Genomic DNA, 60,948 nt, shown 5'->3' with positions numbered 1-60,948 from the left:
ATCCTGTCTCAGAGCTCTACGGACAATTCCTTCAACCTCATGGCTCAGTTTTTGCTCTGACGTGCACTGTTAACTGTGGAACCATATATAGACAGGTGTAGACTGCCATCACTAACTGGCTACCACCCGGTTACTCAACCCTGCACCTTAGAGGCTGCTGCCCTATATACATAGACATGGAATCACTGGTCACTTTAATAATGGAACACTATTCAATTTAATAATGTTTACATACTGCTTTACTCATTTCATATGTATATACTATATTATATTTTATTGTATTATAGTCAATGCCACTCCTCCATTGCTCGTCCTAATATTTATGTATTTCTTAATTTAATTATTTTACTATTAGATTTGTGTGTATTGGTGTGAATTGTTAGATATTACTGCACTGTTGGAGCTAGGGACACAAACATTTTGCTACACCCGCAATAACATCTACTAAATACGTGTATGGGACCAATAAAATGTGATTTGATTTGATTTGTGTGCCTTTCCAAATCATGCCCAATCAATTGAATCAACTCAATTTCGAGTTTCATAGCTATGGGTCTGAATACTTATGTAAATAAGGTATTTCAGTTTTTTTATTTTAATACATTTGTAAATATTCTAAAAACCTGTTTTCGCTTTGTCATTATGGGGTATTGTGTTGGTTGATGAGGAAAATAAAGAATTTAATCAATTTTAGAATAAGGCTGTTACGTAACAAAATGTGGAAAAAGTCAAGGGGTCTGAATACTTTCCAAATGCACCGTAAACTGGTCTTGGGCATCACTGTATTATCACCTTTTTCTGCTTCTTCCTCCCCTCAGGTCACTGGGCTCTCTTTCAACTGGAAAGGTTTCCTGCAGCCTGCTCAGGGCTTCATCAATGCTTGTGAACTCCATCATCTGTGTTCCCTTCCATACCCAAAGCACTGCCGGGAATCAGAGTTGAGACTTGATTCCCTTTTCCTCCAGTGACTACAAATCTTAATTGCACAAAGCCTATTATTTGGCAGGGAATACTATTTGTAGATCAGTGATTCTACACCTCACTTTGCTCAAGCTGATCCTCTCCAACAGACTCAATCCCTGAACATCAGAGGTTATAAAAATGGGGCAATTAGGACAGTTAAAGGGGAGACTATGAATCCAATCAGAAAATATAAAAAATCCAAATCCCAATATCCTTAACAAAAAAGAGCAAGCAAATGCCCTGCTGGGACACTCTTTGCAGACAATAATATATCCTGCAATTCAGCATTAGAATGTAAAAAGAAAAACAGGATAGACAGACATCTGACAAAAAAAACACATTATGCTGTCTCAGAAGAGTACTTCTATCTTAGAAGGTTGTGGATGATATAGCGAAGCAGTCTCATCCTTGCATAACAAGACGTCAATCAACAAAAACATATTTGCTGTCTGTTCTTAACATATGGGTATTAGGGTTGAATGGTGGGAACCGGGTTACCTAGATTTACCGTGATTTACCACCCAAAACCACTCACTTTTCCCGGAATAAATAACCTTCAGAAACCAGTAAATTATAATAAATTATTTCCATGAACAGCATGGCGTGAAATGGAATTGTTAAATGATATGCAATGTCTAAATCTGGCTTCTCTGTGGCCTCTGCATGATGAATCAACACTCAGGGTGGTGACAGACAGTCCATCTCAGTATGGAACGCAGTTCACAATGCATGTAGACCTATCATCTCATTATGGTAACTTTTTTTCTTGTGACAAGGAGGCCTACATTTCCTGCAGCATAGCCTATGCTACAGTAATATAAAGACTGAATGCTTGTCTAATTTACCCATCTCCATCTGGCTTTTGGGGTCACCTTGGTTTTAAATTGTAAAGATGTTTTATTTGTGCAGCTGCAGAGTTTTAAAACAGCCTATCACTCGAATATCGTTGCTTTAAATCAGTGCACGCGCTTGCTTTCTCTTGCAGTCTTTCTCTCTCTCAGATTTGAAAAGAAATAGCCATATCTCAGACTGGCCAATAAAAAGAAAAGATTAAGATGGGAAAAGAGCACAGACACTGGACACAGGAACTCTGACTAGAAGGCCAGCATCCCGGAGTTGCCTCTTCACTGTTGACGTTGAGACTGGTGTTTTGCGGGTACTATTTAATGAAGCTGCCAGTTGAGGACTTGTAAGGTGTTTGTTTCTCAAACTAGACACTCTGATGTACCTATTCTCTTGCTCAGTTGTGGTTAGAGACAGTTTGCGCTGTTCTGTGAAGGGAGTAGTGCACAGCGTTGTATGAGATCTTCACTTTCTTGGCAATTTCTCCCATGGAATAGCCTTCATTTCTCAGAACAAGAATAGACCGACGAGTTTCAGAAGAAAGTTATTTTTTCTGGCCAGTTTGAGCCTGTAATCGAACCCACAACTGCTGATGCTCCAGATACTCAACTAGTCTAAAGAAGGCCAGTTGTATTGCTTCTTTAATCAGAACAACAGTTTTCAGCTGTGCTAACATAATTGCAAAAGGGTTTTCTAATGATCAATTAGCCTTTTAAAATGATAAACTTGGATTAACTAACACAACGTGCCATTGGAACACAGGAGTGATGGTTGCTGATAATGGGCCTCTGTACGCCTACGTAGATATTCCATAAAAAATCAGCCGCTTCCAGCTACAATAGTCATTTACAACATTAACATTGTCTACACTGTATTTCTGACCAATTTTATGTTATTTTAATGGACAAAAAAACATGCTTTTCTTTAAAAAACAAGGACATTTCTAAGTGGCCCCAAACTTTTGAACGGTAGTGTATATGCGTTAGTCTACTAATTATCCTATACAAAAAGGCCCTATTATATTTCAAAATTTAAATCAAATTCGCTAGCCTATACTTGTAACTTTGAAGGCTGCATGTGAGCATTGCATGTTCTCTTCTGCTTTATTATGGTTTGAACGATCTGCTTAATTCCAGTCCATATAATACAGTATAATACAATACATTACAGTAATACAGTTCACACTCAAAAAGATTATCCTAAAGGAGCTAGTTTCATTTATTTACCAAAGAGAGCATATACAATGCATTCGGAAAGTTTTCAGACCCCTTAAGTTTTTCCACAATTTGTTACGTTACAGCCTTATTCTAAAATTGATTACATATAAATGTCCCTCATCAATCTACACACAATAGCCCATAATGACTCTTCCGAGACCTGGCCGCACGGCCAAACTGAGCAATTGTGGAAGAAGGGCCTTGGTCAGGGAGGTGACCAAGAACCCGATAGTCACTCTGAAAGAGCATCACAGATACTCTGTGGAGATGGTTGTCCTTCTGGAAGGTTCTCCCATCTCTGCACCACTCCACCAATCAGGCCTTTATGGAAGAGTGGTCAGACAGAAACCACTCCTCAGTAAAAGGCACGTGAAAGCCCGCTTGGAGTTTGCCTAAACGCACCTAAAGGACTCTCAGACCATGAGAAACAAGATTCTCTGGTCTGATGAAACCAAAATGTATCTCTTTGGCCTGAATGCCAATTGTCACATCTGGAGGAAACCTGGCACCATCCCTACGGTGAAGCATGGTGGTGGCAGCATAATGCCTTGGGGATGTTTTTCAGAGGCAGGGACTGGGAGACTAGTCAGGTTCAAGGGAAAGTTGAACAGAGAAAAGTACAGAGAGATCCTTGATGAAAGCCTGCTCCAGAGCGCTAAGGACCTCAGACTGGGGCGAAGGTTCACCTTCCAACAGAACAATGACCCTAAGTATACAGCCAAGACAACGCAGGAGTGGCATCGGGACAAGTCTCTGAATGTCCTTGAGTGGTCAAGCCAGAGCCCGGACTTGAACCCGATCAAACATCTCTGGAGAGACCTGAAAACAGCTTTGCAGCAACACTCCCCATCCACCCTGACATAGCTTGAGAGGATCTGCAGAGAAGAATGGGAGAAATTCCCCAAATACAGGTGTGCCAAGCTTGTAGCATCATACCCAAGAAGACTCAAGGCATTAATCGCTGCCAACGGTGCTTCAACAAAGTACTTAGTAAAGGGTCTGAATACTTACACTACCGGCCAAAAGTTGGGACACACCTACTTATTCAAGGGTTTTTCTTTATTTTTACTCTTTTCTACATTGTAGAATAACAGTGAAGAACTTAAAACTATGAAATAGCACATATGCAATCATGTAGTAACCAAAAAAGTGTTAAACAAACAGATTCTTAAAATATCCACCCTTTGCCTTGATGATAGCTTTGCACACTCTTGGCAAAATCCTCTTCAAGGATTAAAAAGGATTTGCCAGTAGATTGTGGACTTGATTCTTGATGATGACTGCTTGTCTAGCTTGCTAGCTAAGATTTGGAAAGTATGATATCAGTCCAATCAAAGCTACGGTTGATATAACGATTTGTCATCATTTTATCTGTGGTCAATGACCTTGAGCCTTATTGGATGTGCACTTCTAATGTAAATCTATGGCAGCACCCAAGAGGCTCGGATTTTCGAGCTCTCCCTGTAGATTTTGCGGTGACATATTGTCATCATGAGTGACAGAACACTGAGCTACTCACGGCGCAACTAGAGAACATTACCAACCCCTACGCTCTGTATTTTCAGCTGGCTGCCCCACCACAGAAAGCACTGAGCTAGGCTGAAACACCTGCATTTTGGAGCTGCCTTACTCAAGAACGCAAAAAAGAGACCATGTTAGCATGAGGCTTTAATATATATATTTTAAAATGTTATTACATTGCCGCACCTGCCTTGAATAATGGCTCGCCACTTATCATATAGCCCAGGTATTCCCTAACTGGGGTACACGCAATGCCGTCGGGGGTACACCAAATAAAAATGTGATTCACATTTTTTTAATTATTATAATAATAGAAATTTGATTTGTATGATTGGATGATTTTTTTTTTGCAAATGAACTCAAGCTTACGGACAATGTCAAATGTGATATAGCGAAGCACCTGAGTGAGCTAGGTGCGCAATTACGCAGGTACTTTCCTGAAACGGACAACACAAACAACTGGATTCGTTATACCTTTCATGACCTGCCTCCAGTCCACTTACCGATATGTGAACAAGAGCCTCATCGAAATTGCAACAAGTGGTTCTGTGAAAATTTAATTTAATCAGAAGCCACTTCCAAATTTCTGGTTAGGGCTGCGCTCAGAGTTTCTTGCCTTGGCAAATCGCGCTGTTAAGACTCTGATGCCCTTTGCAACCACGTACCTCTGTGAGAGTGGATTCTCTTCCCTCACTAGCATGAAAACTAAATACAGGCACAGACTGTGTGTGGGAAATGATTTAAGACTGAGACTCTCTCCAATACAACCCAACATTGCAGAGTTATGTGCATCCTTTCAAGCACACCCTTCTCATTAACCTGTGGTGAGTTATTCACAATTTTAGATGAACAGATAAGGTTTTAAATGTAAGATGGCTAAATAAAGAGCAAAATTATTGATTATTATTATATTATTATTGTCACGTTCCTGACCTGTTTTCTGTTGTTTTGTATGTGTTTAGTTCACAGGTGTCAAACTCATTCCACGGGGGGCCGAGTGTCTGCGGGTTTTCGCTCCTCCCTTGTACTTGATTGATGAATTAACATCACTAATTAGTTAGGAACTCCCCACACCTGGTTGTCTAGGGCTTTATTGAAAGGAAAAACCAAAAACCTGCAGACACTAGGCCCTCCGTGGAATGAGTTTGACACCCCTGGTTTAGTTGGTCAGGACGTGAGCTGGGTGGGAATTCTATGTTGTGTGTCTAGTTTGTCTGTTTCTATGTCAGCCTAGTGTGGGTTCTCAATCAGAGACAGATGGTAGTCGTTGTCTCTGATTGAGACTCATATATAGGAGGCTTGTTTTGTGTTGGGATTTTGTGGGTGTTTGTTACCTGTCTCTGTGTTTGTGTTCTGCACCAGATAGGTCTGTATCGGTTTTGCACGTTTGTTATTTTGTAGGTTGTTTGTAGTGTTTCACTTGTGTTTGTATTAAACATGTTTAACACTAGCCGCGCTGCACTTTGGTCCTCTCCTTCACCCCTGGAAGAAAACCTTTACAATTATTTGTGCCCTGGTCCTATAAGAGCTCTTTGTCACTTCCCACGAGCCGGGTTGTGATAAAAACTCACACTCATTCTTATGTTTAATAAATGTATCATATAGTATGTGTGTGGCAGGCTTACAATGATGGCAACAACAACAAAAACATTTCAGAGTGCTCCGACCCTGGTGCTAGAGGGGGTACGCAGCTGGAGGTTGAATGTTTGAAGGGGTACGGGACTAGAAAAAGTTTGGGAACCACTGATATAGCCTATAGGTATTGGATAAAGGCAAAATCATTTGGGCATTTTTTGGGCTTGGACTCATTGCATTTCCTTATTGTAGGGCTCATAAAATGTTTTTAATACATGGCTCATCAGGCTCAGGTAGCATCAGGTTAGAACTTTCATGCTGATCAAAGCTCTAATTAAATCCAGACATATTTATATGCTTTATAATGCTTTTTATTGACACTTCCGGTTTTGACATACCGGGTACCCTCTCGAATGGAACATTTGTAAAATACTGGGAAATATTCAACCCTAGTGGGTATTGCCGCACCTGCCTTGTTAGCCATTTTTATATCAGAAAATGTAGAGGGGAAAATGTCAACTATTCTCAGAACATAAATGACTAGCCTATTTTTATTCGCTATAGAAATAACGCAACAACTTCCCCAACTCTGTTAAGACCACAGTATTTGGAGAGATATGCTTCTCCACCTCCACTACTCCACTAAGCACGCGTAAAAGCGCAGGTACTCTGAATGATAGCTATTCTGACACTGTTGAATAGTTCATTGCCTGTAAATAGGCCTACACCTTATCACCAAGCTCTCCTAAAAAAACATTAAGAACATATTGGTCTTGAGTGTTAGTGGGTTCGTACGTTAATATGAGAGGCTTTCAGGTTTTTTTAACAGACTGCGCCTCCGTTCTTTACATATGTGTTAAATAATGTGTGCATTTTGGGATCGTCAACTTTTCTGAGGGATGTTGGTGCTTGCAGAAGCCATATCCTCAGCATTTACGTTTTTACATGTATTTCTATAGTGAATAAAAATGGCTACTTTGTTCGGAAATAGATTACATTTCCTTCGATAAAATGCCTATTATTCTCATATAATCTTGATAACAGACAATTAAATATGATTTATGTTGACGGCTAATTTCCTTAAGATATGTGCATTAGGCTAAATTGTAGGTTGCTGATGAGAATAATTGCAGGCAAACATTTCCGTTGAGTCAATCCATATGGTTGGAAATTTATTTTGGACTAATTGGATAATGTATTAGTATTCACACATGACAATTAATTCACACATGGTGTGAGAAGGTGCAATATCGCCCTCTTGAGGTCTAGATAATCGAAATGCGGTGTAGAAAAAAAACTCGCCAAACGCCAAACAAAAAAGTGGGTATATGAGCATATACCTATAGCCCCATACACCACTGTGTGTGTATGCAAGCCTTTTTGTCACTTTAATTACAAATAAAGCTAGTAAGAAAACTGGTCACCTTGCAAAATATGTAAATGTGTGTGAATGTATTCTTTGAATGTGTGTTTACTGTAGTTATTCTCTCAACAGAACAACGAAATGCCTGGTTCCGCTGTGGCTGGTGGCACATTGCATATCTCCCCAAAATGACGCACACGTTCAACGAACCAATGGCGTAGAGGTCAACATTACACAAGCGGGAGTTAGTCCCTTCTGATGTAAGATGATACATTTGCAAGACAAAACCAACTTGTGCGCTGCTGCCTCGGTACCGTAACTTGAATGAAGTTGTCCTACTCTGATCTCCAATTTCTCAGTTTCAAAAGGATTCAAAGTTGCATAGCCTACTTGTGGAAGACCCTTTTCGATTCCAACTGATATGGCAGGCAAGTGCACTAACAATAGAGAGACCGCTATCTTTTATTGCCAACAGTATTTTAAACACAGAGTAGGACAATCCTAAATGTGACAGACAGAGTTAAAAGCATTACGTTTGTAAGTTTGTGTTGATTTTATTTATTCAGTGTCCTACTCATATCCCAGGCACAGACAACGCAAAAGTCAAGGAGCTCGTTTTAAAGTGCATGCTTGCACGGGAAATGGCATATTGCCCCTACAGCCGGTTCCCGGTCGGTGCCGCCATATTGACAGCAGACGGCGCTATAATTACGGGTAATATCTTAGTCAAGGAGCTTAGATATTACTGACTGGTGTCACTTTTACTCTCTCAACAGCACATTTGACATTTTATGCTAATTGCAGTGAAATTGATTTCGACATGGAATATGTTGTCCTTTGTGTGTGGTTGTTTGTGTAATAGGTTGCAATGTGGAAAATGCCTCTTTTGGCCTCACAGTATGTGCTGAGCGAACAGCAATACAGAGAGCCATAGCAGAGGGACACAGGAAATTCAGTGCTATCGCTGTTACATGGTGAGATACTGGCCCAGTAGCCCTCCATATTCATACCTTCTAAATTACTTCTATGACTGGTGAGACTGAACATATTGAATTGTCTATAACCATGATCTCTAATAACCAGGCTAACCATGTCTCTGGCTGTTTTTTTTCTTCTTTCTCTCTCTCTCAATTCAATTTCCATTTAATTACATTTTCAATTTAAGGGGCTTTATTGGAATGTGAATCATATGTTTACATTGCCAAAGCAAGTTCTCTGTGTGTGTGTGTGTGTGTGTGTGTGTGTGTGTGTGTGTGTGTGTGTGTGTGTGTGTGTGTGTGTGTGTGTGTGTGTGTGTGTGTGTGCGTTCTGTAGTGACATCAAAGATAGTTTTGTGGGACCTTGTGGAGCTTGTCGGCAGGTGCTCATTGAGGTAAGGTCACCACTGATATTTCACAGAACAAAATATAATAATATATCCACAGGCAGCAGGCAAGGATTATGTTTGTACACAATGTGCCTCTAAATCTTTATAAAAATTGTACTACTTTCTTATAGAGTTACATGATATATATATAGATATGTAATTGTCAACTGTGTTATAAGTCACTCTCTCTCTCACTCTTTCTCTCTCTCCCCAGTTTGGAACAGATTGGGTTGTGTACTTGACTAAGCCAGATGGATCATACAAAGAAACCAGGCTCAAAGAACTGCTCCCTCTAGCTTTCTCCCCAGCTCACCTAGGACATTAACTGACACAGCCATGGACATAGCAATAGTTAGCCTACACAGTTACAGTAATTCACACAGTATAGATATGATATTTCACATTCAAAATACTTATTCTCGCCACGTTCCATTTAGATGTAGTGGTACAGCCAGGCAGAATTTATATTTAGAAATATTATATACACGTTTTTGTTAGAAGAGAAAATACAACTATGTTCAACTACCATTAAAATGACTGTTTGCATTAAATAAAACCATATGATTTTAACGTTTGTACGTTTGTGTATTCATTTATTATTGTATTTGCATATGATTTAGCAAAAACGTCTTCCATTGGAAACATGGAAATAATATAATGTTTGCTAAAATTATATGGCTAGCTAGGGGCTCCCGAGTGGCGCAGCGGTCTAAGGCACTACATCTCAGTGCTAGAGGTGTCACTACAGACCCTGGTTTGATTCCAGGCTGTATCACAACTGACCATGATTGGGAATCCCATAGGGCGGTGCACAGTTGCCTCAGTGTCATCCGGGTTAGGGTTTGGCAGGGGTAGGTCATCATTGTAAATAAGAATTTGTTCTTAACTGACTTGCCTAGTTAAAGGTAAAAAAAAAAAAAAAAATGCTTGCCACGTGGTAAAAGTGGGAGTTTCCAGTCACTTACTTCCGGAAACATGGCTAGGTCGAAAATATACGGTATTTTCAACCTAGAAACTTGGAGGCTGTTGTCACGTGGTAAAAGTGGGCATTTCCAGTCCGTTACTTCCGGAAACATGGAGGCTGTTGTGAGTGAATTGGTAGCACCCGAAGACCTTTTGGTAAATTTACGTTTTATAATTCTCTTGGTTTATAACAAAGCTGTATCATGTTTAGACACAACGGTGTCGGAGACACCCAGCTTTCCAGATACACTCGTTAATATGTGATCAAACGTTTACAACAGTTAAGGTGTAGAAGTGAAACATATGCTAGCTAACGTTATCTAGCCATATTGCTAGTAGCTAGCTAGCTACAGTAACGTTAGCTGTCATTCCTTACACATAATCACTAACACTAGCTGCGTTCTGTTGGGTCGTTTTGCCTAACTACACAGTATACAGATATGTATGAAGCCTTTTGATTGATATTTCAATCCAACGAAAAGTTTAAAAGCCAAGTGTTGAGCGCATTGTTGTGTTTTTCATATTGCATCTTGAATGCTGTTCGACCAACGTTAGTTAGCTTGCACGACACGCGTTTTTTATTTTTTTCATTTCACCTTTATTTAACCAGGTAGGCTAGTTGAGAACAAGTTCTCATTTACAACTGCGACCTGGCCAAGATAAAGCAAAGCAGTTCGACACATACAACAACAGTTACACATGGAATAAACAAACATACAGTCAATAAAATAGTAGAAAAAGTCTATATACAGTGTGTGCAAATGAGGTAGGATAAGGGATGTAAGGCAATAAATAAGCCATGGTGGCGAAGTAATTAGAATATAGCAATGAAACACTGGAATGGTAGATGTGCAGAAGATGAGTGTGCAAGTAGGGATACTGTGGTGCAAAGGAGCAAGATAAATAAATAAATACAGTATGGGGATGAGGTAGTTGGATGGGATATTTACATATGGGCTATGTACAGGTGCAGTGATCTGTGAGCTGCTCTGACAGCTGGTGCTTGAAGCTAGTGAGGGAGATATGAGTCTCCAGCTTCAGTGATTTTTGCAGTTCGTTCCAGTCATTGGCAGCAGAGAACTAGAAGGAAAGGCGGCCAAAGGAAGAATTGGCTTTGGGGGTGACCAGTGAGATATACCTGCTGGAGCGCGTGCTACGGGTGGGTGTTGTTATCGTGACCAGTGAGCTGAGATAAGGCAGAGATTTACCTAGCAAAGACTTATAGATGACCTGGAGCCAGTGGGTCTGGCGATGAATATGTAGCAAGGGCCAGCCGACTAGAGCATACAGGTCACAGTGATATCACGCTTGACCATGATACAGCATTAATGTAGCTACTGTACTGTCAACATCAAACTTCCATTACTAAAGGTCTCGGATTAATATTTTTATTTTATTATTATGACAGGAATACAGTCTTGAAATATGCTACAACAATTGAGATTGTTTATTATCACTGCCTTCAGTAAATTCACCAGTAAAGACTATCAACACCCTGAACCCACTAAAGGTACCCATATTTGTTCTGTTTTTTGACCATCAGAAATTTGAGAAGAAGTACAACTCTGAATTGGTGAAGGGGGGCGTATCGAAGGAGACCAAGTTTGAATATGCATGGTGTCTGACCCGGAGCAAGTATTCAGGCGACATCAAGAAAGGAATCATATTGCTGGAAGGTGGGTAGCCTACAGTAGTTCTGTACTCGGAAGACAATAAGATATCCTTACAAATGCCTCTCATAAAATAATGATGTACAGTGCCTTCGGAAAGTATTCAGACCCCTTGACCGTTTCCACATTTTGTTACATTACAGCCTTATTCTAAAATGGATTCAATAAATAAAAATCCGCAGCAATCTACACAAGAGGTCGACCGATTATGATTTTTCAACGCCGATACCGATTATTGGAGAACAAAAAAAGCCGATACCGATTAATCGGCCGATTTATAATTTTTTTTAAAAAGTATTTATATATATATATCATACACACACACACATTTTTGTAATAATGACAATTGCAACAATACTGAATGAACAATGAACACTTTTATTTTAACTTAATATAATACATAAATAAAATCAATTTAGTCTCAAATAACATGAGAATATATGTTAAAACGAACCACCAGCTTTCATGGGTCTTCAATATTCCCAGTTAAGAAGTTTTAGGTTGTAGTGCAGAAAGCAGAGCTTGTCTGCATGGTCCCCTGTCAGTCTGCTCCTCCGCGAAACACAGACCTTATTTGAAGTAGATCAAGACATTCTCTATGGAAGACATGAACGGTAAAATAACGAAGGAACCCCTTTCAAGTTCAGCCGCAAGTTATTACAGGAATTATAACGCGTCGACTATTTCTCTCTAAACCATATACCTTTGACTAATCCGGAAACTATCACCTCGAAAACAAAACGTTTATTCCTTTCCGTATTTTATCTAACAGGTGGCATCCATGAGTCTAAATATTCATGTTACATTGCACAACCTTCAATGTTATGTCATAATTACGTAAAGTTCTGGCAAAGTAGTTCGCAAAGAGCCAGGCGGCCCAAACTGTTGCATATACCCTGACTCTGCGTGCAATGAACGCAAGAGAAATGACACAATTTCACCTGGTTAATATTGCCTGCTAACCTGTATTTCTTTTAGCTAAATATGCAGGTTTAAAAATATATACTTGTGTATTGATTTTAAGAAAGTCATTGATGTTTATGGTTAAGTACACATTGGAGCAATGACAGTCATTGATTGATTGTTTTTTATAAGATAAGTTTAATGCTAGCTAGCAACTTACCTTAGCTTAATGCATTCGCGTAACAGGCAGGCTCCTCGTGGAGTGCAATGTAATCAGGTGTTAGAGCATTGGACTAGTTAACTGTAAGGTTGCAAGATTGGATCCCCCGAGCTGACAAGGTTAAAAATCTGTCGTTCCGCCCCGTTCCTAGGCCGTCATTGAAAATAAGAATGTGTTCTTAACTGACTTGCCTAGTTAAATAAAGATTAAATAAAGGTGTAAAAAAAATAATAATAATAATAATTTAAAAAATCGGCAAATCGAGGCCCAAAAATACTGATTTCTGATTGTTATGAAAACTTGAAATCGGCCCTAATTAATCGGCCATTCCGATTAATCGGTCGACCTCTAATCTACACACAATACCCCATAATGACGAAACAAAAACAGTTTTTTAGACATGTATGCACATGTATAAAAAACAGAAAAGCCTTATTTACAGAAGTATTCGAACCCTTTGCGATGAGACTCGAAATTGAGTTGAGGTGCATCCTGTTTCCATTATTCTTGAGATGTTTATATAATTTCCCACAGTTGACAGTGCATGATTGAGCAAAAACAAAGCCATGAGGTTGAAGGAATTGTCCGTAGAGCTCCTGGACAGGATTGTGTCGAGGCACAGATTTATGTATTTATTTTATTGAGCCTTTTATTTAACTAGGCAAGTCAGTTAAGAACAAATTCTTATTTACAATGATGGCCTACCCAGATCTGGAGAAAGGTACAAAAACATTTCTGCAGCATTGAAGGTCCCTGAGAACACAGTGGCTTCCATCATTCCTAAATGGAAGAAGTTTGGAACCACCAACACTCTTCCTAGAGCTGGTCAAACTGAGCAATCGGGGGAGAAGGGCCTTGGTCAAGGAGGTGACCAAGAACCCAATCTCTGCACCACTCCACCAATCAGGCCTTTACGGTAGAGTGGCCAGACGGAAGCCCTCCTCAGTAAAATGCATATGACAGCCCGCATGGAGTTTGCAGAAAGGCACGTAAAGACTCTCAGACCATGAGAAACAAGATTCTCTGGTCTGATGAAACCAAGATTGAAATCTTTGGCCTGAATGCCAAGCGTAAATTCTGAAGGAAACCTGGCACCATCCCTACTGTGAAGCATGGTGGTGTCAGCATCATGCTGTGGGGATGTCTTTCAGTGGCAGGGACTGGAAGACTAGTCAGGATCGAGGCAAAGATGAACAGAGCAACGTACATGATGAAAACCTACTCCAGAGCGCTCAGGACCTCAGACTGGGGCGAAGGTTCACCTTCCAACAGGACAACGACCCTAAGCACACAGCCAAACAACGCAGGAGTGGCATCGGGACAAGTCTCTGAATGTCCTTGAGTGGCCCAGCCAGAGCCCGGACTTGAACCCGATTTGAACATCTCTGGAGCGACCTGACAATAGCTGTGCGGCGACGCTCCCCATCCAAGGCTGTAATCGATGCCAAAGGTGCTTGAATAAAGTACAGAGTAAAGGGTCTGAATACTTGTGAAAATGTAATATTTCAGTTTTATTTTTATATTTTTTATACATGAGCAAAAAAATCTAAACCTGTTTTTGCTTTGTCATTATTGGTATTGTGTGTAGATTGATGAGGGGGGGGAAACTATTTTAAAAAACAATACCTAACGTATCAAAATGTGGAAAAAGTCGAGGTCTGAATACTTTCCGAAGGCCCTGTATATAAGTGATTGGATCTTTTTGGAATGAAATGCTGACATAGTGCAACGTAAAGTGCATTGGCCTACTTAAACTTTTAGGGATAGAGGGCAGCATTTTCACTTTGGATGAATAGCGTGCCCAGAGTGAACTGCCTCCTACTCTTATTACTATTGGATAGAAAACACTCTGAAGTTTCTAAAACTGTTTGAATGATGTCTGTGAGTATAACAGAACTCATATGGCAGGCAAAAACCTGAGAAAAAATCCAAACAGGAAGTGGGAATTCTGAGGCTGGTCGATTTTCAACTCATCGCCTATTGAAATCCCAGTGGGATAAGGATCTGTTTGCACTTCCTACGGCTTCCACTAGATGTCAACAGTCTGTAGAATGTTGAACGAAGCTTCTACTGTGATGTTGAGCCGGATGGGAGCTGTTTGAGTCAGTGGTCTGGCAGAGAGCCAGGTCCTGGTCATGCGCATTCCACATGATATCGACTTGCGTTCCATTACTTCTATAGACACACAGGAATTCTCCAGTTGGAACGTTATTGGATATTTATGATAACAACATCCTAAAGATTGATTCTATACTTAGTTTGATAAGTTTACTCGACCTGTAATATAACTTTTTGAAGTTTTCGTCCGAAGTTTGCCTGGACCTGCACGAGCGTTTGGATATGTGTACTAAACGTGCTAACAAAAGTAGCTATTTGGACATAAATAATGGACATTATCGGACAAAACAACAATTTATTGTGGAACTAGGATTCCTGGGAGTGCATTCTGATGAAGATCATCAAAGGTAAGGGAATATTTATAATGTAATTTCGTATTTCTGTTGACTCCAACATGGCGGAGAAATGTTGTTTCTATCTGAGCGCCGTCTCAGATTATTGCATGGTTTGCTTTTTCCGTAAAGTTTTTTTGAAATCTGACACAGAGGTTGCATTAAGAACAAGTTTATCTTTAATCATATGTAAAACATGTATCTTTCATCAGAGTTTATGATGAGTATTTCTGTTATTTGATGTGGCTCTCTGCAATTTCTCCGGATATTTTGGAGGCATTTCTGAACATGGCGCCAATGTAAACTGAGGTTTTTGGATATAAATATGCACATTATCAAACAAAACATACATGTATTGTGTAACATGATGTCCTATGAGTGTCATCTGATGAAGATCATCAAAGGCTAGTGATTAATTTTATCTCTATTTCTGCTTTTTGTGACTCCTATCTTTGGCGGGAAAAATGGCTGTGTTTTTTGGACTTGGCGGTGATCTAACAATCATATGTTGTGTTTTTGCTGTAAAGCATTTTTTAAATCGGACACGATGGGTAGATTAACAAGATGTTTATCTTTCATTTGCTGTATTGGACTTGTTCATGTGTGAAAGTTACATATTTCTAAAATATATATTTTTTGAATTTCCCACGCTGCCTTTTCAGCGGAATGTCGTCGAGGGGTTCCGCTAGCGGAACGTGTGTCCTAGAAAGGTTTTAACCCGCCTATAATAATGTTACTGGGACTGTTGCTCAATTTGTTTTATAGAGCTGGTTAACAAGGGATCAAAGGACGATGCCAGAGACTTCCTGTTCTACCTAGCTGTGGCCAACTACAGACTTAAGGTGACATTCACTGTACTATTATTACTATTACTACTACTACTAATATTACCCCCCAGGTTTTAAGAGATAATTTATTGTAATGAAATAGATTACTCTGTCTCCCATCTCTGAGTTGATTGTGGAAGATATCATTGCACCTTTTACTCAATTGTATCTCTCTCTCTCTATCGCTCCATATATCTCTTTATCATCATAGGATTATGAGAAAGCTCTGAAGTACATCCGCACTCTCCTGAAGAATGAACCTGGGAACAAGCAAGCCTTGGAGCTGGAAAAGCTCATAGACAAGGCTCTAAAAAAAGGTGAATGGCGAAGAACAGGGAGCATATATGAAGGCTGGAACGCAATAGTTCTAATTTGAATAATTTCCTTGTCTCCTTCATGATCACTGATGTAGCAGGACATGACGGGTAGAAGATGGATAGGTGTAAGTAATAAGGGCAATGTTCATGTTTTGACATTCACTTTTTTTCCACACAGATGGCTTGGTCGGCATGGCGATCGTCGGGGGAATCGGCCTGGGCGTGGCCGGATTAGCAGGCCTCATCGGATTGGCTGTGTCTAAGGGTCATGGTCCGAGGTCCTAATATGAAGTGTGGAGGGCCTTAGCTTTACTAACACACCTCAAAGAAAGACTGACGACAAGCATTCTCTTAACTTGTCCCCCATAACAAATTCAACTAAGGTTGGAAATGGATGGTGTTTCCAAAGATGAGAAGATCACCCGATGAGCTTCCAAAAACATCTCACTCACATTGTCCATGGAATAATGTTTGGGGATTGGTTTCTGAAAGTAGCCTTAATTTCACTTAAATTGTCTTTGTATTTTAACAGGTGTTTTGATTCCAGTGAATTCGACATGTGTATATTCATACAGAAGTATATTGTGCCACATTTTTTTCTTCCATATTATACAGTGTAAATAAGGGTGATAAAATATGTAGCTGAACGGAATGGCATTTCTTGACTTACTGCCCTCAGTATGTTAGTTAGCAAGATGAATACCCAACTAATTTGTCTTTAATTTGCAGTGTAGAAGTCAAAATAACAGTATTTATCCACAATATAGCACCATTTACTCAAGTGATCGTAATAACAGGATACTAACATGATTATGATTGTTTTGTATCTGGTGTAATGTAATACATCAAAATAACAAGACTTATCAACTTTTGATTGTAAATTAATTCATTTAAAGTTGGTATGGTTCTTAATGTACACATTTGGAATGCACTATTGGAGATAAGATACATCATTGTCATCATAATCCTTGCAGATGTTCAGTGTAAACCAACCACACGTTTGGGTCACTGCATGCTTTGTTGTGTTTTGAATTGTTATAAATGATCAACAGGATGGAAGGAAATGAATAAAGGGCAGAGCTAGTATACACGCACAATGTTGGCAGACCCATCTCCCAGTCTGTTCAATCTATCAACGTCATTCTCTAAAGGGATCGTCTATTGATCGACCAAAGTACAGTTTGCACTCCTCAATCCTCCCTGACCTGCTCGTTGTTTTCACACGTCTAACTCGCATTCTCTTTACTGTTGATGTGCATGTGCATGGGTTGTGTTCATTATGGCAAACCGTAGCAAAAGGTTTTGCAACAGAAAACAAAAACAAGCATTTCTTATTAGTTCAGGTAGCCTACTCCAGGTAGCCCTAGTTCATGTAGCTTCTCCCTGTTTCAGTCCATTTTCTTCTGTTTGGAGCGGGTCGAGAGTTTCAAGTTCCTTGGTTGTAAACATCACTAAGGACCTATCACGGTCCAAACACACCAAGACAGTCATGTAGAGCACTCCCCAAAGCCTATTCCCCCACAGGAGGCTGAAAAGATTTGGCATGGGACCTCAGATCCTCAAAAAGTTATACAGCTGCACCATCGAGTGCATCCTGACTGGTTGCAGCACCGCTTGGTATGGCAACTGCTCGGCATCCAATCGCAAGGCGCTACAGAGGGTAGTGCGTACGGCCCAGTACATCACTGGGGTCAAGCTTCCTGCCATCCAGGACCTCTATACCAGGCGGTGTTAGAGGAAATGCCCTAACAATTGTCAAAGGCTCCAGCCACCCAAGTCCTAAACTGTTCTCTCTGCTATCGCACGGCAAGCGGTACCAGAGCGGTTAATCAAAGGGCTACCAGAACTATTTACATTGACCCCCTTATTGTATTCTTATTTCATATTTTTTTCTGCACTGACTCTTGCACAGGCTCGTTGTAAGCTCACTGTACTCTAACCACACACTCACACATACGTACTAAACTGACACTCCAACACACACACGGACAAACACACAAAACACTCACACACACATGCATATTGACGCCACAAACACACACACATAAACTCAGCAAAAAAATAAACTTTCCTTTTTCAGGACCCTGTCTTTTAAAGATAATTTGTAAAATTCAAATAACTTCACAGATCTTCATTGTAAAGGGTTTAAACACTGTTTCCCATACTTGTTAAATGAACCATAAACAATTAATGAACATGCACCTGTGGAACGGTCGTTAAGACACTAACAGCTTATAGACGGTAGGCAATTAAGGTCACAGTTATGAAAACTGAGAGAGGCCTTTCTACTGACTCTGAAAAACACCAAAAGAAAGATGCCCAGGGTCCCTGCTCATCTGCGTGAACATGCCTTAGGCATGCTGCAAGGAGGCATGAGGACTGCAGATGTGGCCAGGGCAATAAATTGCAATGTCCGTACTGTGAGACGTAGCTGATCGTCCTCACAGTGGCAGACCACGTGTAACAACACCTGCACAGGATCGGTACATCCAAACATCACACCTGCGGGACAGGTACAGGATGGCAACAACAACTGCCTGAGTTACACCAGGAACGTACAATCCCTCCATCAGTGCTCAGACTGACCGCAATAGGCTGAGAGAGGCTGGACTGAGGGCTTGTAGGCCTGTTGTAAGGCAGGTCCTCACCAGACATCACCGGCAACAACGTGGGCACAAACCCACCGTCGCTGGACCAGACAGGACTGGCAAAAAGTGCTCTTCACTGACGAGTCGCAGTTTTGTCTCACCAGGGTCATGGTCTGATTCGCGTTTATGGTCGAAGGAATGAGTGTTACACCGAGGCCTGTACTCTGGAGGGGGATCGATTTGGAGGTGGAGGGTCTGTCATGGTCTGGGGCGGTGTGTCACAGCATCATCGGACTGAGCTTGTTGTCATTGCAGGCAATCTCAATGCTGTGCGTTACAGGGAAGACATCCTCCTCCCTCATGTGGTACCCTTCCTGCAGGCTCATCCTGACATGACCCTCCAGCATGACAATGCCACCAGCCATACTGCTCGTTCTGTATGTGATTTCCTGCAAGACAGGAATGTCAGTGTTCTGCCATGGCCAGCAAAGAGCCTGGATCTCAATCCCATTGAGCACGTCTGGGACCTGGTGGAAGAGTGGGGTAACATCTCATAGCAAGAACTGGCAAATCTGGTGCAGTCCATGAGGAGGAGATGCACTGCACTACTTAATGCAGCTGGTGGCCACACCAGACACTGACTGTTACTTTTGATTTTGACCCCCCTTTGTTCAGGGACACATTATTCCATTTCTGTTAGTCACATGTCTGTGGAACTTGTTCAGTTTATGTCTCTGTTGTTGAATCTTGTTATTTTCATACAAATATTTACACATGTTAAATTTGCTAAAAATAAACGCAGTTGACAGTGAGGACGTTTCTTTTTTTGCTGAGTTTACATTCACATTCCTTCACTCTATTCAAGTACGCTGCTGCTACTCTGTTTATTATCTATGCATAGTCACATGACCCCTTCCTGCATGTACATTACCTCGACAAACCTATACACTGCACATTGACTAGGTACCTGAACACCTTGTATATAGCCTTGTATATAGCCTTGCACAATTGTCCCAGCGTCGTCCGAGTTTGGCAGGTGTAGGACGTCATTGTAAATAAGAATTTGTTCTTATCTGACTTGCCTAGTTAAATAAAGGTTAAATATATATATATTTTTTTTTTATTATTGGTTAAGGGGTTGTAAGTTATCATTTCATGGTAAGGTCTACACCTGTATTATTCGACGCATGTGACAAATAACATTTGATTTGGCTGTTCACTAGCCTAGTTCAGTTTGGTGTCAAACGCTCCAGAATGGATTCACTCACTGTGGATATAATTTTACAACATGAAGGTTTAAAGATTATGGATGATAGGTTATTACTTACGTAGGCCTTATCAGCCGCCAGCGTTGTTAGCTAGCTACTCATTAACTCTTCGACACGACCGAAACTCACCATGACAAAGCATCGGGCAAAATTATTCTCATTTGGGTTGGTGTGCTAAGGCCAGGGACACAAGGAAAAGCACATCACATAAAAAGGGATAGTTCAGCCAAATTACAAATTAATGTGTATATTTGGCTGTGTTTACACAGGCAGCCCAATTCTGATATTTAGACCAATTATTTGTCTTATCGGTCAAAATTCCAATTAGTGGAAAAATATCAGCCTTAGTTTCATTACTTTGAAAGGCAAGGAGAGACTGCAACCCACAATTAGTTTTTTTGAAATTAGCCACTGCCATCAATTGCTAATATAAGCATTACAGAGAAGGGCATTTAACTTTCTATATCAGGTTGACGGGAAACCCAACTTAGTTTCTGCATTGTCCATTATACCAGAGTAATTTATCAGATTACTGGCTTCCACACATCCTGTACACACACACTTTTCTAAGCAGTGCCGTTATGGGAATGGTAATAGACCGTTTTTTATTTTAACCTATTACACCAAGGACATCACAAGGATTCATCAAATAGTCCAAATGTTATGAAATAACACAGCCATATAACTAATCATTTAAAACCACTCAGTTAATTGGCATATACAGTACTTAGTGCCTAATTGATACTTAGCTGGAGTGAAATCAACATAGACATGTGGGTGCCAACATTGAGAAGCACTGGTCTCGACCACGGTCTCTCAAACAATGGGTCGGAACCCAAAGTGGGCCCTAGGCATGTGAGAGGTGAGTTCTGAGTTATGAGAATACATCTATAATCACACACTATTTCTTCTTAATTTGAGTCATTGAGGATGATTTGCGTCACGGGAGAACGGTCAATTTCTCAATTGGGTCTGAAGCAGAAAAAGTCATAAAAAGAACCTGGTCTAGACTAACTTGAACCTTAGATCTACGCCCAACCAACCCCTAGCTCACAGCTTTAGCCAGTGTACTTGCAGAGTAATCACATTTTAATGATGACAAATACCTGTAAAGAGTTAGGGAAAGTTACACACCCTTCCATAAAAAATCACATTAAAATCTTTTTGACAGTTATAGTCATAACAACATGAAGAACTAATGGTTCGGACAACAGCTCAGAAGCCATGCTGGAGCAGAGGAAGCCATACAATTAGGCTTCGGTAAACATGGGCAGAAAACATCTTTCATCTCTCCTTTTCTTTTCAGAGCAAGTGAACTCCGGTGTAGGCGGACAACAGAGCTAGCAGGCTATAGGCTAGACTACATTTACTAGGCAGCATCTCAATAGCCTAAAGAAGCTTTCTCTCTCATTTACTGACGTGAAATAACTGGACAGGGCAAAAAACTATGTACAACAGCAGGCATCTGTATCACTTTCACCTGTCCGTTGTTTTCAGATCAGTTCAGATGAAGAAGAGGAGATGAGAAGATGAAGAAAGGAAGCCACAGACTATTGAGATGCAGCCTTACTTCAACCCCCTGTCACTGAATCAGGTTAAGGATTAACATTGTTCTGAATGGGAATATTAGTGGGGGTCCGGGTTCCAGGAAGTGTGTGACTATGTTACACTTACTCTACAACAACCATGCAACAGATGGTAGCCTATGTGATTTGGGTGTGTTACTTGGAACTGGCAGTTTTAGTGGGATGGTAAATGTGACGGTTGAAAAGCATGCATTTAGTTTTACTAGCGTTTAAGAGCAGTTGGAGGCCATGGAAGGAGTGTTGTATGGCATTGAAGCTCGTTTGGAGGTTTGTTAACAAAGTGTCCGAAGAAGGGCCAGATGTATACAGAATGGTATCGTCTGCGTAGAGGTGGATCAGGGAATCACCCGCAGCAAGAGCGACATCGTTGATATATACAGAGAAAAGAGTCGGCCTGAGAATTGAACCATGTGGTACCCCACTGTCACGCCCTGACCATAGTTTGCGTTGTTTGTTTCTATGTTTTGTTTGGTCAGGGTGTGATATGAGTGGGCATTCTATGTTGTATGTCTAGTTTGTCTGTTTCTATGTGTTTGGCCTGATATGGTTCTCAATCAGAGGCAGGTGTTAGTCGTTGTCTCTGATTGGGAACCATATTTAGGTAGCCTGTTTTGTATTGTGGGTGGTGGGTGATTGTTCCTGTTACTGTGTTCCTGTGTCTGTGTTCACGTTACGGGACTGTTTCGTCTTCGTTCATTTTGTCAGTTTATTGTTTTTATTCGTTGTTAAAGTATTCTATTAAATGGATAATCATCACGCTGCATTTTGGTCCTCCTCTCTTTCGCCCGACGAAGAACGTTACACCCACAGGTTGTTCAATTATTTATTTCCTAAAAATACATGTAGGCTAAGTCAACTTTCATGTATTCCGACATACTGTGAACACAAGGACATAGAGCAACCATTGGACTTTCGTAAGTCTCCATTGCCTGATAGACACCTGTTCAGTTTCAGGCTGTAAAATGAGAGAGAGAGAGAGTGTGTGTGTGTGTGTGTGTGAGTATGTGTGGGTGTGTGTCTGTGTCTGTGTCTGTGTCTGTGTGTGAACCTGTGTGTGAGGGGGTGGGAGAGAACACAGGTAGACAATGATAAATCATTGAGCATATCTGTTGCTCTCAACAAACTTTCTCATTGGCAACCTAACACAACCGTGTCCAAGAAGGGGAACAGACACTCAAAAACATTTGCACCGGTGAACTATATGTTCGTTTTTTTTTTAAGCACGAATATCCTAAACAAAAAGAAGTGAATCTAATACAATTGAAGAGGATACAACCTAACGAAGGAAATACCCTGTTTCTTTATCTCTATTTGTCTATCGCCTTCTCTATTTATTTATCACCAAATACTTGAAAAAACAGAATGGATCCAATAGTGGAGGTCGTCGCCTTGCTGCTTGGGTTTATAGGATGGGTGATGGTGGGTATAGCTATACCCAACCGTTACTGGAAGGTTTCCACTGTTGACGGGAGCGTCATCACTACCTCTACCATCTATGAGAACCTATGGATGTCCTGTGCCACGGACTCTACAGGTGTCCACAACTGCCACGAGTTCCCCTCTCTGCTCGCCCTGAATGGTATGGACATCCTAGAGAAATAGAATATTTTGGATTTACTGCCTGTGATGATATTGTTTTGTTGTCATTAAACAAATATGCCAAGGCCCATATGTTACACTTTTTCTGAGAAATGTTTTGTTTGTGACTGAGAGGTCAAAAGGTTCAAATATGATCATCCCAGAACGACATCAATAAACAATTAATTTAGGTTGAATCATTGGTTGATATGAAATCAGTCAAATCGGACCTTTTTTTGCTACACAATTAGAGTTTTGAGAGTTGTTTTATTCTCTAATAAACACAAAACAGAAGGATAGTTCCATTTCAATAGATCATATTCTTAAATATCATCATAATTATTGGCTATTATTTGGCTATAAAATGTGTAGAACTCAATATGTTTCTTTACAAATCACATTTGATACAAATGTAATAATCCTCGTATTTGTTATTACAGTATAAAAAAAACATGTTATAGGCCAATTCATTTTGTTTGTGAAATTGACAATTTGTGTTTATTCATACGCTCTGTTCCGCAGGATATATCCAGGCGTCTCGAGCACTAATGATTGCTGCGATTATTTTCGGATCTATCGGGCTCCTTGCAACCCTGATCGGGATGCAGTGTTCTAAAGCAGCTGGAGTGAACATGGTTCTAAAGGGTAGAATAGCTGGTGTTGGAGGTGTCCTATTCTTGCTTCAGGGTAAAGGGATATTCTCAAACTGTTTTCTTTAACTGTTTATAGTCATAAGTGCTAAATCTTAATTATCTTGTGCACAATTAACTTAAATAATCTCTCTCTCTTTCTCTCTCTCGCTCTCTCTCTCTCTCACACACACACACACACACACACGCACGCACGCACGCACGCACGCACACACACACACACACACACACACACACACACACACACACACACACACACACACACACACACACACACAAACACAAACACAAACAAAAACACATACACACATACTATATATCTCTCTCAGGCCTGTGTACAATGATCTCAGTATCTTGGTATGCTTTCAACATCACCCAGGACTTTTTTAATCCATTATATCCCGGGATAAAGTAAGTGAGAAGGAAATTACCACCCATTCCAATTACTGCAATTAGGCTACTGGCACTCTGCTGCTCTCTGCTGTCTGTTAGACAGAAGAGCAGTCACCAAGCCAACATGTAATATAGCCTATTGTTTATGAACTAGACAAAATGTAGGACCTACTGTGTTTTGCAGGTATGAGATTGGAGAGGGCCTCTACATTGGCTGGTGCTCTGCTGTTCTTGCTATCGTTGGGGGATCTTGTTTGACATGTGCCTGCAAACTGGGCACGTCTGAGAAACAGTGAGTTCAGTGGATACTGTGTGTGTGTCTCTGTTTGCCTGTCTGTCTGTGTGTGTGTGTGTGTGTGTGTGTGTGTGTGTGTGTGTGTGTGTGTGTGTGTGTGTGTGTGTGTGTGTGTGTGTGTGTGTGTGTGTGTGTGTGTGTGTGTGTGTGTGTGTGTGTGTGTGTGTGTGTGTGTGTGTGTGTGTGTGTGTGTGTTTTTCAATCCTTAATGCATGTGGGTTGGTGATTGGTGGTTTTATTTTATCTATGTGTGCCCTCCTCACCCACTCTTCCTCTCATCCTCTTCCTCAGACCTTACCCCTACCAGCCCAGGGGCACAGTGTACTCTGGCATTGCACCATCGCAGAGTCAGGCTGCCACTTCCTATGGCCGGAACGCCTACGTTTGAACAAGAGAGAGAGAGAGAGAGCACCAATGAACCATGGGGTTCACCTTTATCCACCATGTCCAATGCCTACAAACCAGACTCACTGTTGACCGCATAGTTGTTGAAGACGTGTAAACGATATCTATAGTGCTGAGGGAGGTTAAGTGGTATATTATGTCTTTCATATTTGGATCAATCACCTCATATTGAAGATATTATGCCTGTTAGTTTGGTTGTGGTGCACTGTGCAAACATGTCGCTTGTAAAATAACGTGCAATAGCTGAGATGTCTAATGACTGATGCCTGCATTATATCACATTTTTTATTTTCATAATGATATAGGCTCATGTTGGCATGAAAAGGGATGATTTGATGAAACATCTAGATCTAGGGGCATGTCCAAACCAACAGATTAAGACTTGATTCTCAAGTTTTGATGTTATCGAGATGTTTTGTATTGTTTGTACAGTTTTATAATGTCTGAGATGGGTGTTGCTGTCCTATGCCATTCTGAATGTTTGTTTTAGTTCATTAGTTTTGTTTACAATTCCACCCAATAAAATGATTCTTTAAATACTCAAATAACTATTTTGTGTGTATCTAATAACCTAACGTAGCATGCGTAACGGTTTCTAGTGAGGAATGAACATGATCAACCATATGTTTATTATTATCACAGGCAATAGACATAGTGTTTGGCCCACAGATAACACTGAGGGATAGGCTAATCAATAAAATTCCTTTGTGAATATTATGGTATGACCAGTGACTGTACAGCGACGGCGTTATGTGCCATATATGGACATGGGAGTGTTGTCTACGAGCTAAAATAGTTCATCCAATGAGACCGCCCCACGTTGGTAGGCAACAACGATGTGTGCTGCTAGAACTGGCCACTCACCGCACAGAAATGTAGGGCATTTGAATCCGTGAAGGAGGGGGTAAAAACCGGACCGGGTGAAGTTTCACTTTAGAAAGGACCTAAGTTGACAGCTGCCGAAGTTATCCAATGTCATGCCACGTAGAGAAAACTAGAATAATTTATTAGATCCATGTGATATTGCAATTTTGGCTGTCTAAACAACGTTGTCCTACGCGAGTAAATTATAGGAACCTTCCATTAAGTGTCCAAGGTGTCACTCGGAACTATTTCTTAACCGGACTACAAATACATATAGCCTCAAAACGATGAAGACGTTATGAAGAAAATTACCGTTTAAATGATATCGTACGTAGTTTGCAATTAAATTATATGAGAGACGTGAAATATACAACTCCAGGAGAAGTGTGAAGTATATAAGTATGGAGTCGGGGCGACGGAAAGGTCTCAGCGGGGTCCTGTCTTCCTTGTCACTGCTCTGTGTCATTCTGGACCTCCAGTTGGACGGTAAGACCAGACAGATAGATAGCAATGTGTTTTGCCCGAATAGTTCAGTCTGCATAGAGTTGTTGATTTAAAAAATACCGGTAACTAAGTATTCGGTTATTTCCTTAGCTAGGTATGCTACGACCGATTGTACAGGATAATCAGGTAGTTTTCTGTGTGCCCTTGTTAACTACTGTAGGCTAACTAGGCTATCGAAACCCTTTGGCTGTTGGTTTAGTTTTTTTTACATACTCCCTTTACAAACAAGTCCTATGATTTAAATCTACAGGGAGGAATGTATGTCTACTGTTAAAATTACACAACATTCATGAACATAGCTACTCTGTCTCATTCATTTAGGTCAGTTCCTATGTGGTTATGTGAGCAATTGCCTATGGGGGCTTCCAAGAGGCTCACACTAAGTGTTTTGTTTCAGGTGTCTTGGGGGCAACTCATGTGGAGATTGAGCAGCACTTGGAGATGGGCCGTAAACTGTTGGCTGCCGGTCAACTGGCGGAGGCCCTGTCCCACTACCACTCTGCAGTGGGTAAGGTTACCAACCAGACACACACATCATTATAGCTCCAACATCACTGCCCATGTAGCCTGTTTGTCGGTCTCCCTCTCTGTTTGTAATAAGTCAAGCTGCTTCCACATAACAAAGTCCCTTCAAGTGATGGATTATTTCAGATCTCTCTCTCCCTTGTTCTTTTATTCTTTCAGGTCAACACATTGAGTCAACTACACATTCTCAGTCAAATGTGTCCATGTACGCCTAATAAATAATAGTCACATGAAAGTAGAAATCTATTGTGTTCTCCTACTTATCTACTGTATTTTACCCTATCCCTTCCCTCAGAGGGCGACTCTAAGAACTACCTGACCTACTACAAGCGGGCAGCTGTGTTCCTGGCTATGGGAAAGTCCAAGTCTGCCCTGCCGGACCTGACCAGAGCCATCCAGCTCAAACCTGACTTCCTCGCTGTGAGTGGACACAGACAGTTGTCGACAACATCTCTGTTATCATGATAAATCACGGTTATCAACAACAATTGTGTGAAATTGTTATTAACTCTGAGATTAAAAAACTCTATCTCCATCCCGCTCTCCTCCATATCCCCTCTTCCCTCTCTCTGCCTCCATGTTTCCAGGCCAGACTGCAGAGAGGGAATATCTTCTTGAAGCAGGGTAACACCCAGGAGGCCCGGGAGGACTTTGAGGCTGTGGTAAGTCTAGATGCATAAAAATATAGCTGCTATTCTACTACTACCATACTATTAATTATATTTCTATGTCTAGTTACACCTTATCCATCTGTCAACCAAAATCTCTCTGCTGTTTTTCCCATACCCTCATCATATACTCTGTCTCAAATTGCATTTAAAAAAAAATCTCATTCATTATCCCTTTGTCATTGCAATTATGTGATGTGGGTGAGGTTAAGGGAATCTGAATGATTAGATACACTTGATATGAGTTGTGTTCTATTATGCATTTATAGACCTGATATGAGTCATCAATTATATAATTGCTATGTCACACAGTTTCTTCAGAAACCTTAACGTTTTTAAATTTCCTCAGCTGCAGCAATCCCCTGACCAGGACGAGGCGCGGAACCAACTGATGAGGGCCAAGGAGCTTGAGGAGCTGCAGGAGGAGGCCCACGCGGCCCACCACAGAGGAGACTACAGCTACACCATCGCTGTGCTGGACCGCGTCGTCGAGGTAGGGAGTAGCTCCACCACAGGGCCTAGTCATTGGGCCTGGTCATGGAGGTAGGGTTTAGCTCTGCCACAGGGCCTAGTCATTGGGCCTGGTCATGGAGGTAGGGGTTAGCTCTGCCACAGGGCCTAGACATTGATAACTCTATTTCACCTAGCCTCTTAAACTTGATCATCAATACCTTCATCAATCTGTGGTGCACTATACTTCAACAGACTTGGTATCAAATCATAAATTCACACAAAGAAAAAATTCACACCACTGAACTCTCCCTACCTACCTCCCACCCTTCTCTCTTTCCAGCTCTCCCCCTGGGACCCTGAGTCTCGGGAGCTCCGGGCTGAATGCTACATTCGTCTGGGAGACCCTCGGAAGGCCATCCAGGACCTGACCCCCACCACCCGGCTGAGGAACGACAACCGAGCTGCCTTCCTCAAGCTCAGCAATCTGCACTATGACCTGGGGGAGCACCAGGAGTCACTAGGGTATGCTCACTAGAAAATTGTATTAGAAATAGGCCGGAGTGATTTAAACAAACAACCAGATTTACCAAGCAAATACATGTAAATGAAGAGGTTGTGAGCTTCAGAGCAACATTGGTTTGTGTTTTTGTATCTGTGGTTGATTTTTGTGACACTTGAAGTTTGAGAGTGAGTAAAGAATGCTTACTCTCTTTCAAACACACAAACACTTTTTTTTATTTTATTTGACAGGCAAAAAATCTCAAACCGCTTTGCAATGTGTAAATCTGTCTCTCTTTCCCTCTCCCTCTGCAGTCACATCAGGGAGTGTCTGAAGCTGGATCAGGACGACAAGGAGTGTTTCTCCCGTTACAAACAGGTGAAGAAGATCAGCAAGCAGCTGGACTCTGCCGAGGAGCACATCCAGGGGGAAAGGTCAGTACCACTGCATCTAGCTAGTATGGCAGTCTAGTCCCTGTGGGGGTTTCTCTTAGGTTTTCCTTCCAGGGATTGACATTAAAGACTGAAATGCAGTTGCCCATCAGACAAATCCGAAGTATTTTTAAAAATTTGGGGGGGGGTGTTGCCCAGAAATTATGATCACTGGCCCGAAAATGTAAATGAGCTATTTACACGCTGAAGTGCCATATGTTGCCTGCCTTTCACCAACACAAAGGGGAGTAGTCAAAGATCAGTACTGGAATTCTTTGTATTTTTGTTGTGATCAGTAAAAAAAAATCATCATATTAGAGAAGGTTCAACTTGCCCGTCTGCCATAAATGCCCTAAATTGTCTATTTTCACTTAAACAATGGGGAGGAACCAGAAAGATACAGTATGTTTTAGGCTACTGGAATTCTATGCAGTTTGGTTGTTTTCGCTTTTTTTTATCACCTGCCTAATGGGGCAACCTCAGAGCAGGCTCAACTTGAGCGACGGCTCAGTTCATATACCCCAAGCAACAGGTCAATCCCTGCCTACCTATGTGGTAGCCCATCCCTGTGTGGTAGCCCATCCCTGTGTGGTAGCCCATCTCTGTGGTAGTCCCTCCCTGTGTGGTAGCCCATCTCTATGTGGTAGTCCCTCCCTGTGGGCAATGCTTCATTCCCTATAGGAGTTTTATATTTCAGTTCCTGTGTTCCCTCGACAGGTTTCTTTGACAGTTTTATCACTCAACCTATTTGTATCCACTTTGGTTGATTTTTAGATATGACTATTGTATGGCGGTTCTATTTAACTCTTGTCCTAAAATGAATATTATTAAATGTTTGTTTTCAGGTATCAGGATGCCATAGACAAGTATGAGTCGGTGATGAGGACAGAGCCTAATGTCCCCTACTACACCAATAAGGCCATGGAGAGAATCTGCTTCTGCCTGGTCAAGGTGGGTCCCATCACATAGACACGTTTCACCCATGGAGTGGGCCATTTCTATGACCATAGTCACGTATGTAGATTAGCATGACCTGTCCCTCTACTGAAGTCAAGTCAATTGTTAGTGTATCGGAAATTCTCTGAATTACTTTTACAACCGCTGATTTCACATAACTTTAAAAATGATATTACTAATTAAGTAATTAGAAATAGAATGGGGAAACGATGATGCTTATAAGTGTTACTCCATTTGTCTCCACCAGAACAAGATGCCTGCTATGGCAATAGACAGTTGTTCAGAGGCCCACCAGAGAGACCCACGCAACATCAACATCCTCCGAGACAGAGCTGAGGCCTTCATCCTCAACCAGGACTACGAGAAAGGTACTTTCACCATGCTATTACTGTAGCAAAGAGAATGATGACACGCAGTGATAAGACTTTGTGCCGCATTTGTTTCTCCTCCGTCAAGTACTCAAACACTGGCTGTCAAACTTGCCATGTAAACAAACCCGGTGTTTTGTAGCCAGGACCAGTCTAACGCCGCCCTGATTACTGCACATCCAAATCCCAGCAGGAACATTGTACCAGCTTTGTCAAGTATCCATTTTGATCTTTCTCTCTCTGCCTTTTTCCCCTTACCTTGCCCTCCCTCTCTCTAGCGGTGGAGGACTACCAGGAAGCGAGGGAGTTTGACATGGAGAACAATGAGATCAGGGAAGGTCTGGAGCGAGCCCAGAAACTGCTCAAGCTCTCCCAGAAGAGGGACTATTACAAGATCCTAGGTGTCAATAGGTATGACTGACCTAGAGAAGGGAGCTCTGTTCAATACTACGTCAAAGCATAATTCCTTCCTTCCTTGGCATAATCTACAGTGTATTTATGATCTTTAAGCAATTGGACAAGTTGATTCTATTGAATGATATTCTATTTTCACCATCTGTGATCACCTCAAGGTAATGGGGATGCATTTGCTCCTTGTATTCAAACAAGCTTTTACATTACCAACATGTTGTTTTTCTCCAGGAGTGCCAACAAACAGGAAATAATCAAGGCGTACAGGAAACTGGCCCAACAGTGGCATCCTGACAACTTCAGAGAGGAGTCGGAAAAGAAGGAGGCAGAGAAGAGGTTTATCGACATCGCCTCTGCTAAAGAGGTGCTCACCGACCCAGGTAATGAACTGTATACGTACCTGATAATGTTGCTCAAGCTGGTAGATAAGATCACAACTAACTAAACCCTCCCATACTGGAAAATCTATGACTGTATTTAGGAAGCTGTAAACTATTTGCAGTATGTTAACGTCCTGTCGGACCTCTTTCCTGGAATCTACATGTGTTAAACTTGTTGTGCATTATTCATGTCTCCCTACCCCGAACCGTTAGAAATGCGCAAGAAGTTTGACTCTGGTGAGGACCCCCTGGACCCAGAGAGTCAACAGGGAGGCGGTCAGGGTGGCCAGGGATGGCCCTTCCACTTCAACCCCTTCGAGTCTGGCGGCAACTACCACTTCAAGTTCCACCACTAGTGAGGACGAGACAAGAAACATGGGGGGAGGGCTGACTGACGGAACCAGGAAGGATTTACAATTGGAGGATTTTAGGGCTATGACAACCCGTGGAGTAACTGGTGGACGTACCCGGGGGTTGGATTTGGGGGATTCAGGTTGGATGTGGGGTGTTGTGGGTAATGTAGTGAGACAATGGGGATGTGAATGGCACTGTCGAAGGTGTTGGACTACTATTGTACCGCGAGGGGTTGAGTTGTACAGAGTTAAACTTTCCTACCACAGATTCTACATGGATGAAACTAAGTGACAATGTTGTTGACTCGAGTGGTCGAAGACGCGCCAATAAAGTCCTGCATTAGTGCGCTGTTCAGTCCTCCCAACTTGGCCCAGGCTGTTGATCCTGTCATTGCATCCCTCCATGTTATTTTTCTTTGGGATGTCTGCTGCTGCTTTTACTTTTGCTTGGTATTTCTTCCATTTTTCATCTATTCAACGTAGCCATTTTTCATCTATTCAACGTAGCTCTTTTGGTTTTTGCTCAACTAGCCTGGATGCTGGACTGTTTCTCCATTTATTTAAAGGCCCAGTGCAGTCAAATGTGATTTTCCTCTGCTTTATATATATATATATATATTCTCTCAGGATGGATTAATATTGTGAAAATTATATGCCTTTTTTGGTATAAGAGCTCTTTGAAATTTCAGCCTGTTGTGTTGGTGGGATGGAGTTTTGGCCTGCCTGGTGACATCACTAGGCGGTGAATTAGTTTAATAGACCAATAAGAAAGAGTTACAAACCCCTCTGCCAATAAAAGCTAGACCACTCCCAGACAGTCCTAGCAAAATTATTGCTTGAGAACACAATTTGACATGAAACCAATTACAGTAAGGTACTTCATTATTACCCAAAAATGATTTGATATTGAGATAAAAATGCTGTATTGGACCTTTTTTAATAATACTTAGATAAGCTCAAGTTGGATAAAAGCAGATTCAGACTGGCACCCAAGCTACTCAAACTGATTTATTTTCAGAATGTTTTAGAGATTGATGTCATTTTCTTCTTCACTAAACAATGTCTGTTCTGTTATTTCTATCTGCAAAGCTTTGAATGTTCTCCACTGAATATACCCTTGACCTAACTTAATTGACACGACAGGTGTTATGGAATAGTTGGTGACCTACTCCTTCCTGGTTGTGTACCCAGTCAAAAGGGTGAGTGGATGAAGCATGTCTGTCTACTTCCTGAAAGAGCCTGTGTTCTCTCTGTCCTGTTTCATTGATTTCAAAGTGTCTTTTGAAAACTTTTTATTTGCCGGTCTTTTTAATAACTAATCCTCCTGTGTTCCCCAGTCCAAAGCAACTGAAGGGACTCCCTGCAATGACAAACAAATGACTTGCGTCATTTTAGTGTATCGAGGAAATTATGGACTACAACCAAATGATGGATTGTCAATATCATCCTGTCAAGTCCACTGTTAACATAATTTGAGTTCTAAGGATGCAGTATAGCTGTAACGGAAAGCTTTTTATGTCACCGACTGCTCAACTACGTGATCATTTTAATGTGACAACCTTGTTGAATTAACTGCCTGGTACAGGTTTGTTTCTAGGGGGTTTTCTCATTGCCAAACTGAATGAACTAAAATGCTCAAACTATTAAAATATGGAACAAACCCCTGTTCTCTGTGGTTATTTTACTGTTATAAATTCATGGTTCAGGTATAATTTTAGTACTATACTGATGGCATACCATCTCTAGCTCATGTTTGAGTTGTCTTTGTTGTGCAAATCATCTTCCAGTAGCAAGCAGGTTTGTCTAGTTCCATGAAAATGTTCATGTGTGCTTGAACTATTTGACACGCCTATACACTGAGTATACCAAACACATTACCAGAAAATAATAGCAATCCTGTGTGATCATGTAAGCTCGGGGCCCTGAGTCTGAACCCCGCCCTGGTGAAGGTAGGAAACAACACCACTTTGCTGCTCCTCAACACAGGGGCCCCAAAAGGGTGAGTGCTCAGCCCCCTTCTGTACTCCCTGTTCACTCATGACTGCGTGGCCACACACGCCTCCAATTGAATCAAGTCTGCAGATGATACAACAGCAGTAGGCCTGATTACCAATAATGACAAGACAGCCTACAGGGAGGAGGTGAGGGCTTTGGCGGAGTGGTGCCAGGAAAATAACGTCAACAAAACTATGGAGCTGATCGTGGACTTCAGGAAATCGCAACGGCACCTCTTCAACCTCAGGAAGCTGAAGAAATATGGCTTGGCCCCTGACACCCTCGCAAACTTTTACAGATGCATAATTGAGAGCATCCTGTCAGGCTGTATCACCGCTTGGTACGGCAACTGCGCCACCCACAACTGCAAGGCTCTCCAGAGGGTGGTGTGGTCAGCCCAACGCATCCCCGGGAGCACACTGCCTGCCCTTCAGGACATCTACAGCACCTGAGCTCATCAAAGCTGGGACCAAAAAAACAGCTATCAAGGCCATCAGACATTTAAATAGCTGGCTACCACCCGGTTACTCAACCCTGCCCTATATACATAGACAAGGAATCTCTGGTCACTTTAATGTTTACATACTGCATTTTAGTCCAGACCACTCTGACATTGCTCATCCTAATATTTATATATTAATTCCATTCATTTAGATGTGTGTATTGTTGTGAATTATTAGATACTACTGCACTGCCGCTACATCTGCTAAATATGTATATGTGACCAATAAAATTTGACGATCTCTACTGAACAGCTAACTGATGGCCTCAAATGGTGTGACCTGGAAAGACTTGCCCTGATGAGTGAGATGGAGGACATTCGTCAATAACCTATTCTCCTAATAGAAGCCAAGGGTTTTAAGTCAAGTAATTCACTTTAGCTATTCATATGCTCTGAACTATCTAACTGCTGCACTATCAGTATATAAGGAAAGTCTGCATCGTTCCTCATTGACAGATCAGACAGGTTTAGATACTGAAATGTATTGAAAAACATTTATCACACAGACACATACTGTACAGTCTGGCTCAGTCCCATGCCCATATTGCGCAAATACCTTTTATACTCCGTATTAACTTCACACACACTAATGTCACTGGGGATGCTTGGTTACATTTCGCACAGATCTTGGCTCTGACTGGTAAACCCACGACACTGGCACCAGAGATCAGCCGCATCTGGAATTCGTTTGATTGAATTCTCCATTTCAAGTCTGTACTGTAGCCTTTTCTAGGATAGTGTCCTCCAACTTTGGGTGAGCTCAGCTTGTTCTTCAGTGGCTGCCCCCGAACCCCTGTGTGTCGGCCAGGGTGTCTGACTCCACCTCGATGGAGACCACGTGGTGGCCGGGAATCATGGCTAACCCCAGCACTCTGGGCTCACCCTGGGAGAAGGAGTCTGATGCAAAAATAAGCAAGACAAGCACACAAAATACATTTTAAATATGGATCTGTACACACAGTGTAATAATGGTCAGGTTACAAAATAGAAACTACATATCATGTGGGGAAGCTAGAGTAGTGCTTACTGCCGGTCCCAGAGAGCTACAGCGCCTTCAGTATTCATACCCTTTGACTTATCCCACAGTTTGTTGTGTTACCGCCCGAATTCAAAATGGATTCAATGTTTTTTTCTCACCCATCTACACACAACACTCCATAATGACAAAGGGAAAACATGTTTAGACATTTTTGCAAATTTATTGAAAATGAAATATCTTATTTATATAAAGTATTCACACCCCTTAGTCAATACTTTGTATAAGCAAATTGGGCAGCGATTACAGCTGTGAGTCTCTTAAGAAATGTAAACACCTGGATTGTGCAACATTTGCCCACTATTATTTTCAAAGTTCTTCAAGCTCAGTGAAATTGGTTGTTGTTCATTGCTAGACAATTATTTTCAGGTCTTGGTGTAGATTTTCAAGTAGATTTACGTCAAAACTAACTCGGCCACTCAGGAACATTCACAGTCTTCTTCTCCCAGTGTATGGTGGAAAGCAGACTGAACCAGGTTTTCCTCTATAATTTTGTCTGTGCTTAGCTCCAATCAGTTTCTTTATCCTGAAAAACTCCCAGTCCTTAACGATTACAAGCATACCCATTACATGACTCAGTAATGGATTTGCCCTCAACATAATATTTTTTATTCATGCTTTGTTGGACTAAGGTAATACTGTACAGGCTTCCTTTTGTTCAGTCTGTCAAATAGGTTAGTATTGTGGAATAACTACAATGTTGTTAATCCATCCTCAGTTTTCTTCTATCACAGCCATTAAACTCTGTAACTGTTTTAAAGTTACCATTGGCCTCATGGTGAAATCCATGAGAAATTCAATTTCGCTCCTCTCCGGCAACTGAGTTAGGAAGGATGCCTGCATCTTTGTAGTGACTGGGTGTATTGATACAGCATCTAAAGTGTAATTAATAACTTCCCCATGCTCAAAGGGATATTCAATGTCTGCTTTTCTTTTTTGCCATCTACCAATAGGTGCCCTTCTTTGCGAGGCATTGAAAAAATTGGTTGAATATCTGCATTTGAAATTCACTGCTCAACTGAGGGACCTTACAGATAATTGTATGTGTGGGGTACAGAGATGAGGTAGTCATTAAAAAAATAATGTTCAACACTGTTATTGCACACAGTCCATGCAACTCATTATGTGACTTGTTAAGCACATTTTTACTCCTGAACTTATCTAGGCTTGTCAAAACAAAGGGGTTGAATACTTATTGACTCAAGACATTTCAGCTTTTCATTTTTAATTGATTTGAAAAAAATCTAAAAACATAACTCCACTTTTACATGATGTGGTATTGGGTGTAGGCTAGTGACAGATACATTTAATTAATTTTTAATTCAGGCCGTAACACAACAAAATGTGGAAATATGGTTTGCATTTCTGATTGCAGGTTTTTACAGCAAATCAACTAATGATTGACTGATCAGCTGAATCAGGTGTGTTTAGTGCTGGGTTGGGACAAAACCCTGCACCGACTGCTCTGCAGGAACAGGGGTGAAGAGCAGTGAACTTGCTAGAGTATGTAGGCCTAATATGTACTTTAGTTACCTGAGGATTTGAGGAACTCCTGAGCGGACCCCAGGATGACGTTGCAGTCTCTATCTGTGCACAGGAACAGTCCCACCAGCGTCCGTCCGTCTGTCATTCTGATTCTCATGTTCTTGTTCAGCAGGCTCTCCAGCTTCTGACGCACTCTGGAAGAAGAGGATGACAGTTCACTCTGCCCCTAGAAATAGGGATTGGGGAGAAATTAGATGATAGGCCTATAATCATTCAAGGGTAAATCCCTTTGAATTCAATCACTTTTTGACAGCATCCCTTCTGGTCAGAAATTGACTTTTTGATCGCGAATGCCAAAACATTCAGGAGATAAAGGTGCTCAAAGTTGACACATTTCGCATACCCCACCATACCATGAGACATCCATGTCTTCATCACTGAAAAATATAAACAGTTGAGTTTGATATCATTTAAAAGCGTACGTTGTCAAACTATTTTATTTATTGAAAAAAACGTTTTAAAACACAAATTGTCATTTTTAAACCTTAACGTAAATGATAAAAAATACAGATAAACTCCCCCCCCAAAAAATCATAGTCGCATAGGTTGTAGCTTAAACCCTCTTTCACATTATCTGAGGTTTTTGTGTTGTGACCGCCATCAGTTGATACAACATGTTCTTGAATACAGGGTTGGTGTCATTTCAATCATAGAAATAGATTTAAAAGAATGGACCTATCCCAGTTCAGACCACTGCAATTTAGCTGGTACAGCATAGACATTTAAATTTAAATTGTAACTTCTAATTACTATCACAAAGATGACCGCTCGTCCACCCACCATCGAATGTCAACGTAAAACGTCATGCCTATTCTATTATCTATATTTCTATGATTTCAATAGGTTTCCTATGGAGGATTAACAGTATAATTTAAAACAACAGATATTCCCATTCAAGTCAACATTCTCTGATGTGTGGACCTCCAACCATCTCTGTGGTACCATTTCAAAGTAGAAATGTCTATTTTTTATTCCCATTTTAGTACATTTATCACCCAAAACATGAAACTCACCATGTATTCAAGAGCATGTTGTATCTCAACCGTTAGTGGACAAAACACAAAAACCTTAGATGATGTAAAATAGGATCTAGGCTACAACATATGCAAATATGAAAAGAATCTGAGTTCATGCATTTTTTGATAATTGACGTAAAAAAAATGTGGGAGCGAAATTATATAATTGTTTGACGACCCTGTTTGTAAGCTTTTAAATGAGATCAATCTCAACTGTTTATATTTTCCAGTGATGAAGATATGGATGTCTCATGGCATGGTAGGGTATGCAAAATGGGTCAACTTTGAGCACCTTTATCTCTTGAATGTTTTGGCATTCAGATCCAAAAAGGCACTTTCTACGGTGCCTCTTAGGGGCCATGGTGGTGAAAAAAAAGTCCGGGCTAATCTGCTCCCTCAGTTTTTTTTATCCGTTCCCTACAAAAAATTGTATCCGTTCCCTACGATTTTTTATTTGTTCCCTACAATTTTTTATTCTTTTCCTACAAAAAAAATAAGCTACTCCTGAAGTCCTTGTGGATTTAAGTAGCCTATCTCTAGGCCTAAAAACGTCATTCTCCTTATGTAGGCTACCATGACTGTCCAGGACTATAAGACAAACTACTTTTGAGCATTTTGTTTACCGTCAAACTAGCTCTGGTCCATGCGCATGCGTGCGTATCCGACGCATGTGAATGGATCAGAGCTAGGTAAATTAAGTGTTCAAAAGTTGTGTCCCCTTGTCAACCTTGCCAAGGCGAAGCTTGACAAGCATACAAAGAGAAGAAGCCAGACGGTTGAGATGCACCCAATATCGCCATTATGCTTCTTTTACTTGTGGGTAAATACATTTGAATTCGATCACTTTTTGACAGCACCCCTTTTGATTTGAACAAAACCTTCCATACATATATGCCCATTGTAGACGTGCTCAGAAAGTCATGGAGCCCCTTAGGGGTCATGGTGTGTTAAAAAAACAAAACAGACTAATCCATTCCATTCTGATTAATTATACTTTCCCTCTGTTTTATTTGTTTATTCGTTCCCGCTTCTCCTTATGTAGGCTACCATGACGGTCCCACTTGGCCGATGACATATTGCAGCCTAAATGTACTTCTATTTAGTTATTACATGCTTCAAATGGTGTGTTCATATGCCTGAAAAGCCAGGAGCATCACTCGCAGTCATAAATGAATGATGCATGTTTAGGATGCAAACCAGATGGGCTACACTCGGATTCATGCCACATGGATCCATTTTGAGCACCTCTCCTCCCCGCAACCCAGTGTATTACACCTTGTGCATAAAGTCAGGGACATATGTCCAGTAAAACATGGTCCAGACAAACGCAATTGTGCATGTGACTCACCGGTGGCAGAAAGAAACGGCATGCGAATTTACTGTGCATAATTCTGGTGCAATGATGCACTCTCATCCCTGCACTAGGCAGGTGAACATCTGCCATAGCCAACCAGGCACACAGAAAGATGGTTTAAAGCAGCTCTGGCTCTATGTGGTATGTTTATAACTAAAACTGATAGCTATTTGCTTGGTTGCGATGACAATACATTCACCTGGAAATCAGCTGATGTAGCTAAAGAAATCCTTTGGAAAATAGACAGAACAGCTAAGGTCATGAAGCAGAGCCAGACGGATTTATTGCCTAGGGATTTATTGCCTAGAGCACCGTATTTGCACCTTGAGTGGTTTTGCACATCTGTTACCTATTATTTGCCCTTATGATTCGTGGGACATATGAAAACACAAACTGGAAATTAGCTAATGAATGGTCAGTGATCATCACCATTTGAAGCATGTAATTAACTAAATAGAAAAACAATTAGGCTGCAATATGTTATTGGCCAAGTGGGACCGTCATGGAGAAGAGGGAATGAATGAAAAAAAAACAGAAGGAATGGATAAAAAAACAAGGTAACAAATAAAACATCTGTAGAAATAGATTTTTTTAAATGTAGGGAAGAATACAAAATCTGAGGGAACTAATTTAAAAAAAACAGAGGGACATAAATAATCAGAGGGAATGGATAATACAACTGAGGGAATGGATTAGCCTGGTGGCCATGACCCCTAAGGGGCTCAGTAACTTTCTGAGCACTTCTACAATGGGCAAGTATGTATGAAAGGTTTCATTCAAATCAAAAGGGGTGCTGTCAAAAAGCGATCGAATTCAAATGGATTTACCCACAAGTAAAAGAAGCATAATGGTGATACTGGGTGCATCTCAACCGTCTGGCTTCTTCTCCTCGTATGCTTGTCAAGCTTCCCCTTGGCAAGGTTGACAAGGTGCCCTCCGCATTGTTACAAAACTTGGGAGGTGCACGGCGATGCAGTACTGAGCATGATTTGGCTGCAATTGTGTCACACACTCTGTACGGAGCCTCCGGTCCACATTTCCGGATCAAGCTTAAATGAGCTTTAAAGACGAAACGACTCAATATCGCCATCTGCCAGCCTTTGGGTTAGATTAGAGCTAAGGAGAAGAAGCTACTTTAGACTATTGAAATGCACCCTTTAAGAAATGCAAAAGCAGGCCACTTTTAACAGATGTTTCTGGTCCAACTATTCTTGGTAATGCCAATAGTACTGTAGCCAGCAGATCCGACCGGCTTGCTTACAGCTACACTAGGGTCGGACAGACTTCCTGTGTAGATTAAGACACTGCACAGCCGGCACAAAATATGGCTCGGAAAACATACCTCAATCCAGGGATGAGAAATGTATTGTACTTTAAATTGTCCCACTATCCCAACTGTTACACCGAGAAGATTGGACGATTTGCTGATTTTCGCCCTCATGCTAGATAGCGGTAGCCACAGCACTGGCAGCCATTGTAGCATGGAACGTGCTGTTGAACAAAGGAGCTGATTGGCTGACATTGCCATTCCAAAATTGCTGCTGTGGCTTCTGCTACCTAGCATGAGGGCGAAATTGACAGATTTTCGGCAAAACTAGCAGATCTTGTTCAATCTTCTCGCTATAATAGTTGGGATAATGGGACAATTCAGAGAACAACACATACACCCTTTAATCTAAACAGGAAGTATGTCCGACCCTAGTGCAGCTGTAAGAAATCAGGTCGGATCTGCTGGCTAATGGCACTGTAGGTTGTGGACAAATAACGTTAGCTAGCTACTACTGTAGCTACGTTAGCATAGCTAGCTAGTGGCTCCAACTTGCCCAACAAATGTATGGATCAGTTACGCACGCTCTCCTTTCAGTTTGGCAAATTGAATATTATGCGTTAAAAGTGTGTAAAGTACGAGAATATTAAACATATATCACCCCTACATGAGTTGATGGACCATTTTCTTCAATCATTGTTGCCATTCCACCCTTTCTTGATTCTATTTTTCTAGCGGAATTATTTCTCTGACGTACAACCGGAAATGCATCCGGGAATACTTTGCATTATGGGTATTGTAGTATGCAAGGTAGGTATGAAAAATTTGAGTTAAAACTTTGCTGAAACTTTTCGCCTATTTACTTTTCAAATTGAGCATTACATTTGTCAAATATCTGTCTTGTGATTTATGGACTGTCCAGCCGCTCACGAGAAGCAGCAAAGCTGATATGAGTCTCGTGCTGTCTCTACTATGCTTCCGTGGTTACCATAGTAACGGAGCTTGTTTGCAATGTAGCGAAAGAGCTTGCAAATAAACAAAATAAATAACATTTTATATCTATGACATATGCTCAGTTGTTACATTTTACATGACCTTCTATAGGTCTCCATACATTGCGTAAACTTTCAGAAGTAATACAAATACCGCGACCAAAGTATTTCATTCCGAACGAGGTGTCCTTTCATAACACCATGCCTTGGCGACTTGTGGGTGTCATACCTGGGCAAGGTGTACGACCTGACACTATTGGTGAATGACTTTAAATGTGAGTTGTCAGATGCATGCATTTATAATAGGCTATTATTAGGCTACAAACATTTATTAAATTACACAATTATTTTTCAGGGGATGTACTTCTGAAACCTATTATTGACTGTGCAGGAAATTACATCAGTCACTGGTTTGAATTAAAGACAACATTTGTGAGTGAGAAAATAATCTGAAAATAATCTTTATCAAGAATTCAGCATATTTGTCTTCTTAAAGTTTAATTTTCATCATGAGTAATTCACAAATTGTATTCTTAGATTCGGACCCCCCTTAACCCACTATCTGACTGTTTGATGTACTACACCCCTAGGGGGCGCTCTGTGCACGTGTCGTCTCCCTGCCCTAGTACTGACTGGACCAATGACTTTGGGCAACCCTGGTGGAGGGATACCCAATATGAGGTGGGACTATTTTGCCAAGACCAGGTGGATCCGCATCATCAACACCCTCACATCCCAGGAGCATAGGCTGGAGGTAAAATATCCTTATTCAGATTAGCGAGAATGTCATGCATAGATCACAAGAAGATACATGTGTACATGCCACATGTATAGGCTACATGTGTTATCATACTAATCTCACTTAGCCTGACACCATCCCCTGGCAAGCGAGGCCTAGTGTCTTACATAGATATCATCAGTGCTGCATGCATGTATTATACATGCATCATACATGTGCAATAGATATGCAGACAACATACAGACATCATTCTGCACACATACATATCACCTACCTACGTATCACCTACATATCACATACATATCACCTACATGCATACGTGCGTCATTTATACATAACCATCATGCATTCTATTGTAGTTGTTCAAGCTTTATCCTCCTACCCCCTCCCTCACCTCTACCCCTCAGCATATCACAGTAACAGTCTTTTGGGAGTGTGTCCATTCATCTGGCACGGTTTCACCCACACAGCATAATATCACTGAGTGGAGCACAGGTGCTGTTTCTCCCTTCCTCTGTGTGCCACTGGCTGCATAATATATGGGTTACCACACTGCCCTTTAGGTAGCCCTGGCCTGTACATGACTCGCTTCCAAAGGGACACGACGAGGTGGAGTTAGTAGTGCACTGTGTCACTGTCAAACCCTGGGGGCATATGAGTGAGTCCTGGCTGGGTTCACTCATTCCCCCTGCAGCACACACACACACACACACACACACACACACACACACACACACACACACACACACACACACACACACACACACACACACACACACACACACACACACACACACACACACACAGCACACTCACACCCCGAGCACACCTCTCCTCTCCGGCATGGTGGGAGAGCACGGTGGGAGAGCAGGCTTTCCCGCCAACCCGCCCCAGCTGGCACTACTAGTCTTCTACTGAGCCAGAGGCTTAGTGTGGGTGCTCCACTCTCCACTCACACAGTCAGACACATGCTCTCTCTCTCTCTCTCTCTCTCTCTCTCTCTCTCTCTCTCTCTCTCTCTCTCTCTCTCTCTCTCTCTCTCTCTCTCTCTCTCTCTCTCTCTCTATCTCTCTCTCTCTCTCTCTCTCTCACACACACACACTCTCACACACTCACACACACACACAAACAAAACACACAAATTCTCTCTTTCTCTCCCACACTCTGTCCCTGCACACACATACTCACACTCTCTTTCTCTTCCTCAAACAGTCTATCCTCCTTCTTTCTCTCTTGCCCTGCCTCCTCCCTCCCCCCTCATTCCTCCCTCACTTTCTCTCTAGTGGTTCTTGGCAAATGTGCCCATTGGACCCTGCATAAACAAATTCCTTTCTTCTTTTTCTAAAATCCTGGAAGCCAAGCTAGAGTCGTTTAACTGCCTGTTGCAAAACTTGCCCATAGTCCACAGAATGATTTTCATAGATAAACCAATGGAAAATACAGTTTTTTGAATGAAAAATCCTAAAATCCTCTTGTCATTAGAGGACAATGGCTGGTAGCCGGGGCGGCAGGTAGCCTAGTGGTTAGAGCGTTGGGCCAGTTGGGGAAAGGTTGCTAGATCGAATCCTCGAGCTGACATGGTAAAAATCTGTAGTTCTGCCCCTGAACAAGGCAGTTAACCCACTAGGCCGTCATTGTATATAAGAATTTGTTCTTAACTGACTTGCCTAGTTAAATTAAGGTAAAATAAAAAATTACAATGACTATTTATATACTGTATCATAAATATAAGCTATACACTGAGTATACAAAACATTAAAACAGAACAAACACCTGCTCTTTCCATTAAATAGACTGACCAGGTAAATCCAGCTGAATGCTGGATCCTTTATTGATGTCACTTGTTAAATCCACTTCAATCAGTGTAGATGAAGGGGAGGAGACAGGCTAAAGAAGGATTTTTACGCCTTGAGACAATTGAGACATGGATTGTGTATGTGTTCCATTCAGAGGCTGAATGGGCAAGACAAAATATTTAAGTGCCTTTGAACGGGGTATGGTAGTTGGTGCCAGGCGCATTGGAGTCACCTTGTGGAACTCTTTCGACACCTTGTAGAGTCCATGCCCCGACGAATTTAGTCTGTTCTGAGGGAAAAGGGGGGTGCAACTCAATTTTCGGAAGGTGTTCCTAATGTTTGGTATACTGACTGTAGTTTCTAAATCTAAAACTGCTGCAACTGATTTCAGCTACAGTCAATAACCACTGTACATGGGGTGGAAAAGTAAAATAAGGTCTAAAACAGCAAATCCTCCCTCCTCTCTCTCTCTCTCGCTCTCTCCTCTCTCCCTCTCTTTTCCCAAGTGTGTTCCGAGGAGACCTTGAATGAGATTCCCCAGCGTTAACTTCGCAACAGCTCCCACGCCGCACTCCACCTGGAAGCACAACTGCGTCAACCGGGACATTATTAAGACACTGGAGGAGAACGGTATCCTCGACAAGGATGAGGACTTCTACAGTGGACGCATGGACTGCGACCTCTTCTCCCAGTCCATCGGGTCTCTACTCAATGACAATCCCACTGAACTTTGACCTCATATGTAAGGATGTCAGAAAATGGTGATGAGCAATATGAGCAATCTATTAAAAGGTTGACTTACAAAATACATGTCCTTAATTTATTTTATATTGTGATATTGTTATTAACATTTTATTACAGCGAATTTGAGCCCGTAAAGGACTAGAACTCATAACCTCACAATCAACATCCTTTCCTTGCCATTCTATCCCAGTGTCTTCCTTTTGTCATTCCTTCAAACCTTCTTGCATCTACAATAGGCCAACATACGTTAATAAATTAACAATAGTCTGCCAAAACTGTACATAAAACTGCATGGTAACCATGGTAATTGTTTATGTGATATTTAATAGTAGGCTACTTCCTCTCAACAGCTCCTTTGTGGCTCTGCTGAGTTTTAATTTCCTGTACTACAGAATGTGCAGGAAACCAAATCTACTGTAACAGTAGCAGTTTTAGTCAGTTGTGAAAAGCCATGTTGCACATATTTCTTTAAATCAGTGACGTGTCATTGTTATCAATGTCTAGTTTTTCATCACAATTCACAATTATACACACACACATTTTTTACTGTAAAATGTGCATGCAGTGCCTTCAGAAAGTATTCATACTGTACCCCTTGACTTATTCCACATTTTGTTGTGTTACAGCCTGAATATTTTTTTTATTGAATTCATGTGTTTTTCACCAATCTACACACAATAGCCCATAATGACGAAGTAAAAATATATTCTTTAGAAATGTGTAAAAATGTATTGTCACGCCCTGGCCTTACTTATCTTTGTTTTCTTTATTATTTTAGTTAGGTCAGGGTGTGACATGGGGGATGTTTGTGTGTTTTTGTCTCGTCTAGGGTGTTTGTATTGTCTAGGGGGTGTTTGTAGAGTTCATGGGGTTGTGTTCATTGTAGGTGTTTATGTAAGTCTATGGTTGCCTAGATTGGTTCTCAATTAGAGACAGCTGTCTATCGTTGTCTCTGATTGGGAGCCATATTTAGGCAGCCATAGTCATTAGGTAGGTTGTGGGTGATTGTCTATGTGTAAGTTGCCAGTGTCTGCACTTATTGTTTGTATAGCTTCACGTTCGTCTGTTTGTTGTTTTGATTAGTTTGTATAGTGTTCGTTTCGTTTTCGTCTTCATTAAAGAAGTATGTATTGTTATCACGCTGCGCCTTGGTCCTCCTCACTTAAATGTTACGACGAACGTGACAGAATCACCCACCACACTCGGACCAAGCAGCGTGGTAAGCGGCAGCAGCCGCAGGAGCAGCGATCGCAGGACTTATGGAATTGGGAGGAAATTCTGGACAGCGGAGGACCCTGGGCACAACCGGGAGAATATCGCCGCCCTCGTGAAGAGCTGGAGGCAGCTAAAGCCGAGAGGCGGTGGTATGAGGAGGCAGCACGGAAGCGAGGCTGGAAGCCTGAGAGTCAGCCCAAAAAATGTATTGGGGGGGGGGCTAAAAGGGAGTGTGGCGAAGTCAGGTAGGAGACCTGCGCCAACTCCCCGTGCTTACCGTGGAGAGCGAGAGTACGGGCAGACACTGTGTTATGCGGAAGAGCGCACGGTGTCTCCTGTACGTGTGCTTAGCCCGGTGCGGTACATTCCAGCTCCACGTATCGGCCGGGCTAGAGTGGGCATCGAGCCAGGTGCCATGAAGCCGGTTCAACGTGTCTGGCCTCCAGTACGTCTCGTCGGGCCGGTGTACATGGCACCAGCCTTACGCATGGTGTCCCCGGTTCGCCAGCACAGCCCAGTGCGGGCTATTCCACCTCGCCGCATTGGCCTGGCTACGGGGAGCATTAAACCAGGTAAGGTTGGGCAGGCTCGGTGCTTAAGAGCTCCTGTACGCCTTCACGGTCCGGTATACCCGGCGCCACCTCCTCACCCCAGCCCAGTACCACCAGTGCCTACACCACGCACCAGGCTTCCAGTGCGTCTCCAGAGCCCTGTTCCTCCTCCACGTACTCGCCCTGTGGTGCGTGTCTCCAGCCCAGTACCACCAGTTCCGGCACCACGCACCAAGTCTCCTGTGCGTCTCCAGAGCCCTGTGCGCCCTGTTGCTGCTCCCCGCACTAGCCTTGAGGTGCGTGTCCTTAGCCCGGTACCACCAGTTCCGGCACCACGCACCAGGCCTACTGTGCGCCTCAGCCGGCCAGAGTCTGCCGTCTGCCCAGCGCCGTCTGCGCTGTCCGTCTGCCCAGCGCCGTTTGAGCTGCCTGCCTGCCCAGCGTCATCTGAGCTGCCCGTCTACCCAGCGCTATCTGAGCTGCCCGTCTGCCCAGCGCCATCTGAGCTGCCCGTCTGCCCAGCGCCATCTGAGCTGCCCGTCTGCCCAGCGCCATCTGAGCTGCCCGCCTGCCCAGCGCCATCTGAGCTGCCCGCCTGCCCAGCGCCATCTGAGCTGCCTGCCTGCCCAGCGCCGTCTGAGCCGTCCGTCTGTCCCGAGCTGTCAGAGCCGTCCGTCTGTCCCGAGCCGTCAGAGCCGTCCGTCTGTCCCGAGCCGTCAGAGCCGTCCGTCTGTCCCGAGCCGTCAGAGCCGTCCGTCAGTCAGGAGCCGCTAGAGCCGTCCGTCAGTCAGGAGCCGCCAGAGCCGCCCGCCAGTCAGGAGCCGCCAGAGCCGCCCGCCAGTCAGGAGCCGCCAGAGCAGCCCGCCAGTCAGGAGCTGCCAGAGCCGCCCGCCAGTCAGGAGCTACCAGAGCCGCCAGTCAGAAGCTGCCAGAGCCGCCCGCCAGTCAAGAGCTGCCAGAGCCGCCCGCCAGTCAGGAGCTGCCAGAGCCGCCCGCCAGTCAGGAGCTGCCAGAGCCTGACTGACTGCCGCCCGCCAGTCAGGAGCCGCCCGTCAGTCAGGAGCCGCCCGCCAGTCATGAGCCGCCCGCCAGTCATGAGCCGCCCGCCAGTCATGAGCCGCCCTCCAGTCATGAGCCGCCCTCCAGTCCGGAGCCGCCCTCCAGTCCGGAGCCGCCATTCAGTCCGGAGCCGCCATTCAGTCCGGAGCCGCCATTCAGTCCGGAGCCGCCCCTCAGTCCGGAGCCGCCCCTCAGTCCGGAGCCGCCCCTCAGTCCGGAGCCGCCCCTCAGTCCGGAGCTGCCCCTCCGTCCAGTGGCGCCCTCTACGATGGTCTTCAGTCCGGGACTCGCTGCAAGGGTCCTCGTTCCTGGGAGGCCACCTGAGCGGGTATTGACTATGGTGGAGTGGGGTCCACGTCCCGCACCCGAGCCACCGCCGTAGGAAGGCCCACCCGGACCCTCCCCTTCTGTGTCAGGTTTTGCGGCCGGAGTCCGCACCTTTGGGGGGGGGGGGGGGTACTGTCACGCCCTGGCCTTAGTTATCTTTGTTTTCTTTATTATTTTAGTTAGGTCAGGGTGTGACATGGGGGATGTTTGTGTGTTTTTGTCTCGTCTAGGGTGTTTGTATTGTCTAGGGGGTGTTTGTAGAGTTCATGGGGTTGTGTTCATTGTAGGTGTTTATGTAAGTCTATGGTTGCCTAGATTGGTTCTCAATTAGAGACAGCTGTCTATCGTTGTCTCTGATTGGGAGCCATATTTAGGCAGCCATAGTCATTAGGTAGGTTGTGGGTGATTGTCTATGTGTAAGTTGCCAGTGTCTGCACTTATTGTTTGTATAGCTTCACGTTTGTTGTTTTGATTAGTTTGTATAGTGTTCGTTTCATTTTCGTCTTCATTAAAGAAGTATGTATTGTTATCACGCTGCACCTTGGTCCTCCTCACTTAAATGTTACGACGAACGTGACATGTATTGAAAATAAAATACAAAAATATCTAATTTACATATGTATTCACACCCCTGAGTCAATACATGTTAGAATCACCTTTTGGCAGCGATGACAGCTGCGAGTCTGTTTGTCTAAGAAGAGCTTTGCACACCTAGATTTTACAATATTTGCACATTATTCTTTAAACCTTTCTTCAAGCTCTGTCAGGTTGTTTGTTAATCATTGCTAGAAAGGCATTTTCAAGTCTTGTATTGATTTTCAAGAAGATTTAATTCAAAACTGTAACGAGGCCACTCAGGAACATTTCATTTAGTTTTGCCACATATTTTGCAGTATTACTTTAGTGCCTTGTTGCAAACAGGATGCATGTTATGTCATATTTTTTATTCTGTACAGCCTTCCTTCTTATCATTCTGTCAATTAGATTAGTATTGTGGAGTAACTACAATGTTGTTGATCATCCTCAGTTTTCTCCTATCACAGCCATTAAACTCTGTAACTGTTTTAAAGTCACCATTGGCCTCATAGTGAAATTTCTGAGCGGTTTCCTTCCTCTCCGGCAACTGAGTTAGGAAGGACGCCTGTATCTCAAAACATTTGACATTATGATTTATTGTGTAGGCCAGTCAAACTACATCTAAATGTAATCCCATTTTAAATTCAGACTGTAACAACAAAGTGTGGAAAAAGTCAAGGGGTGTGAATACTTCCTGAAGGGATTGCATGTACAGTATGTTTGATCGTAGACCCCTTAATCAAAACTGAACTGCCTAAAGGAGAGACAAGGTAGTCTGACTACTAGAGTTCACATTGCCTTACTGAAACAGTACAAGATGCGTTAAAAATGTGTCCTCTTTCATTTCTCTGTGTTCACCATCTTGAAAATAATTTCTTCGATTTATATTTTAATCCGAAATCATTTCCAGTTGAAAAAAATGACAGTCTGCATATTGCATTGTTTTTTATCCCCACCACAAGTGGTTAATTTTTAAGCAATCCAATCTGATGTAAAGTCTGGGCATGGCTGCGGCAGATTTTTCCAACCCCCCCCCCCCCCCCCCCCCCCCCCCCACACACACACACACACACGCTTTCAAGCTCCCTCCCCGACTCTCTCTCTCTCGCTCTCTCACACACACGTATAATTTTATACTACGGTGGGGGCCTTTAAGAATATTTCATAGATTTGTGTCGTGTTCTGCAGTGTAGAAAGGGAGCGTTGTTTCGTGTGATCTTGGGGCACAGTTACCAGGCAAGTCTGCCTTCGTGTCTGATTTGGGGGGAACAAACAAGTAACAATTTATACAAGCAGTCATACACCCCCTTTCTTGTAACAATGTGAATGTTTTTTGAGGAGGGAGGGGTGCGCGGAGAGAGGGAGAGACAGGCTGAGAGAGAGAGAGAGAAAGGAGGAGGGGTGGTGGGGGGCGTTCTGCAATAATATAGTCAGCCATTTTTTATGTAAGGGGATTTTTCTTATTGGGGGGGTTGTTAAAAAATAAATATAAGGGCGGCCATCTTTGTTTCCTTGCGTTGTAGTGTAAAATATTCCAAAACGCCCCCCACTTTTTTTCTGGAGTCGATTTGAATATTAAATAAATATCATAATTCCGGAGGATTTCTGATTTCGAGTACGGAGCCGATGACAGGAATATAATGTCCTCTCCTCTCCGGTCCTGTGAGGAATACAAGGGCATGTTGGTTAATTCCAAGGGAGGAGATTTTGATGAAGAAGAGGACGACGGAGATCTAGACGAGAACGCAAGCGACATAAACTCGCCGGCGGCGCCTCGAGAAACTGCAACACTAGCCGCGCCAGGTAGGCTATAGTAGGCTACAGGAGACAGACACTGGCGAAAGACTCGGGAGCGCGCATACAAAATAGAAACACATACTCCAAATTGTGAAAAAAGTAAGACAGGACACGTTGTGCTGCTCATCTCAATAGTTATCTTTTGCTACAATATAATTAGTTGCGCTCCCGTTGCTCCAGAGGATAGCGCAGCTTTGAAATAGAAAGAGTTGAGGATTCCAACTTCTAAACCAACTTGAGAATGCTCTTTTCGTTTTATCCCATATATATTGCCTACAATTAACAAAGTTGATCCTCCTCGACTTTCTTTTCATCCGTAGAATGGTGCCACATTCATCAATATATATCATATCTCAATATGAATAGGTCGACGTGAAGGGTAAAGCTCACGACATCACTGTTAGAAAACATGGACTCCCCAGCAATACGCTTTCTGATAGTGATCTTTAGAATAGTGATGTGTAAGGCGTAAGCGTTAAAACCGGATGATGGAGTGAGTGCTGGTATGACAGCGTGTAAATAAACTTGATCCTACCCCCTGACTGTCTCCACACTGACAGGGACGGTACATGATAGGACACTGACACTCTACTAAAGTTATGAATAGAACCGTTATGTGTCGCCTACAGGGCCTTTGTTTTCCCTCTCTTTTCGTTGTCATAGCAGACTAACACATATTTAACAAGCAGGCATGTAATAAACATAATAAATACAGCCACATGAAAGAAAGGACTTGCCTACAACAATGTAATGTGCAAAACAGTTTTTTTAAATCCAAATAAGTTTATTTTTGAGGGACTATGATCAGGCCTACCTGGTTCCTGAAAACCTAGTAACATGCTTGCATTATTTTACAGTTAATTTGAATTAGCCTAATTAAATAGAATGCATGTGCATGTAGCCTATTCAATAGTAGCATTCGATAGGCTATTGCATATCATGATTTTGGGATATTCAACAAGGGCCCATTTAGAATCACTGAATTGATTGTCTCGAGACGGACAAGCGCGCGAATCGATTAGTGCGCTTCCCGCCGTTGCCAACCCCCAGCGACCTCCGCCAGCGGTTGTCGCTCTTGTGGTCAGGACCCAGGTTTTGGAGTTAACGGGAAGTAGCCTAGGGTAGGGAGTTGTTTCAGTCACAGACGCCCCATTATATTGACTAGATACTCAAGTGGCCGCTCTAACAATAAAAATACATGTAAATAAAATGGAAGGCAGTCGGGAGGAGGCAAGAGCAGGTGGGACCATTTTAGCCAATGAGAGGGCAGATACGCTTGCGAACAACAGGCACAACTCCGATATAAAGTGTTTTTTTTCTCAAAGTTCCAGGTATGTCACATGTGCTACTTATATCAGTACACTAGTAGCAACCTAAGCATTACGAAACTTCTATTCGGTCAAATAAGCCGCAAGTAACAAATAAGCCTTTACATATTTGTTTTAACCAAATTCGACACTCTCATTGATCTCCATACAAAACTCCTCGCTTGGTGAGTGATAAAAACGCAAAAACGCCACCTGCTGGAGAAGACAGATTTTGGGCCTAGTTATCCCTCTCGCTTCGCCTCTTCCTCTCTGGTTCAGTTCATCAGATATAGACAGACTGGCTTGCGGCCTTAGAATCACCGAGCCCCGCGTGCGTGCTGCTGCCGCCTCTGGCTGCACTCTGCAGCAGACATGCGGAGACCTTGTTTGGGAGCGCGCTGCGTGTTGTAACCCTACTGTAGGCGCCCAACAAAGACAAACAATAAAAACCAACTAATTTATACGATGTGCATGGTGGCCGTAAGCGATAGTTCTTGGTGATGTGTTTCCCCTTTTCTCCACCCTCCCGACAATACATAGGCTTATCTTTCTCTCACTCTCAAAAAGGCTACTGTCTCTCGCTTTGCCTAGTGAAAAACTTGAATAAAGGGTTGAAAGACTCATTTGGAAGTCCCTTGAAAACTCACTAACAGATCCTCAAAACGTTCGGTGGTGTTGTCTTCGAAATAAAGCTATGACATGTTTTATTGGTTTCTATTTCCCCAATTGTTTATTGCAGGACAAATATATTGCTATGGGTATACATTTCTTATATGACGGCCTCAGTTTCCAAATACCACCATGAATACTATTATTGTGTGCTATACAACACTCATTGACATATAATGTCAATATAGCCAGTTATGGCTTTGCTTTTCATTGAACTATACCAAGCAGCTGTCAAATACACTTATCTGTCAAACACACTGACTGGAACTAATTGAAAATTTGTCAGAATTCAGTCAAGGTAGAAAGTCATGTTAAGACACTAGTCCCTCCCATATGACACATGGGGTGTCAATGCACACATCACAGCGGGATGGTGCAATGCTTCTGTTGTGCTTAATTGTGTTCAGAAGAGATTAGATTGACGATTCAAAGCCTTCAAAGAGGATTATAGTCAATATGATTTAGTCACAACTCGCTCTCTTTCTTTTCATCCACATCTCCTCTCTTCAACCTGCCATAGAGGAAGAAGGGGGGGCATTGGACAGGGACAGTCTAGGGAGGAAGAAACGAGGGCCCAAGAAGAAGAAGGAGACAAAGAAGAAGGAGAAAGAGAAAGAAGGAAAACTCTCCAAAGCTAAAAAACGGAAAAGGATTGTAAGTTTCTCGGACATGACCATATCACTCCATCTGTAGCCATACTTTCTGATCACACTTCATTCTATTTTTATTGCCCCCCCTTTTATGTTCTCTCTCTTTCTTTCTCTCTTTCCCTCTTCCCCTCTCTCCCCTTCTCTTCTCCTCTCCCCTCTCAGGACAGTGATGTAGAGAGAGACTCGGAGAGAGAGAGAGACTATGGAGAGAACTCTGACAGTGCAGCCAGCATCTTCACTTGTGAGAAAAAGAAGAAGAAGAAACACAAGGAGAAGAAGGAGAAAAAAAAACAAAAGATGAAAAAAGACAATGGGGACAGCACGCAAGAGGAGACAATAAAAGTAAGGACACAACAAAAAAGTTTTGTCATTGTTTTGCTTCTTCTTGGCCTCACTCTGATGGCTCTAGTCTAGCGCTCTGATTCGTTGTTTCTTTCCACCAGCCAATAGAACAGAAGACGTCGGCCCAGCTGGCTAAAGACTGGGGTCTGGAGGATGTGGATCATACCTTCACTGAAGATGACTACCGCACACTCACCAACTACAAAGCCTTCAGCCAGTCCATGAGGTACTGTGGAGATGTCACGCAGCTGACTCTATTTAACTTGAAATCAGACAGGGCCGGTGGCAGAATGTTTAGCCTAGAAACATTTAGCTTATCGCGCCTCGTTCTCAGTCAAAGGGGACAATTTACTGAGTTATTGATTGAGATTAGATTCCTAACGTACTCATTTAGCTTCCCCTCTCCCCTACTCCTCTTCTTCCTCGTCTTCCTCTTCGCCCCTCGCAGGCCCATGATCGCCAAGAAGAACCCTAAGATCCCCATGTCTAAGATGATGACCATCCTGGGGGTCAAGTGGAGGGAGTTCAGTTCCAACAACCCCTTCAAGGGCTCAGGTGCTGCGGCCGTGGCAGCTGCAGCCGCGGCCGCCGCCATTGCCGTCGCCGAGCAGGTCTCCGCGGCAACCGCTTCCCCATCCCCTCCGCCCCCTCCGCCCCGGAAGCAGCCCCAAACTCCCCGGCCGGCCCCCCAGCCGCCGCCCCCGCTCCGCAAGGCCAAGACCAAAGAGGGCAAAGGTTAGAAAAAGAGGAGGGTGGAAGAGTCTATTGTAATAGTATGTGTACAGTAGCAGGGTCTGAATTGGAATGGGTTTGGTCCTAACCAATTGCCCCGGTCCTCTCCCTGTTTTTCAGGCCCTGGATATAAGAAGAGTCGCAGTAAGAGTCCTCGTGTTCTGGCTGAGAGGAAGAAGGCGGTGGCAGCGGCTGCGGCAGCAGCAGTAGCGGCGGCAGCAGCAGCAAAGGCCAAGAAGATGGCTCCCATACGCATCAAACTAGGGGCCCTAGGCAACAAGAGGAAGAAGAGCAGCTCTGTGAGTTTCACTATGCTATGTAATGTATATGGATGTATAGATGTGCTGTGTGGGCTACTGTCTGTGGGAGCATGCAGGTGTGTGAGAGTCGACAGATTTGACTGTGTTTCTCTCTCTCGCTCTCTCCCTCCCTCCCTTCCTCTCAGAGTGGTGAGGATGTTGAGGAGGAAGATTCGGAGCAGGAGGACTCCAGTGTCCACAGCTCCTCGGTCCGCTCCGACAGCTCGCCCCGCGTCAAGAAGAACAAAAGAGGACGGCCCGCCAAGAAGAAGAAGAAAAGTAAACTAAATGTTCCTTAGAAAAAGTCAACTCTCTATTCTAATCTGGTGTCTCCCAATCTCTCCCTCTTTCTTTTTCTCACTCCCTCTATCTCTTTCCCTCTCTTCTCTATCTCTCTCTCTCTTTCTCTCGTCCTCTCTCTCCCAGGTCTCGCTCTCTCTCTGCCTCATCTCTAGAACCTAAAAGAGTTTTTTGTCTGTCCCTATAGGAGAACCCTTTGAATAACTCTTTTTGGTTCCAGGTAGAACCCTTTTGAGTTCTACCTGGAAACAAAAAGGGTTCTCCTATGGGGACAGCCGAAGAACACTTTTGGAACCGTTTTGTCTAAGAGTGTACCTTGCGTCTCTCTCCCTCTTATCTTTCTCTCCATCTCTCTCTCTCTCTATGGTCTCTCTTTCTCCACAACATCTCTCCCTCTCTCTCCCTCACATTGTTGTTCTCCCTAATTTTCTCCCCCACCCCTCTCTCTCTGTCAGTGCTGGGTGAGGGTGATGTGGAGGTGGATGGTTATGAGACAGACCACCAGGACTACTGTGAGGTGTGCCAGCAGGGAGGGGAGATCATTCTCTGTGACACCTGTCCCAGAGCCTACCACCTGGTCTGTCTGGAGCCTGAGCTGGAGAAGGCCCCCGAGGGCAAGTGGAGCTGCCCCCATTGTGTGAGTTACTGTAATGCTTAAAATTGGTTGTACCTTAATCGTCATGTTTACGATTGATTTATATTATTGTATGGAATAATGTATTACCATTTCGCACCATATACACACTATTCCTTTAAGTGCTCCTCAACCTATTCATTCTCCATGGTCTCATTCTCCTCTCCTGTCCTCCTCCTCTCCAACAGGAGAAAGAGGGGATCCAGTGGGAAGCGAAGGATGAGGACTTTGAGGAGTTTGAGGAGGAGAGTGAGGACATGGTGGTACCAGAAGTACCTGGGGTTGGACTGCTGGTAGGACTGGAGGAAGAGGAGGATGAGCACATGGAGTTCTGCAGGGTCTGTAAGGATGGGGGGGAACTATTATGCTGCGACACCTGTCCCTCCTCCTACCACATCCACTGTCTCAACCCGCCCCTGCCTGAGATCCCCAACGGAGAGTGGCTGTGTCCGCGCTGCACTGTAAGTCATGTTTGTTTGTTTCTACTTTGTGTGGAGCGCTTTGATTCTATTCTTCATTTTCGTCTTCTTCCCCCAGTGTCCTGCCATCAAAGGCAGGGTACAGAGGATCCTCCACTGGCGATGGGGCGAGCCCCCCGATCCTGTACCCGTGCCCCCCGCCCCCGATTCCCCTCCTGATGCTCCCCTGCCAACCCCCATGAAGGGCAGGGCCGAGAGGGAGTTCTTTGTCAAGCTGGCCGGACAGTCCTACTGGCACTGTACCTGGATCACTGAAATACAGGTGTGTGAGAGAGAGAGAGAGAGAGAGAGAGAGAGAGAGAGAGAGAGAGGCTGATGAAATAATATGAACAGCTGAAATGCTTGGCATGCAAGTGTGTCTACCACCTGTCTGTCTTGCCTTCCTTGTTTTCATTGAACAAATTCTCTCTATTCCTCTCCTCTTTTTCATCCCTCCATCCGTCTAGCTGGAGATCTTCCACTCTGTGATGTTCCGTAACTACCAGAGGAAGACAGATATGGATGAGCCTCCCAGTCTGGACTATGGGTCAGGGGGAGAGGAGGAGAGTGTTAAGAGTGAGAAGAGGAGGCTGAAAGACCCAGACTATGCGGCCCTGGATGACAAGTTCTATAAATACGGCATCAAGCCTGAATGGATGATGGTCCACCGCATCATTAACCACAGGTACGTGTGTGTGAGGGGGGGGAGTGTCGGTGTGTGTGCGTGCGTGTGCTAGTTTATTGATTGGTATGTCTGCAGTTGAGGCCGTAATGTGTGTGTTTTCCCAGTGTGGACAAGAAGGGGATATACCACTACCTGGTCAAGTGGAGAGACCTGACCTATGACCAGTGCACATGGGAGAGAGACAATCTGGAAATGCCAGAGTTTGTCATCCACAAGGCCAACTACTGGGCACACAGGTACTAGATTATTGTACTGGCCAATTGGCATCCATGTTGGCACCAAACACTAAAACATTCAAACTGTCTTTGTATTTATAGACTCAATATGGGAACCGTGGAAGTTCATCTCAAACCAAGTTTACCCAACTCTGTAGGCTATTGTATATGGCTCAAGGACACTGGATTTGATAGGTTGATAGGTTGATTGATTGATTGATTGATTCAGGGATGAGGTGATGAAGGAGGCTCCAGACATGCCAAGGAGGATGAGGAGTATGAGGATGGAGGAGAGCGAAGACCCCCACAGATCACCTGTCAACGACGTGAGTTCTGATTGGCTCACTCACTCTGTAACAGCCACATCTATCGGTCGTCATTCTGGTAGCCAATCAACTAACACTTCCAAGTCAAAACTCTACTATCCTTCTTTACTTGTATGCCAATTATGTTGGTCTCATTTTTTCCCCTTACATCAACATCCCGCCTACTCATTCCTTGTCTTTATCTTCCAGCCTACGATAAAGTACGAGGAGCAGCCAGACTTTGTGACGGCGACGGGGGGCACTCTGCACCTGTACCAGCTGGAGGGGCTCAACTGGCTGCGTTTCAGCTGGGCACAGGGCACTGACACCATCCTGGCAGACGAGATGGGGCTGGGCAAGACTATCCAGACCATCGTCTTCCTCTACTCACTCTTTAAAGAGGTAGGACGTCGCTGTCAGGTGGCTCTGTGTACTATGTACACCTGTATTTGGTATTGCCAGTGCTTCTAGTCCCTTCTAGTTACTGCTAGGGTTTCTAGTCCTGTGTGGCTCATTTTGTAGAGCATGGCGCTTGCAACGCCAGGGTTGTGGGTTCGATTCCCATGGGGGGGACCAGTACGAAGAAGGTATGAAAATATTTGCACTCACTACTGTAAGTCGCTCTGGATAAGAATGACTAAAATGTAAATTGCAATGCCAATTCCTTCTTAACATATTCTGCTCTATTCTATGCATTATCAATGGGTCTTTCTGCATCACAGTCACCATTGGAAATATGGTGCATCTCTTCCCTCCCCTCCACTCTTTCCTTCCCCCCACCAAGGGCCACACTCGTGGCCCGTTCCTGGTGAGTGCCCCCCTCTCCACCATCATTAACTGGGAGAGAGAGTTTGAGATGTGGGCCCCGGACTTCTACGTGGTGACCTACACAGGGGACAAGGACAGCAGAGCAATCATCAGAGAGAATGAGCTGACCTTTGACGACACGGCCATTAGGGGAGGGAAGAAAGCCTTCAAACTGAGGGTGAGGAAGGAGGGGACGGAGGGAGGGAGGGAGGAGAGGAACGACAAGGGTAATAGAAAAGAGATGAGAGAAAGCTCCAATCTTTGTGTCCTTTTATTACGACCTCGACTAATCTCAGCATCTCCTTCCCCCCTCCTCCTTCCACTTCTCTCCCAATACAATCTTCCTTTTCCCCCAACATACCCCTCTCGATCTCCCTCCCTCTCTTTCTCTCTTCTCCAGAGAGAAGCCCCAATAAAGTTCCATGTCCTGTTGACCTCCTATGAGCTGGTGACAATAGACCAGACCTCCCTGAAGTCTATAGACTGGGCATGTCTAGTGGTGGACGAAGCCCACCGCCTCAAGAACAATCAGAGCAAGGTTGGCTCCCTCTGTTTGTGTGTGTGTGTGTGTGTGTGTGTGTGTGTGTGTGTGTGTGTGTGTGTGTGTGTGTGTGTGTGTGTGTGTGTGTGTGTGTGTGTGTACGGTATATAACCTTACTGAATTTCCTCTTCAAAGACAATAAAAGTCAAATCAATCAATCAATGAATTATTGCCTGCGATTTCTCTCCTCTCCCTGGTCAGTTCTTCCGACGTCTGAATGACTATAAGATTGACCACAAGCTGCTGCTGACTGGTACTCCTCTACAGAACAACCTGGAGGAGCTGTTCCACCTGCTCAACTTCCTCACTCCCAACCGCTTCAAGTAGGGCCAGCCTCACACACACACATTCACACATAGAACCACATACACATAACATGTATAGACTGATACACACTTGGACGTGCTGTATGTATAGACGCACACACTCGTAGAAACTGGCTAACAGACATAACCAGTCACACATCTCTACCTCTACTTACATGTTTTCAATCAAAATGGCCCCTACTCACCTGACATCCTTTCTCTCTCACTCTACCTCCCTCCCTCCCCCCTCCCCACCCTCTCTGTAGTAACCTGGAGGGGTTCCTGGAGGAGTTTGCCGACATCTCCAAGGAGGACCAGATCCAGAAGCTGCATGACCTGCTGGGCCCACACATGTTGCGGAGGCTGAAGGCTGACGTCTTCAAGAACATGCCGGCCAAGACAGAGCTCATCGTACGAGTGGAACTCAGCCCCATGCAGAAGTAAGGGTTGTAGGGAGGGAGGGAGGTTAGGGAGGGAGGGAAGGAAGGAAGGGGTAAGAAAGGATGAGAGGACAGGAAAAGAGAGAGGTAGTGATGCATGGAGGGAGGGAGGGAAGGAATAGAGAGAGGTAGTGATGAAAGAAAGGTCATAAAAGAGTGAGGGAAGAGCGTAATGAAGGGCGGAAAGAAGAGGGGAGGGAAGGTGAATAGTGTGGTAGATGGAGAGATGAAAAAAGAGAGAGAGAGGGAGTATTTGACTAGTTAATCATAAAAACAATCACACACTAACTGTGCCCATCTCAATTGATGTATTTTAACAGGAAATACTACAAGTTGATTCTGACGAGGAACTTTGAGGCTCTGAACTCGAAAGGAGGAGGTAACCAGGTGTCTCTACTCAACATCATGATGGACCTGAAGAAGTGTGCCAACCACCCCTACCTCTTCCCTGTCGCCTCCATGGTAACTATCATCATAATTATATAGTCATTTATGTTACAGGAATACTGTATCAACATTTTCCACTGTAAGACTGTAATTCACCTCTGAATTGCAGTACAGTGACACCTTCTGGTAGATTTCAGTATTATAGCTACAAATGTGTCCAGCCTATTACAGCTTATTACAGTCCAGGGGGAAATCTAGCAATATGCATGAATGTAAATATGTCAAAACATAGATGTTTATGGAATTTAAAAAGTTTATATTCTTTCAGTTATTTATCAGATGACCTTGTCCGGGGATTTAAAATAGCAAGTTCAGTAAATAAGCTATATCTGTGTATATGTCATCACATGGACACGGTGTGTTGTCTTTACCATGGTATTAGGAAGCCCGTAAGACTGCAAGCGGAGCGTACGAGGGCACGGACCTCACAAAGGCTTCTGGGAAACTGACTCTTCTGCAAAAGATGATGAGAAAACTGAAGGACCAAGGACACCGCGTGCTCGTCTTCTCACAGGTTGGTACGCACACGCACGCACGCACGCACGCACGCACGCACACACACACACACACACACACACACACGGGGGCACTGTTAGCACTTCCGTAACCATTTCGCTGTTCTTTCTCTCTCCTCCCTCTCTGGTAGATGACTAAGATGTTGGACCTGTTGGAGGACTTCCTGGACTTTGAGGGTTATAAGTACGAGAGGATCGATGGAGGAGTCACAGGGGCTCTGAGACAGGAGGCCATAGACAGGTTCAATGGTGAGGGAGACACTCATCGTCTAAGGGCTCTAGAAACAAAAGCCACGACTATAGATGAAAGGGGCCTTTTTAGTTTCTTGTGAGATTTGGGTGTGTAATACAACTCCACCCTCCCTCTATTTCTCTCAGCTCCTGGTGCGCCTCAGTTCTGTTTCCTGCTGTCCACCAGGGCAGGGGGTTTGGGTATTAACCTGGCTACAGCTGACACCGTCTTCATCTTCGACTCAGACTGGAACCCCCACAATGACATCCAGGTAGAATGTCTGCCATTCACTGCCATTCTATAGCCCACAATGCACTCAGATCTGTCATTAATCTACATTTCCATCAATGGAAACAAGTCTTGACAGCATTCTTGTATCAAATCAAGTCATGTTTATTTGTCATATGCACAGGATACACATGTACTTGCAGGTTCCCTCTCGACAATGCGACAACAATAAGAAATAATACAAATATTTTTAAAAGCTCGTATGGTTTTTTACGCCATATTTTGTTTTTTTGTTTTCTTTTTTCGTCTTATCTCTTCTCTACCCCTCTCTGTCTCACCCCCCTCTACTTCTTTCAATCTCCCTTGTCACACCCTGCTGTCTCACTCCTCCCTCCCCCTCTACCCTCCCTCCCACACAGGCGTTCAGTCGTGCCCACCGCATCGGGCAGGCCAACAAGGTGATGATATACCGCTTCGTGACCCGTGCCAGTGTGGAGGAGCGCATCACCCAGGTGGCCAAGAGGAAGATGATGTTGACCCACCTCGTGGTACGGCCCGGCCTGGGCTCCAAGGCTGGATCCATGTCCAAACAGGAGCTGGACGACATCCTCAAGTTTGGCACCGAGGAGCTGTTCAAGGACGAGATTGAATGTGAGTTATTGTCAAGCACTTTGTGGCACCTGTTGATGTGGGATGGAAGGAGGATAGGAGAAAGGGGGAAGGATAGGGGAAGAGCAGGAGGAGGATGGAGGGATCTCAAATGCGAGGATAGGACGCCGAGAGCTTAATAGGAGGGGTTCTTTAGGTACTTAATATGAGGGGTTCTTTAGGCACTTAATATGAGGGGTTCTTTAGGGACTTAATATGAGGGGTTCTTTAGGTAGTTAATATGAGGGGTTCTTTAGGGACTTAATATGAGGGGTTCTTTAGGGACTTAATATGAGGGGTGCTT

General features: G+C 43.3%; 6 protein-coding genes and 1 pseudogene across 7 annotated transcripts in view; 6 read left to right on the top strand and 1 right to left on the bottom strand.

Moving 5' to 3' along the window:
• The first annotated feature begins 7,738 nt into the window (after positions 1-7,738).
• zgc:103586 lies at positions 7,739-9,422 on the top strand. The gene is made up of 5 exons (XM_038995480.1): positions 7,739-7,910; positions 8,068-8,196; positions 8,345-8,456; positions 8,797-8,854; positions 9,063-9,422. The coding sequence occupies exons 1-5, from the start codon at positions 7,904-7,906 to the stop codon at positions 9,171-9,173; spliced, it is 417 nt and encodes a 138-aa protein (XP_038851408.1). The 5' UTR covers positions 7,739-7,903; the 3' UTR covers positions 9,174-9,422.
• A 419-nt stretch (positions 9,423-9,841) lies between these two features.
• LOC120049685 (mitochondrial fission 1 protein-like) lies at positions 9,842-17,303 on the top strand. The gene is made up of 5 exons (XM_038996036.1): positions 9,842-9,967; positions 11,355-11,487; positions 15,820-15,896; positions 16,093-16,198; positions 16,377-17,303. The coding sequence occupies exons 1-5, from the start codon at positions 9,923-9,925 to the stop codon at positions 16,481-16,483; spliced, it is 468 nt and encodes a 155-aa protein (XP_038851964.1). The 5' UTR covers positions 9,842-9,922; the 3' UTR covers positions 16,484-17,303.
• A 5,203-nt stretch (positions 17,304-22,506) lies between these two features.
• LOC120049684 (claudin-15-like) lies at positions 22,507-25,506 on the top strand. Of its 2 annotated transcripts, XM_038996034.1 has the most exons (6): positions 22,507-22,554; positions 23,002-23,219; positions 23,741-23,905; positions 24,198-24,279; positions 24,446-24,553; positions 24,848-25,506. In XM_038996034.1, the coding sequence occupies exons 2-6, from the start codon at positions 23,003-23,005 to the stop codon at positions 24,942-24,944; spliced, it is 669 nt and encodes a 222-aa protein (XP_038851962.1). In that variant the 5' UTR covers positions 22,507-22,554; position 23,002; the 3' UTR covers positions 24,945-25,506. The 2 variants fall into 2 exon arrangements, with proteins under 2 accessions (XP_038851962.1, XP_038851961.1); XM_038996033.1 differs by lacking the exon at positions 22,507-22,554 and having other exon boundaries at positions 22,668-23,219.
• A 343-nt stretch (positions 25,507-25,849) lies between these two features.
• On the top strand, positions 25,850-33,035 carry LOC120049683 (dnaJ homolog subfamily C member 3-like). The gene is made up of 12 exons (XM_038996032.1): positions 25,850-26,311; positions 26,727-26,837; positions 27,150-27,274; positions 27,442-27,516; positions 27,872-28,015; positions 28,316-28,497; positions 28,789-28,908; positions 29,751-29,856; positions 30,110-30,230; positions 30,509-30,641; positions 30,873-31,021; positions 31,235-33,035. Exons 1-12 carry the CDS (start codon positions 26,227-26,229, stop codon positions 31,375-31,377), a joined length of 1,494 nt encoding a protein of 497 aa, XP_038851960.1. The 5' UTR covers positions 25,850-26,226; the 3' UTR covers positions 31,378-33,035.
• Positions 33,036-34,351: 1,316 nt separating this feature from the next.
• On the bottom strand, positions 34,352-40,846 carry LOC120049241 (N-alpha-acetyltransferase 38, NatC auxiliary subunit-like). The gene is made up of 3 exons (XM_038995479.1): positions 40,757-40,846; positions 36,441-36,618; positions 34,352-34,768 (listed from the first exon to the last, which is right to left on the bottom strand). Exons 1-3 carry the CDS (start codon positions 40,793-40,795, stop codon positions 34,644-34,646), a joined length of 342 nt encoding a protein of 113 aa, XP_038851407.1. The 5' UTR covers positions 40,796-40,846; the 3' UTR covers positions 34,352-34,643.
• Positions 40,847-40,892: 46 nt separating this feature from the next.
• LOC120049526 lies at positions 40,893-44,350 on the top strand (annotated as a pseudogene).
• Positions 44,351-49,504: 5,154 nt separating this feature from the next.
• LOC120049682 (chromodomain-helicase-DNA-binding protein 3-like) overlaps positions 49,505-60,948 on the top strand; it is a 26,760-nt gene continuing 15,316 nt past the window's right edge. The window contains exons 1-23 of the mRNA XM_038996031.1: positions 49,505-49,891; positions 52,382-52,515; positions 52,674-52,853; positions 52,955-53,079; positions 53,302-53,588; positions 53,706-53,884; positions 54,031-54,163; positions 54,640-54,821; positions 55,007-55,279; positions 55,356-55,559; positions 55,744-55,961; positions 56,066-56,197; positions 56,406-56,502; positions 56,692-56,883; positions 57,266-57,466; positions 57,689-57,826; positions 58,031-58,152; positions 58,401-58,574; positions 58,895-59,036; positions 59,404-59,535; positions 59,668-59,785; positions 59,915-60,039; positions 60,416-60,647. Of these exons, the coding sequence (XP_038851959.1) occupies positions 49,729-49,891; positions 52,382-52,515; positions 52,674-52,853; positions 52,955-53,079; positions 53,302-53,588; positions 53,706-53,884; positions 54,031-54,163; positions 54,640-54,821; positions 55,007-55,279; positions 55,356-55,559; positions 55,744-55,961; positions 56,066-56,197; positions 56,406-56,502; positions 56,692-56,883; positions 57,266-57,466; positions 57,689-57,826; positions 58,031-58,152; positions 58,401-58,574; positions 58,895-59,036; positions 59,404-59,535; positions 59,668-59,785; positions 59,915-60,039; positions 60,416-60,647 (3,883 nt within the window). The 5' untranslated portion in view covers positions 49,505-49,728. The remainder of the gene's footprint in view (positions 49,892-52,381; positions 52,516-52,673; positions 52,854-52,954; positions 53,080-53,301; positions 53,589-53,705; positions 53,885-54,030; positions 54,164-54,639; positions 54,822-55,006; positions 55,280-55,355; positions 55,560-55,743; positions 55,962-56,065; positions 56,198-56,405; positions 56,503-56,691; positions 56,884-57,265; positions 57,467-57,688; positions 57,827-58,030; positions 58,153-58,400; positions 58,575-58,894; positions 59,037-59,403; positions 59,536-59,667; positions 59,786-59,914; positions 60,040-60,415; positions 60,648-60,948) is intronic.

This window comes from Salvelinus namaycush, chromosome 6 (genome assembly GCF_016432855.1).
Source record: "Salvelinus namaycush isolate Seneca chromosome 6, SaNama_1.0, whole genome shotgun sequence".
Classification (NCBI taxonomy): domain Eukaryota; kingdom Metazoa; phylum Chordata; class Actinopteri; order Salmoniformes; family Salmonidae; genus Salvelinus; species Salvelinus namaycush.
This window is presented reverse-complemented; position numbering and strand designations above follow the sequence as displayed.

Coding starts and splice junctions, on each gene's coding strand:
- LOC120049684 (XM_038996034.1), top strand. CDS start 23,003: ATGGATCCAATAGTGGAGGTCGTCGCCTTGCTGCTTGGGTTTATAGGA. Junction 23,220..23,740: donor CTCTCTGCTCGCCCTGAATG/GTATGGACATCC, acceptor TCTGTTCCGCAG/GATATATCCAGGCGTCTCGA. Junction 24,554..24,847: donor CTGGGCACGTCTGAGAAACA/GTGAGTTCAGTG, acceptor CCTCTTCCTCAG/ACCTTACCCCTACCAGCCCA.
- LOC120049685 (XM_038996036.1), top strand. CDS start 9,923: ATGGAGGCTGTTGTGAGTGAATTGGTAGCACCCGAAGACCTTTTG. Junction 11,488..15,819: donor AGGAATCATATTGCTGGAAG/GTGGGTAGCCTA, acceptor TTTGTTTTATAG/AGCTGGTTAACAAGGGATCA. Junction 15,897..16,092: donor TGGCCAACTACAGACTTAAG/GTGACATTCACT, acceptor TTATCATCATAG/GATTATGAGAAAGCTCTGAA.
- LOC120049241 (XM_038995479.1), bottom strand. CDS start 40,795: ATGGCAACAATGATTGAAGAAAATGGTCCATCAACTCAT. Junction 36,619..40,756: donor AAAATGGTCCATCAACTCAT/GTAGGGGTGATA, acceptor CCCTATTTCTAG/GGGCAGAGTGAACTGTCATC. Junction 34,769..36,440: donor GGAGTTCCTCAAATCCTCAG/GTAACTAAAGTA, acceptor TTTTTGCATCAG/ACTCCTTCTCCCAGGGTGAG.
- zgc:103586 (XM_038995480.1), top strand. Junction 8,457..8,796: donor AGTGCTATCGCTGTTACATG/GTGAGATACTGG, acceptor TGCGTTCTGTAG/TGACATCAAAGATAGTTTTG. Junction 8,855..9,062: donor GTCGGCAGGTGCTCATTGAG/GTAAGGTCACCA, acceptor CTCTCTCCCCAG/TTTGGAACAGATTGGGTTGT.
- LOC120049683 (XM_038996032.1), top strand. CDS start 26,227: ATGGAGTCGGGGCGACGGAAAGGTCTCAGCGGGGTCCTGTCTTCCTTG. Junction 26,838..27,149: donor CCACTACCACTCTGCAGTGG/GTAAGGTTACCA, acceptor CCCTTCCCTCAG/AGGGCGACTCTAAGAACTAC. Junction 28,016..28,315: donor TGCTGGACCGCGTCGTCGAG/GTAGGGAGTAGC, acceptor CTCTCTTTCCAG/CTCTCCCCCTGGGACCCTGA.